Source organism: Aegilops tauschii, chromosome 6 (assembly GCF_002575655.3).
Source record: "Aegilops tauschii subsp. strangulata cultivar AL8/78 chromosome 6, Aet v6.0, whole genome shotgun sequence".
NCBI classification, from domain to species: domain Eukaryota; kingdom Viridiplantae; phylum Streptophyta; class Magnoliopsida; order Poales; family Poaceae; genus Aegilops; species Aegilops tauschii.
In genome coordinates this window covers 121,041,305-121,113,393 of record NC_053040.3, presented here as the reverse complement: position 1 = coordinate 121,113,393, position 72,089 = coordinate 121,041,305, and positions in this window count along the sequence as shown.

The following is a 72,089-nucleotide window of genomic DNA, read 5'->3' as shown; positions in this document are numbered from 1 at the left end:
GATGACTGGCTTTAATCCTGGGCCAAGGTACCATCATCCCGGCCTCTCTGTTTTGTGTGTACACGGAAAGAGGTTACCAACTTACTAAACCGCATCCTGGCAAATGAAACATGTGGTAGCACGGAAGGGGGAAAGGACGATAATGTGACTCCGTCCACGTTAACGTCGGAGAAAGTCGGATGACGCAAGGCTGGTATGCTACAACAGTACCACCTTGCTGCCCTTCATGTCACCACATGATTAGGCCATCTCTCATCAGAGATCATCGCAACTTTGGAACATGCGGCGAAAAGAACGATAACGTGACTCCGTCCACGTTAACGTCGGAGAAAGTCGGATGACGCAAGGCTGGTATGCTACAACAGTACCACCTTGCTGCCCTTCATGTCACCACATGATTAGGCCATCTCTCATCAGAGATCATCACAACTTTAGAACATGCGGGTAGTTGCCTTACAAGCAACGAGGTATTTACCGACCCTCATATGCCACGCACAAACTTTCAAGCAAACATGCAAAACACTTATCATATCAAATATTCAAACATGCTTGCCTGGTTCGGAGAAGTCGGAGTCTAGCTCGGCGAAGTTCGCGGCTCCGTCACCTCTTCCGGAACCTACGGCAATCACGAAAACGGGTACTAACGTGAAAACCAATGGGTGCACAGAAACTTCTCCAAATATTTTTCAAATAAATCCCATAAAAAACTAGACAAAATTTGAAGATTGTCAGAAAAAGAATCACTCAAAAATCCCTTTTTATTAAAAAGTTATAAAGGTTTCTGTCCAGGGACTTATCTGTAATGAAACAGAAAAGTTCCAGGGTTTTAACTGAGAAAACAGAAAACGGTTCGATTGGAAATGCGCGAGCTCAAGAGGGAAAGTGTATTTGCCCGAAGGCGCCAACAGAAAACGGTTCGCGAAAGAATAGAACAGGGGCTGACATGCGGGGTCCACATGTCAGGTTTGAAAAGCTCGCCGGCGCCTGAAGACGGCGGTGGACGCCGGCGTCGAACCACGGCGAGTTAGGAGGATCGGAGGGTACCAAGAGCTTCAGCGTGTTCTTCCACGTCGGTGGGTGGTGGACTCGACCAACGGGGAGCACCACGTCGACGGCGACACTATCTCCGGCGGACGGCGGCTCGGGTGATGGTGGGGAACTCCGGTGGAGGGCTGCAAACTACGAATTGAAGCGCGGGACAGAAGGAGGGATGCATAGTGAAGCTACTGGCAAGAGAAGGGAGGCGGAGGTGCACACACGAGGGCGAATCGAGCTGGATCCCGTGGCGGGTCGCGGCGGCCGGAGTCGAGGAAGGAGACTTCCTCGGGGCTCTTCCAGTGGCTAGGCGTGCTCTAGGTGGAGTGCAGGGATGGTGGGTGCTCGAGTTGAAGCTCGGGGCCTCTATTTATAGGCGGATCGACGGGGTGGCCGTGAACGGAGAATCTCCGGCGAGCAATTACGGCGATGCAGTGGATTGGCAGGAGGTTTGAGTGGCCAGGCAGCATCAGTGGAGGTTACTGGTGTCATTCCACAGCTAAACGGAGTTGGTCTTGGCGTAATGGCGTCGGCCGCACGGGCTCGACGGCGGCAGAGAGCGCGCTCCGCGCCCTGCGGTTCACGACGAGAGTGGCAGCGCGTTCTGGGGAGTGGAAGGCCACGCGGCGAGCTCCGGTGGTTTGGGCGGCGCTGGGTGGCGTCGTCGGCGCGGTGCCTCCCGCTGGCGGCCGCAAAGCCGCCGCTGGCGTCGGTCACGGGGCGGCGCACCTTCTGCTGCTCGTCGCCGACGTCCGCAAGGTGCCAGGAGTTCGTGCGGTGCAGGAACAAGGGGGAGGGGACGAGGAGCAAGGCGACACAGTGGCACTGGCGAGATTGACAACCATCTCTGAAGAAAACGACAGTAAGCCACTGAACTGTTCTCTGAATTTACTGAACTTGACAATGACCATGCACTGCAGGTGTTCGACAGAAAGATTTGGCTATGAGATAAATTTTTCTGGGGCTGTAACTTGGTGAGGTGACCACTCAATGCTCCCAGAGGCTGCCTGATTTTACTTGGAATTTTTGGAGAAGGATTTGAATGAATTTCACCAAATTTGACAAATCTGGTCCAAACTTGTAGCAAGTGTAGTTTGAAAAATTTGAACTGAAGACCAGTGGATCTTCATGGATCTTGGTTGAGGGTTCAAAGGACTAGGGAGGAGAGTTGGTTTGGGGGGCAAAAATCAAAACAGAAAGTAGAGTTCCTTTGTAAATCACCAATGGATAGAATAGAAGACAGAAATTTATTTGAATAAGATTTGAATGGAAAAATAAACATAGGAGAGGTTCAACTTGCTGGATTAGATGCCAAACATGATCCAAAGGTGAGGGGAGGGTTAGGAGAGAGTATTGGCACTAAGGCCATGGCAAGAAGGAATTGTTGAAAGTGGCAAAGGATTATTCCAAAAGCCAGTGCAAATTTTCAATGAGATTTTAAAAAGGCATTTCTCCAAGTGAAAAGTATTTTGTCTTGCGTTCAAAAGAAAAGCAAGAACCTCCAAGACCAAAGACAGATCTTGGGTGAATCCAAATAAAACTTTTGCCATAAAAAAAATATATGAAAGGGAGAGTTCTTTTGAAAAAGGAAATTTAAATCACCTCCCTCAAGTCAAATAAAAATCTTTTGAAAAATCCAAATAAAAACTTGGGTGCTACAACACCTACCCCCTTAGGAAAAATCTCATCCTCGAGATTTCTGCTGGTCCTCAAATAGATATGGATATTCTGCCTAGAGAAAATCTTCCCTTTCCCATGTAGCTTCATCCTCAGTGTGGTTGCTCCACTGAACCCTGAAAAATCTTGTCGTTTTCTGACGGGTCCTTCTTTCAGATTCCTCCAATATCTTTACTGGCCTTTCTCTGTAGGTGAGATCAGGCTGCATATCAATGTTCTCATGAGGTACATGCTTCTCCGGATTACTCACACATTTCCTCAATTGTGAGACGTGGAATACGTCATGGACGTCTGACAGTTCCTTGGGTAGGTCTAGTTGGTAGGCTACCGTGCCTCTTCGTGCCTTTACACAAAATGGTCCAATAAATCTTGGGGCTAGCTTCCCCTTAATTTTGAACCATTGTAGACCCCTCATAGGAGATACTCGGAGGTATACGGAATCACCGGGTTCAAAGCTGACCTCACGATGCTTCTGATCATAGTAGCTCTTTTGTCGGCTCTGTGCTGTCTTGAGTCTGTCCCTGATTTGTTTAACTTTCTCCTCGGCCTCTTTAAGCATGTCTGGGCCGAAGATACGGCTGTCACCTGTTTCTGACCAATTCAGTGGGGTACGGCACCTTCGTCCGTACAATGCTTCAAAGGGTGCCATTTGTAAGCTGGCTTGGTAACTGTTGTTGTAAGCAAATTCGGCATACGGCAAACTCTCTTCCCAACTGGATCCATAGGTGAGCACACAGGCTCTTAGCATATCCTCTAGGATTTGGTTTACACGTTCCGTTTGTCCATCAGTCTGAGGGTGGTATGCTGTACTGAAAGCTAGTTGCGTGCCCGGCGCTTGTTGTAGGTGATCCCAGAATTTGGAGACGAATTGGGTGCCTCGGTCTGATATTATAGTCTTTGGGACTCCGTGCAAGCAAACTATACGGGAGAGATAAAGTTTGGCCAGTCTTTGTGTGGAGTAGGTAGTCTTCACGGGAATGAAATGAGCAACCTTGGTTAGTCGGTCTGTGATGACCCATATGGCGTCATTCCCACGTTGTGATCGGGGTAGTCCGACGATGAAATCCATTCCTATTTCATCCCATTTCCACTCCGGTATCCTGTTTGGCTGCAGTAGCCCTGCTGGCTTTTGATGCTCGGCCTTGATGCGCTGACATGAATCGCAACAAGCAATAAATGTGGCTATATCTCTTTTCATACCGTGCCACCAAAATCTTTCCTGAATGTCCTTGTACATTTTGGTTCCTCCAGGATGGATCGAGTATGGAGCGGTGTGGCTTTCGGTTAAGATTTTTTGCTTGAGTTCCTCGATGTTTGGTACGCAAAGTCTGTCTCCGTACCATAGTGTCCCTTCACTGTCGGTGACGAACTCTGAAGCTTTACCAAGGTTCATTTTCTTCTTTATGCCTTCGACGCTGGGATGTCCCCGTTGAGCCTTCTTAATTTGTTCCACCAGGGTGGGTTGTATCTCTAGATTTGACACGGTGCCCTCAGAAACTAACATCATGTTGAGCCTAGTGAACTCTTGCTGAAACTCAGGCCTCAAGTTTTGCGGACCGTCCTTGTCCGGGCTGGGGTTTCGACTAAGGGCATCTGCCACTACATTTGCTTTCCCTGGATGGTAGTGAATGCCGACATCATAGTCCTTGACCAATTCCAGCAAGCGTCGTTGGCGTAAATTTAGCTCTGGCTGTGTGAAGATATATTTGAGGCTCTTATGGTCCGTGTATATTTCACAGCGATTCCCCAACAGAAAGTGCCTCCACTCCTTGAGTGCATGAATAACTGCTGCTAGCTCCAAGTCATGTGTTGGGTAATTTTCCTCATGTTTTCGCAGCTGCCGTGAGGCATATGCGACTACTTTGCCATCCTGCATTAGTACACATCCGAGACCTTTTCGGGACGCGTCACAATACACTTCAAAGCTCTTGTGTATGTCTGGCACAGTTAAGACTGGTGCGGTTGTCAGCTTCTTCTTGAGTTCTTGGAAGCTTTTCTCGCATGCTTCCGACCATACAAATTTCTTGTCCTTCTTGAGCAACTGTGTCATAGGTTTTGCCACAGTGGAGAATCCTTCAATAAATCTTCTGTAATATCCGGCCATTCCTAGGAAACTCCGCACATCAGTAACGTTGGCGGGTGACTTCCAGTCCAGTATGGCCTTGACTTTTTCTGGGTCTACGGCCACGCTTTCTTGGTTCAGTATATGGCCTAAGAAACCAACTTGTCTCAGCCAAAATTCGCACTTGCTAAATTTGGCGTACAACTGATGTTTCCTCAATTCTCCCAAAACAATTCTGAGGTGCTCAGCATGCTCTTCTGGTGTCCTTGAGTAAACCAGAATGTCGTCAATGAATACCACCACAAATTTGTCCATGAATTTCATGAATACTTTGTTCATGAGGTGGACGAAATATGCGGGGGCGTTCGTTAGTCCAAAAGGCATCACTGTAAACTCGTATAACCCTATCTGGAAGTGAAAGCTGTCTTGGGGATATCTTCTGTCCGTACCTTTAGTTGATGGTATCCCGATCTCAAATCAATCTTTGGGAATACCTTGGCTTGAGCGAGCTGGTCAAACAAATCATTTATCCGTGGCATCGGATATTTGTTTTTGATGGTGACCATATTGAGGGCTCGATAGTATATACACAGTCTCAGTGTCCCATCCTTTTTCTTGGCGAACAACACAGGTGAACCCCAAGGTGAGGAGCTGGCTCGAATAAATCCTTTGTCCAATAATTCTTTTATCTGCTTCTTCAACTCCACCAATTCCGAGGGTGCTATTCTATATGGCTTCTTATAGATGGGGGCGGTGCCAGGTGCTAGTTCGATGCTGAATTCTATCTCTCGGTCTGGTGGCATGCCTGGTAGTTCTTCAGGGAACACATCAGGAAATTCGCATACCACTGGAACCTTTCTCAGCTCTGCAATGTCCACTTTGTTCAGTTTTGGTTGCTGTGATCGTGGCCTTTCTTGAGCGGAAACTCTTATTGTCTTGCCGTGATGGTGAGTGAGGATCGCTGTCCGATTGAAACAGTCGATGAATCCTTTGTTGGTGGTCAACCAGTCCATCCCTAAAATGACATCCAGTCCCTTACTCTCCAACACGATGAGATTCGCGTGGAATTTTAGTCCTTCGAACTCAATGACCACTCCTCGGCAGTAACCCTGAGCGATTTGCTTATTTCCGGGGGACTTGATGATCATAGATTTTTCCAAGGGAAGTATCGGAAAACCATGTTGCAAAACAAAACTCTTCGAAACGAACGAATGGGAAGCTCCATAATCAAACAAAACCGTGGCAGGTACTGTGTTGACAGGGAACGTACCGAGCATGATGTCTGGGGCATTCTGCGCCTCTTCCCTGGTCACATGGTTCAGGTGACCCTTCCTGTGGTTGTTGTTGGGGTTGAAATTGTTGCGCTTGGGGGCTGGATTGTTTCCACCATTGTTTGGCTTGGGTGCCGAGTTCTTTGGCTTTGGGCACTGTTTAGCATAATGCCCTTCTTGACCACAAGCATAGCAGGTGACCCCTGGGCGGTACGTGTACTCCTTATCTCTGGCATGAAACCGTCCGACGGGCCTTGGATCAGTAGTCGTGGATCTCCTTGCTTCTGTTCGTGGAACCTCAGCCTTGCTTCGGTTGTTGCGAGCAAGAGTCGTCTTGTCCCTCTTTCGCTTACGGATATCTTCCAGACCACGGCGCTCATTCTCCAAGGTAATGACCTTGTCCACCAGAGTCTTAAAATCCGGAAAGGTGTGCACAATTAGTTGGCATCTTAGTGCTGGTGCCAGGCCGTCCAGGAATTTTTCCATCTTCTTGCTTTCTGTCATGTGCTCGTCGTAGGCATAACGAGACAGCTGGGTAAACTGACCATTGTATTCTGTTACTGATATGCCTCTCTGCTTCAGGTCATCAAACTCCCTCTTCTTGATCTTTAGGATGCTCCTGGGGATGTGTGCCCCACGGAAGCCTTCCTTGAACTCTTCCCAGGTGATGTTGTGTTCACTGGGATGCATGTGTAGGAAATTTTCCCACCATGCTGCAGCTGCTCCAGTAAGGTAGTGGGGTGCATAAAGCACCTTCTCATGATCTGAACACTGAGCAATAATCAGTTTCCTTTCAATGTCACGAAGCCAATCATCGGCTTCCAGTGGCCTATCGGTGTGGGCAAAAGTTGAGGGGCGAGTCTTCTGTAACTCAGATAACTTGGAATGCTGTTGATAGGGCTCACGGTGGTTTCCCATATTGATGACATGATTCATCATCTCTTGGTGCTGTTGCTGACTTTGCTCGAAGAGACGGCATACTTGAGACAGGGTTGCTTCGCTGTCTTGTTGTCTGGACTGACCCTGAGTGAAATTGTTGCTAGTCTGTGTCCCGTAAACCTCTTCTGGCTGATTGGGCATGGAGCGAGTCCACGGGCGAGACATTTTTCCAGTCTGGGGTATTATTGTGCAAAACCCATGAGAAAAACTGTGCGGCACAAGGAAAATCTTGCAAAGGCAACAAAATTAAAAGATCTCAAGGTTTTCAAGAAAGCATAAGCGATTTTGCATGGAGAAGAACTGCTTAGCAACTAACTTACATGCGAAAAGCAAACACACGATACAGCACTCAGGATGCGCGTACACATCCTGACATGTTATTTTGACTAGCGTACTACTCTGGAAGGCAGTAAACACACCAATACAAACTAGCGTACAGATAAAATAGCACATCATACAAGCAGACATAACGCGCGGCTACTCGGCGCTCTCAGTCGGAGATGGTGAAGATTTCCTTTCCCTTGCCGATGGCAAGACTCAGCGGTCCAGGAGAATCCACCTCCACCTCCTCTCTAGCTGGCTCCTGGCGCGTGACGCTGCGCTGCGGTGACGGTGCGGGAGCAACTGGTGGCAGAGCGGGTGCGGCAGGCGGTGCGGCTCTGACTGGAGTAGGAGCGATGACTCGGTCGAACTCCTCAGTGGTAGGCAGACGGCGAGCAGTGGCCAAAACGGCTGGTGCATACGAGGCTGAAGACGAGACGAATGTCAGAGGCGGCGCCGTGTGGAGAAGCTCCTTCCTGCTGGCAGGACCGCCCCGGACTAAGTCCATGCGGGCAGCCACAAGATCGTCCACGAGGTTGTCGAAAGACTCCTCCAGAGCCTTGAGATACTCCACAACCATCTCGATGGCTTCATCTCGCTCTCCCCGATGGCAGGCGAATGCATAGTGGCTGGTGTATGGCACATGGCAGGGGAGGTAGCGGTAGCGACGAGTCTTCATCGTAGGAAGGATGTCCCGAAGACGAGCTATCGCCTCACGGGCAGCCATCTGCATGGCATGCCTCTCCGTAGGCATGGCCCTTCCCACAAAATGGAAGTGGCGAGCTGCAGAACGTCCTCCCTTGAATTGCACCACAGCTTGGTGCATAGACACGTCGTCACTGAGCTTGTGCTGATAGAGTGTGAACTCCGGGCGAGCTGCCGGCCCGATCGCGAGCTTGGTGATGGAGACGAGGAGCTTGACAAACCCCTCGGGCACGTTCGTGAACACTCGATTCTCACAGCTGCTGCCAGCCATCTACAAAAGTAGGCAAAAATTCTGAGTAGTCATGTCATAAATTTATGAAGACCAACAGAAAATAGCTACAATTGCAAAAAGCTGAAAAAGCACAAAAAAACGCTAATAACCGATTAGCGATCGCACCTAGTGGCTTCCTACAGTCAGCCTGGCTCTGATACCAAGCTTGTCACGATCGGTTTTTCAATAAAATAATTATTGAGAGACCAATCCCTTTTATGGACCAGTAAGGAAGAATTCCTTCTCACTGGTAGACAATATCTTGGTCACAGAAGAAAAATACCAGGAGTACTAAATATAATACAAGGTTGAGCGGAGACTGCCCAACAATTTATTACATGCACGCCGATAAAACAAGACGGCGGATAGGGTGGCATACTACTAACTCACGCTAATAACGGTGGTGGAAATATCACTGCGAAGCGAGTGATATGACTCCTGAAGACTACAGCTCTTCGAGCGTCGGGGTGAGGCTCGAGGAGACTTATTGCGGGTGGCGGAAGCATATATAATACAAGTGACCAATATCCGGGATCGCGCAGGACTGACTGGGACTCCTCTAGGCGTCGGACGCGCTATCAAACTCTTCATCCAAGAGATTGCCTTCGTCAACATCTGGCCAAATCAACAAGCCAGGTGAGTACTATGAAAGTACTCGCAAGACAGTTCGGACATAAGATATAACAAATGTAAACATGAAGCATATGAACAATTTATCAAGTGCGTTCAGACATAGAGATAATAAATACTGGGTGCCAAGCGAGGGTCTGAATGACGCCTCGAGCGGAAACTGCAGAATAGTAATACTGGTGCCAAACGAGGGTCTGAATGACTCCTCGAGAGGAAACTGCGAGAATAATAATGCTGGTGCCAAACGAGTGTCTGAATGACTCCTCGAGCGGAAAATGCAAGAATAATAATGCCACAGTCGGGTGTCGGGGCGACACCACATAAAGGGCTTATAACAGAAAATAAAGATAGTGCGTGCCACAGTCGGACGTCTGAGCGACATCACATAAAGGGCTTATGACAGAAAATAAAGACAGTGCGTGCCACAGTCGGACGTCTGAGCGACATCACATAAAGGGCTTATGACAGAAAATAAAGACAGTGCGTGCCGCAGTCGGACGTCTGAGCGATATCACATAAAGGGCTTATATTTAAAGTAAGAAACAAAAGACACGCCGCAGTCGGACGTCTGCGCGACGTCACATAAAGGGCTTATATTGTAGCTCAATAATCCAATAGTTCGGGAACATAAATTATCACAAGTACGAGACGAATAAAAATTTAGTCCATCCACAGGAATAATAATTAAACTGGATTTACCACTTGAGCTTGTTTACCGGGGACAAGTTTTCCACGCGGATAGATATGGATATACTGATTTACGCTACTTGATCATGGATTCGATGACTTGGAAGGAATTGACTCTGCAGAGTTTGTACTTAACCACAGCCAACGGATTTCAGTAGTCATGGGGGACTAGTTCCGTCTACGGTGTTTTGGAAGAAACACGTCTAACCAGTACACACCCAATTCAACCTTCCGAAGCCAGGGATCACCCTCGGCAACGTTCAAGAAAAACCTTGAGACGGGGAGGCTACAACCTCGCGTAGCATGGGATCAAATTTCTATACGCGCGCTCTAAGGGGGTGCCCCCCTCTCGGTCCCAACCGGAAACACCCATGCCCCCTGACCGGATGACCGGCTTTAATCCTAGGCCAAGGTACCATCATCCCGGCCTCTCTGTTTGGTGTGTACACGGAAAGAGGTTACCAACTTACTAAACCGCGTCCTGGAAAATGAAACATGTGGTAGCACGGAAGGGGGAAAGGACGATAACGTGACTCCGTCCATGTTAACGTCGGAGAAAGTCGGATGACGCAAGGCTGGTATGCTACAACAGTACCACCTTGCTGCCCTTCATGTCACCACATGATTAGGCCATCTCTCATCAGAGATCATCGCAACTTTGGAACATGCGTGGAAAAGAACGATAACGTGACTCCGTCCACGTTAACGTCGGAGAAAGTCAGATGACGCAAGGCTGGTATGCTACAACAGTACCACCTTGCTGCCCTTCATGTCACCACATGATTAGGCCATCTCTCATCAGAGATCATCACAACTTTAGAACATGCGGGTAGTTGCCTTACAAGCAACGAGGTATTTACCGACCCTCATATGCCACGCACAAACTTTCAAGCAAACATGCAAAACACTTATCATATCAAATATTCAAATATGCTTGCCTGGTTCGGAGAAGTCGGAGTCTAGCTCGGCGAAGTTCGCGGCTCCGTCACCTCTTCCGGGACCTACGGCAATCACGAAAACGGGTACTAACGTGAAAACCAATGGGTGCACATAAAATTCTCCAAATATTTTTCAAATAAATCCAATAAAAAACTAGACAAAATTTGAAGATTGTCAGAAAAAGAATCACTCAAAAATCCCTTTTTATTAAAAAGTTATAAAGGTTTCTGTCCAGGGACTTATCTGTAATGAAACAGAAAAGTTCCAGGGTTTTAACTGAGAAAACAGAAAACGGTTCGATTGGAAATGCGCGAGCTCAAGAGGGAAAGCGTATTTGCCCGAAGGCGCCAACAGAAAACGGTTCGCGAAAGAATAGAACAGAGGCTGACATGCGGGGTCCACATGTCAGGTTTGAAAAGCTCGCCGGCGTCGAACCACGGCGAGTTAGGAGGATCGGAGGGTACCAAGAGCTTCAGCGTGTTCTTCCGCGTCGGTGGGTGGTGGACTCGACCAACGGGGAGCACCACGTCGACGGCGACACTATCTCCGGCGGACGGCGGCTCGGGTGATGGTGGGGAACTCCGGTGGAGGGCTGCAAACTACGAATTGAAGCGCGGGTCAGAAGGAGGGATGCATAGTGAAGCTACTGGCAAGAGAAGGGAGGCGGAGGTGCACACACGAGGGCAAATCGAGCTGGATCCCGTGGCGGGTCGCGGCGGCCGGAGTCGAGGAAGGAGACTTCCTCGGGGCTCTTCCAGTGGCTAGGCGTGCTCTAGGTGGAGTGCAGGGATGGTGGGTGCTCGAGTTGAAGCTCGGGGCCTCTATTTATAGGCGGATCGACGGGGTGGCCGTGAACGGAGAATCTCTGGCGAGCGATTACGGCGATGCAGTGGATTGGCAGGAGGTTTGAGTGGCCAGGCAGCATCAGTGGAGGTTACTGGTGTCATTCCACAGCTAAACGGAGTTGGTCTTGGCGTAATGGCGTCGGTCCACGGTGAGATGGCCGCACGGGCTCGACGGCGGCAGAGAGCGCGCTCCGCGCCCTGCGGTTCACGACGAGAGTGGCAGCGCGTTCTGGGGAGTGGAAGGCCACGAGGCGAGCTCCGGTGGTTTGGGCGGCGCTGGGTGGCGTCGTCGGCGCCGTGCCTCCCGCTGGCGGCCGCAAAGCCGCCGCTGGCGTCGGTCACGGGGCGGCGCACCTTCTGCTGCTCGTCGCCGATGTCCGCAAGGTGCTAGGCGTTCGTGCGGTGCAGGAACAAGGGGGAGGGGACGAGGAGCAAGGCAACACAGTGGCACTGGCGAGATTGACAACCATCTCTGAAGAAAACGACAGTAAGCCACTGAACTGTTCTCTGAATTTACTGAACTTGACAATGACCATGCACTGCAGGTGTTCGACAGAAAGATTTGGCTATGAGATAAATTTTTCTGGGGCTGTAACTTGGTGAGGTGACCACTCAATGCTCCCAGAGGCTGCCTGATTTCACTTGGAATTTTTGGAGAAGGATTTGAATGAATTTCACCAATTTGACAAATCTGGTCCAAACTTGCAGCAAGTGTAGTTTGAAAAATTTGAACTGAAGACCAGTGGATCTTCATGGATCTTGGTTGAGGGTTCAAAGGACTAGGGAGGAGAGTTGGTTTGGGGGGCAAAAATCAAAACAGAAAGTAGAGTTCCTTTGTAAATTACCAATGGATAGAATAGAAGACAGAAATTTATTTGAATAAGATTTGAATGGAAAAATAAACATAGGAGAGGTTCAACTTGCTGGATTAGATGCCAAACATGATCCAAAGGTGAGGGGAGGGTTAGGAGAGAGTATTGGCACTAAGGCCATGGCAAGAAGGAATTGTTGAAAGTGGCAAAGGATTATTCCAAAAGCCATAGTGCAAATTTTCAATGAGATTTTAAAAAGGCATTTCTCCAAGTGAAAAGTATTTTGTCTTGAGTTCAAAAGAAAAGCAAGAACCCGCAAGACCAAAGACAGATCTTGGGTGAATCCAAATAAAACTTTTCCATAAAAAAATATATATGAAAGGGAGAGTTCTTTTGAAAAAGGAAATTTAAATCACCTCCCTCAAGTCAAATAAAAATCTTTTGAAAAATCCAAATAAAAACTTGGGTGCTACAAAAGTCCCAGCTATGGACCTAGTGCATCATCATAACGAGGTCTCTTGCATTTCCCTACAAGTAATCGGATCTCATATGGAGATGTTTAGTGAAGTACAATGGAAAAAATCGAGTGCAACTACACAAGAACTAGTCTGTAACTATCGTTCGGAATCAGTTTTGCGCAGTGTTAACTGAAACATGGATATCTCACTCATATGGAGTCTGTTTTGGCTCCACAAGTAGTCAAAACGGTTGTGACGACCACATGCTTCAAAGGATTCTTCCATAGGGAGCTTTTGGAGAACTTTTCTTACGGAGTTCGTTCAGAAACTTGTATAGAAACTTTCTTAATGAGCACTCGACAAACGCATTTCGAGAACATACACAAAGTCCCAGCTATGGACCTAGTGCATCCTCATAACCGAGGTCTCTTGCATTTCCCTACAAGTAATTGGATCTCATATGGAGATTTTTAGTGAAGTAGAATGGAAAAAATCGAGTGCAACTACACAAGAACTAGTCTGTAACTATCGTTCGCAATCAGTTTTGCGCAGTGTTAACTGAAACATGGATATCTGACTCATACGGAGTCCCTTTTGGCCCCACAAGTAGTCAAAACATTTGTGACGACCAGATGCTTCAAAGGATTCTTTCAAAGGGAACTTTTGGAGAACTTTTCTTAAGGAGTTTGTTCAGAAACTTGTATAGAAACTTTCTTAATGAGCACTCGACAAACGCATTTCGAGAACATACACAAAGTCCCAGCTATGGACCTAGTGCATCTTCATAACCGAGGTCTCTTGCATTTCCCCACAAGTAATAGGATCTCATATGGTGATGTTTAGTGAAGTACAATGGAAAAAATCGAGTGCAACTACACAAGAACTAGTCTGTAACTGTCGTTCGGAATCAGTTTTGCGCAGTGTTAACTGAAACATGGATATCTGACTCATACGGAGTCCATTTTGGCTCCACAGGTAGTCAAAACATTTGTGACGACCAGATGCTTCAAAGGATTCTTTCGTAGGGAACTTTTGGAGAAATTTTCTTAAGGAGTTCGTTCAGAAACTTATATAGAAACTTTTCTTAATGAGCACTCGACAAACGCATTTCGAGAACATACACAAAGTCCCAGCTATGCACCTAGTGCATCCTCATAACCGAGGTCTCTTGCATTTCCCCACAAGTAATTGGATCTCATATGGAGATGTTTACTGAAGTAGAATGGAAAAAATCGAGTGCAACTACACAAGAACTAGTCTGTAACTGTCGTTCGGAATCAGTTTTGACTCATACGGAGTCCGTTTTGGCTCCACAAGTAGTCAAAATGTTTGTGACGACCAGATGCTTCAAAGGATTCCTTCATATGGAACTTTTGGAGAACTTGTCTTAAGGAGTTCGTTCAGAAACTTGTATAGAAACTTTTCTTAATGAGCACTCGATAAACGCATTTCGAGAACATGCACAAAGTCCCAGCTATGCACCTATTGCATCCTCAGAACTGAGGTCCCTTGCATTTCCCTACAAGTAATTGGATCTCATATGGAGATGTTTAGTGAAGTAGAATGGAAAAAATTGAGTGCAACTACACAAGAACTAGTCTGTAACTGTCGTTCGGAATCAGTTTTGCGCAGTGTTAACTGAAACATGGATATCTGACTCATACGGAGTCCGTTTTGGCTCCACAAGTAGTAAAAATGTTTGTGATGACCATATGCTTCAAAGGATTCTTTAATAGGGAACTTTTGGAGAACTTTTCTTAAGGAGTTCGTTCAGAAACTTGTATAGGAACTTTCTTAATGAGCACTCGACAAACGCATTTCGAGAACATACACAAAGTCCCAGCTATGGACCTAGTGCATCCTCATAACCGAGCTCTCTTGAATTTCCCTACAAGTAATAGGATCTCATATGGAGATGTTTAGTGAAGTAGAATTTACAAAATCGAGTGCAATTACACAAGAACTAGTCTGTAATTGTCGTTCGGAATCAGTTTTGCGCAGTGTTAACTGAAACATGGATATCTGACTCATACGGAGTCCGTTTTGGCTCCACAAGTAGTCAAAACGTTTGTGACGACCAGATGCTTCAAAGGATTCTTTCAAAGGGAACTTTTGGGGAACTTTTCTTAAGGAGTTCGTTCAGAAACTTGTATAGAAACTTTCTTAATGAGCACTCGACAAATGCATTTCTAGAACATACACAAAGTCCCAGCTATGGACCTAGTGCATCATCATAACGATGTCTCTTGCATTTCCCTACAAGTAATTGGATCTCATATGGACATGTTTAGTGAAGTAGAATGGAAAAAATCGAGTGCAACTACACAAGAACTAGTCTGTAACTGTCGTTCGGAATCAGTTTTGCGCAGTGTTAACTGAAACATGGATATCTGACTCATACGGAGTCCGTTCTGGCTCCACAAGTAGTCAAAACGGTTGTGACGACCAGATGCTTCAAAGGATTCTTTCATAGGGAACTTTTGGAGAACTTTTCTTACGGAGTTCGTTCAAAAACTTGTATAGAAACTTTCTTAATGAGCACTCGACAAACGCATTTCGAGAACATACACAAAGTCCCAGCTATGGACCTAGTGTCCTCATAAACGAGGTCTCTTGCATTTCCCTACAAGTAATTGGATCTCATATGGAGATGTTTAGTGAAGTACAATGGAAAAAATCGAGTGCAACTACACAAGAACTAGTCTGTAACTATCGTTCGGAATCAGTTTTGCGCAGTGTTAACTGAAACATGGATATCTGACTCATACGGAGTCCCTTCTGGCCCCACAAGTAGTCAAAACATTTGTGACGACCAGATGCTTCAAAGGATTCTTTCATAGGGAACTTTTGGAGAACTTTTCTTAAGGAGTTTGTTCAGAAACTTGTATAGAAACTTTCTTAATGAGCACTCCACAAACGCATTTCGAGAACATACACAAAGTCCCAGCTATGGACCTAGTGCATCTTCATAACCGAGGTCTCTTGCATTTCCCTACAAGTAATTGGATCTCATATGGAGATGTTTAGTGAAGTACAATGGAAAAAATCGAGTGCAACTACACAAGAACTAGTATGTAACTGTCGTTCGGAATCAGTTTTGCGCAGTATTACCTGAAACATGGATATCTGACTCGTACGGAGTCCATTTTGGCTCCACAAGTAGTCAAAATGTTTGTGACGACCAGGTGCTTCAAAGGATTCTTTCATAGGGAACTTTTGGAGAAATTTTCTTACGGAGTTCGTTCAGAAACTTGTATAGAAACTTTTCTTAATGAGCAGTCGACAAACGCATTTCGAGAAGATACACAAAGTCCCAGCAATGCACCTAGTGCATCCTCATAACCGAGGTCTCTTCCATTTCCCCACAAGTAATTGGATCTCATATGGAGATGTTTACTGAATTAGAATGGAAAAAATCGAGTGCAACTACACAAGAACTAGTCTGTAACTCTCGTTCGGAATCAGTTTTGCGCAGTGTTAACTGAAACATGGATATCTGACTCATACGGAGTCCGTTTTGGCTCCACAAGTAGTTAAAATGTTTGTGAGGACCAGATGCTTCAAAGGATTCTTTCATAGGGAACTTTTGGAGAACTTTTCTTAAGGAGTTCGTTCAGAAACTTGTATAGAAACTTTTCTTAATGAGCACTCGACAAACGCATTTCGAGAAAATACACAAAGTCCCAGCTATGCACCTAGTGCATCCTCATAACCGAGGTCTCTTTCATTTCCCTACAAGTAATTGGATCTCATATGGAGATGTTTAGTGAAGTAGAATGGAAAAAATCGAGTGCAACTACACAAGAACTAGTCTGTAACTGTCGTTCGGAATCAGTTTTGCGCAGTGTTAAGTGAAACATGGATATCTGACTCATACGGAGTCCGTTTTGGTTCCACAAGTAGTCAAAATGTTTGTGATGACCAGATGCTTCAAAGGAATCTTTCATAGGGAACTTTTGGAGAACTTTTCTTAAGGAGTTCGTTCAGAAACTTGTATAGAAACTTTCTTAATGAGCACTCGACAAACGCATTTCGAGAACATACACAAAGTCGCAGCTATGGACTAGTGCATCTACATAACTGAGTTCTCTTGAATTTCCCTACAAGTAATTGGATCTCATATGGAGATGTTTAGTGAAGTAGAATTGACAAAATCGAGTGCAACTACACAAGAACTAGTCTGTAACTATCGTTCGGAATCAGTTTTGCCCAGTGTTAACAGAAACATGGATATCTGACTCATACAGAGTTTGTTTTGGCTCAACAAGTAGTCAAAACGTTTGTGACGACCAGATGCTTCAAAGGATTCTTTCAAAGGGAACTTTTGGGGAACTTTTCCTAAGGAGTTCATTCAGAAACTTGTATAGAAACTTTCTTAATGAGCACTCGACAAACACATTTCGAGAACATACACAAAGTCCCAGCTATGGACCTAGTGCATCATCATAACGAGGTCTCTTGCATCTCCCTACAAGTAAATGGATCTCATGTGGAGATGTTTAGTGAAGTAGAATGGAAAAAATCGAGTGCAACTACACAAGAACTAGTCTGTAACTGTCGTTCGGAATCAGTTTTGCGCAGTGTTAGCTGAAACATGGATATCTGACTCATACGGAGTCCGTTTTGGCTCCACAAGTAGTCAAAACAGTTGTGACGACCAGATGCTTCAAAGGATTCTTTCATAGGGAACTTTTGGAGAACTTTCTTACGGAGTTCGTTCAGAAACTTGTATAGAAACTTTCTTAATGAGCACTCAACAAACGCATTTCGAGAACAAACACAAAGTCCCAGCTATGGACCTAGTGCATCCTCATAACCGAGGTCTCTTGCATTTCCCTACAAGTAATTGGATCTCATATGGAGATGTTTAGTGAAGTAGAATGGAAAAAATCGTGTGCAACTACACAAGAACTAGTCTGTAACTATCGTTCGGAATTAGTTTTGCGGAGTGTTAACTGAAACATGGATATCTGACTCATACGGAGTCCGTTTTGGCTCCACAAGTAGTCAAAACTTTTTTGACGACCAGATGCTTCAAAGGATTCTTTAGAGGGAACTTTTGGAGAAATTTTCTTAAGGAGTTCATTCAGCAACTTGTATAGAAACTTTTCTTAATGAGCACTCGACAAACGCATTTCGAGAAGAAACACAAAGTCCCAGCTATGCACCTAGTGCATCCTCATAACCGAGGTCTCTTGCATTTCCCCACAAGTAATTGGATCTCATATGGAGATGTTTAGTGAAGTAAAATGGAAAAAATCGAGTGCAACTACACAAGAACTTGTCTGTAACTCTCGTTCGGAATCAGTTTTGCGCAGTGTTAACTGAAACATGGATATCTGACTCATACGGAGTCCGTTTTGGCTCCACAAGTAGTCAAAACGTTTGTGACGACCAGATGCTTAAAAAAATTCTTTCATAGAGAACTTTTGGAGAACTTTTCTTAAGGAGTTCGTTCAGAAACTTGTATAGAAACTTTTCTTAATAAGCACTTGACAAACGCATTTCGAGAACATACACAAAGTGCCAGCTATGCACCTAGTGCATCCTCATAACCGAGGTCTCTTGCATTTCCCTACAAGTAATTGGATCTCATATGGAGATGTTAGTGAAGTAGAATGGAAAAAATCGAGTGCAACTACACAAGAACTAGTCTGTAACTATCGTTCGGAATCAGTTTTGCACAGTGTTAACTGAAACATGGATATCTGACTCATACGGAGTCCCTTTTGGCCCCACAAGTAGTCAAAACATTTGTGACGACCAGATGCTTCAAAGGATTCTTTCATAGGGAACTTTTGGCGAACTTTTCTTAAGGAGTTCGTTCAGAAACTTGTATAGAAACTTTCTTAATAAGCACTCGACAAACGCATTTCGAGAACATACACAAAGTCCCAGCTATGGACCTAGTGCATCTTCATAACTGAGGTCTCTTGCATTTCCCTACAAGTAATTGGATCTCATATGGAGATGTTTAGTAAAGTACAATAGGAAAAAATCGAGTGCAACTACACAAGAACTAGTCTTTAACTATCGTTCGGAATCAGTTTTGCCCAGTGCCAACTGAAACATGGATATCTGACTCATACAGAGTCCGTTTTGGCTCCACAAGTAGTCAAAACGTTTGTGACGACCAGATGCTTCAAAGGATTCTTTCATAGGGAACTTTTGGAGAACTTTTCTTAAGGAGTTCGTTCAGAAACTTGTATAGAAACTTTTCTTAATGAGCACTCGACAAACGCATTTCGAGAACATACACAAAGTCCCAGCTATGCACCTAGTGCATCCTCATAACCGAGGTCTCTTGCATTTCCCCACAAGTAATTGGATCTCATATGGAGATGTTTACTGAAGTAGAATGGAAATAATCGAGTGCAACTACACAAGAACTAGTCTGTAACTCTCGTTCGGAACCAGTTTTGCGCAGTGTTAACTGAAACATGGATATCTGACTCATACGGAGTCCGTTTTGGCTCCACAAGTAGTCAAAATGTTTGCGATGACCAGATGCTTCAAAGGATTCTTTCATAGGGAACTTTTGGAGAACTTTTTTCTTAAGGAGTTCGTTCAGAAACTTGTATAGAAACTTTTCTTAGTGAGCACTCGACAAACGCATTTCGAGAACATACACAAAGTGCCAGCTATGCACCTAGTGCATCCTCATAACCGAGGTCTCTTGCATTTCCCTACAAGTAATTGGATCTCATATGGAGATGTTTAGTGAAGTAGAATGGAAAAAATCGAGTGCAACTACACAAGAACTAGTCTGTAACTGTCGTTCGGAATCAGTTTTGCGCAGTGTTAACTGAAACGTAGATATCTGCCTGATACGGAGTCCGTTTTGGAGAACTTTTTTCTTAAGGAGTTCGTTCAGAAACTTGTATAGAAACTTTTCTTAATGAGCACTCGACAAACGCATTTCGAGAACATACACAAAGTCCCAGCTATGCACCTAGTGCATCCTCATAACCGAGGTCTCTTGCATTTCCCTACAAGTAATTGGATCTCATATGGAGATGTATAGTGAAGTAGAATGGAAAAATCGAGTGCAACTACACAAGAACTTGTCTGTAACTCTCGTTCGGAATCAGTTTTGCGCAGTCTTTACTGAAACATGGATATCTGACTCATACGGAGTCCGTTTTGGCTCCACAAGTAGTCAAAACGTTTGTGACGACCAGATGCTTCAAAGGATTCTTTCATAGGGAACTTTTGGAGAACTTCTCTTAAGGAGTTCGTTCAGAAACTTGTATAGAAACTTTTCTTAATGAGCACTCGACAAACGCATTTCGAGAACATACACAAAGTCCCAGCTATGCACCTAGTGCATCCTCATAACCGAGGTCTCTTGCATTTCCCTACAGGTAATTGGATCTCATATGGACATGTTAGTGAAGTAGAATGGAAAAAATCGAGTGCAACTACACAAGAACTAGTCTGTAACTATCGTTCGGAATCAGTTTTGCACAGTGTTAACTGAAACATGGATATCTGACTCATACGGAGTCCCTTTTGGCCCCACAAGTAGTCAAAACATTTGTGACGACCAGATGCTTCAAAGGATTCTTTCATAGGGAACTTTTGGCGAACTTTTCTTAAGGAGTTCGTTCAGAAACTTCTATAGAAACTTTCTTAATAAGCACTCGACAAACGCATTTCGAGAACATACACAAAGTCCCAGCTATGGACCTAGTGCATCTTTATAACTGAGGTCTCTTGCATTTCCCTACAAGTAATTGGATCTCATATGGAGATGTTTAGTAAAGTACAATAGGAAAAAATCGAGTGCAACTACACAAGAACAAGTCTGTAACTATCGTTCGGAATCAGTTTTGCCCAGTGCCAACTGAAACATGGATATCTGACTCATACAGAGTCCGTTTTGGCTCCACAAGTAGTCAAAACGTTTGTGACGACCAGATGCTTCAAAGGATTCTTTCATAGGGAACTTTTGGAGAACTTTTCTTAAGGAGTTCGTTCAGAAACTTGTATAGAAACTTTTCGTAATGAGCACTCGACAAACGCATTTCGAGAACATACACAAAGTCCCAGCTATGCACCTAGTGCATCCTCATAACCGAGGTCTCTTGCATTTCCCCACAAGTAATTGGATCTCATATGGAGATGTTTACTGAAGTAGAATGGAAATAATCGAGTGCAACTACACAAGAACTAGTCTGTAACTCTCGTTCGGAATCAGTTTTGCGCAGTGTTAAATTGAAACATGGATATCTGACTCATACGGAGTCCGTTTTGGCTCCACAAGTAGTCAAAATGTTTGCGATGACCAGATGCTTCAAAGGATTCTTTCATAGGGAACTTTTGGAGAACTTTTTTCTTAAGGAGTTCGTTCAGAAACTTGTATAGAATCTTTTCTTAGTGAGCACTCGACAAACGCATTTCGAGAACATACACAAAGTGCCAGCTATGCACCTAGTGCATCCTCATAACCGAGGTCTCTTGCATTTCCCTACAAGTAATTGGATCTCATATGGAGATGTTTAGTGAAGTAGAATGGAAAAAATCGAATGCAACTACACAAGAACTAGTCTGTAACTGTCGTTCGGAATCAGTTTTGCGCAGTGGTAACTGAAACATGGATATCTAACTCATACGGAGTCCGTTTTGGCTCCACAAGTAGTCAAAATGTTTGTGACGACCAGATGCTTCAAAGGATTCTTTCATAGGGAACTTTTGGTGAACATTTCTTAAGGAGTTCGTTCAGAAACTTGTATAGAAACTTTCTTAATGAGCACTCGACAAACGCTTTTTGAGAACATACACAAAGTCCCAGCTATGCACCTAGTGCATGCTCATAACCGAGGTCTCTTGCATTTCCCTACAAGTAATTGGGTCTCATATGGAGATGTTTAGTGAAGTAGAATGGAAAAAATCGAGTGCAACTACACAAGAACTAGTCTGTAACTGTCGTTCGGAATTAGTTTTGCGGAGTGTTAACTGAAACATGGCTATCTGACTCATACGGAGTCCGTTTTGGCTCCACAAGTAGTCAAAACTTTTTTGACGACCAGATGCTTCAAAGGATTCTTTATAGGGAACTTTTGGAGAAATTTTCTTAAGGAGTTCATTCAGCAACTTGTATAGAAACTTTTCTTAATGAGCACTCGACAAACGCATTTCGAGAAGATACACAAAGTCCCAGCTATGCACCTAGTGCATCCTCATAACCGAGGTCTCTTGCATTTCCCCACAAGTAATTGGATCTCATATGGAGATGTTTAGTGAAGTAAAATGGAAAAAATCGAGTGCAACTACACAAGAACTTGTCTGTAACTCTCGTTCGGAATCAGTTTTGCGCAGTGTTAACTGAAACATGGATATCTGACTCATACGGAGTCCGTTTTGGCTCCACAAGTAGTCAAAACGTTTGTGACGACCAGATGCTTAAAAAAATTCTTTCATAGAGAACTTTTGGAGAACTTTTCTTAAGGAGTTCGTTCAGAAACTTGTATAGAAACTTTTCTTAATGAGCACTTGACAAACGCATTTCGAGAACATACACAAAGTGCCAGCTATGCACCTAGTGCATCCTCATAACCGAGGTCTCTTGCATTTCCCTACAAGTAATTGGATCTCATATGGAGATGTTAGTGAAGTAGAATGGAAAAAATCGAGTGCAACTACACAAGAACTAGTCTGTAACTATCGTTCGGAATCAGTTTTGCACAGTGTTAACTGAAACATGGATATCTGACTCATACGGAGTCCCTTTTGGCCCCACAAGTAGTCAAAACATTTGTGACGACCAGATGCTTCAAAGGATTCTTTCATAGGGAACTTTTGGCGAACTTTTCTTAAGGAGTTTGTTCAGAAACTTGTATAGAAACTTTCTTAATAAGCACTCGACAAACGCATTTCGAGAACATACACAAAGTCCCAGCTATGGACCTAGTGCATCTTCATAACTGAGGTCTCTTGCATTTCCCTACAAGTAATTGGATCTCATATGGAGATGTTTAGTAAAGTACAATAGGAAAAAATCAAGTGCAACTACACAAGAACTAGTCTGTAACTATCGTTCGGAATCAGTTTTGCCCAGTGCCAACTGAAACATGGATATCTGACTCATACAGAGTCCGTTTTGGCTCCACAAGTAGTCAAAACGTTTGTGACGACCAGATGCTTCAAAGGATTCTTTCATAGGGAACTTTTGGAGAACTTTTCTTAAGGAGTTCGTTCAGAAACTTGTATAGAAACTTTTCTTAATGAGCACTCGACAAACGCATTTCGAGAACATACACAAAGTCCCAGCTATGCACCTAGTGCATCCTCATAACCGAGGTCTCTTGCATTTCCCCACAAGTAATTGGATCTCATATGGAGATGTTTACTGAAGTAGAATGGAAATAATCGAGTGCAACTACACAAGAACTAGTCTGTAACTCTCGTTCGGAATCAGTTTTGCGCAGTGTTAACTGAAACATGGATATCTGACTCATACGGAGTCCATTTTGGCTCCACAAGTAGTCAAAATGTTTGCGATGACTAGGTGCTTCAAAGGATTCTTTCATAGGGAACTTTTGGAGAACTTTTTTCTTAAGGAGTTCGTTCAGAAACTTGTATAGAATCTTTTCTTAGTGAGCACTCGACAAACGCATTTCGAGAACATACACAAAGTGCCAGCTATGCACCTAGTGCATCCTCATAACCGAGGTCTCTTGCATTTCCCTACAAGTAATTGGATCTCATATGGAGATGTTTAGTTAAGTAGAATGGAAAAAATCGAATGCAACTACACAAGAACTAGTCTGTAACTGTCGTTCGGAATCAGTTTTGCGCAGTGTTAACTGAAACATGGATATCTAACTCATACGGAGTCCGTTTTGGCTCGACAAGTAGTCAAAACGTTTGTGACGACCAGATGCTTCAAAGGATTCTTTCATAGGGAACTTTTGGTGAACATTTCTTAAGGAGTTCGTTCAGAAACTTGTATAGAAACTTTCTTAATGAGCACTCGACAAACGCTTTTTGAGAACATACACAAAGTCCCAGCTATGCACCTAGTGCATCCTCATAACCGAGGTCTCTTGCTTTTCCCTACAAGTAATTGGATCTCATATGGAGATGTATAGTGAAGTAGAATGGAAAAATCGAGTGCAACTACACAAGAACTTGTCTGTAACTCTCGTTCGGAATCAGTTTTGCGCAGTCTTTACTGAAACATGGATATCTGACTCATACGGAGTCCGTTTTGGCTCCACAAGTAGTCAAAACGTTTGTGACGACCAGATGCTTCAAAGGATTCTTTCATAGGGAACTTTTGGAGAACTTCTCTTAAGGAGTTCGTTCAGAAACTTGTATAGAAACTTTTCTTAATGAGCACTCGACAAACGCATTTCGAGAACATACACAAAGTCCCAGCTATGCACCTAGTGCATCCTCATAACCGAGGTCTCTTGCATTTCCCTACAGGTAATTGGATCTCATATGGACATGTTAGTGAAGTAGAATGGAAAAAATCGAGTGCAACTACACAAGAACTAGTCTGTAACTATCGTTCGGAATCAGTTTTGCACAGTGTTAACTGAAACATGGATATCTGACTCATACGGAGTCCCTTTTGGCCCCACAAGTAGTCAAAACATTTGTGACGACCAGATGCTTCAAAGGATTCTTTCATAGGGAACTTTTGGCGAACTTTTCTTAAGGAGTTCGTTCAGAAACTTCTATAGAAACTTTCTTAATAAGCACTCGACAAACGCATTTCGAGAACATACACAAAGTCCCAGCTATGGACCTAGTGCATCTTTATAACTGAGGTCTCTTGCATTTCCCTACAAGTAATTGGATCTCATATGGAGATGTTTAGTAAAGTACAATAGGAAAAAATCGAGTGCAACTACACAAGAACTAGTCTGTAACTATCGTTCGGAATCAGTTTTGCCCAGTGCCAACTGAAACATGGATATCTGACTCATACAGAGTCCGTTTTGGCTCCACAAGTAGTCAAAACGTTTGTGACGACCAGATGCTTCAAAGGATTCTTTCATAGGGAACTTTTGGAGAACTTTTCTTAAGGAGTTCGTTCAGAAACTTGTATAGAAACTTTTCGTAATGAGCACTCGACAAACGCATTTCGAGAACATACACAAAGTCCCAGCTATGCACCTAGTGCATCCTCATAACCGAGGTCTCTTGCATTTCCCCACAAGTAATTGGATCTCATATGGAGATGTTTACTGAAGTAGAATGGAAATAATCGAGTGCAACTACACAAGAACTAGTCTGTAACTCTCGTTCGGAATCAGTTTTGCGCAGTGTTAACTGAAACATGGATATCTGACTCATACGGAGTCCGTTTTGGCTCCACAAGTAGTCAAAATGTTTGCGATGACCAGATGCTTCAAAGGATTCTTTCATAGGGAACTTTTGGAGAACTTTTTTCTTAAGGAGTTCGTTCAGAAACTTGTATAGAATCTTTTCTTAGTGAGCACTCGACAAACGCATTTCGAGAACATACACAAAGTGCCAGCTATGCACCTAGTGCATCCTCATAACCGAGGTCTCTTGCATTTCCCTACAAGTAATTGGATCTCATATGGAGATGTTTAGTGAAGTAGAATGGAAAAAATCGAATGCAACTACACAAGAACTAGTCTGTAACTGTCGTTCGGAATCAGTTTTGCGCAGTGGTAACTGAAACATGGATATCTAACTCATACGGAGTCCGTTTTGGCTCCACAAGTAGTCAAAATGTTTGTGACGACCAGATGCTTCAAAGGATTCTTTCATAGGGAACTTTTGGTGAACATTTCTTAAGGAGTTCGTTCAGAAACTTGTATAGAAACTTTCTTAATGAGCACTCGACAAACGCTTTTTGAGAACATACACAAAGTCCCAGCTATGCACCTAGTGCATCCTCATAACCGAGGTCTCTTGCATTTCCCTACAAGTAATTGGATCTCATATGGAGATGTTTAGTGAAGTAGAATGGAAAAAATCGAGTGCAACTACACAAGAACTAGTCTGTAACTGTCGTTCGGAATTAGTTTTGCGGAGTGTTAACTGAAACATGGATATCTGACTCATACGGAGTCCGTTTTGGCTCCACAAGTAGTCAAAACTTTTTTGACGACCAGATGCTTCAAAGGATTCTTTATAGGGAACTTTTGGAGAAATTTTCTTAAGGAGTTCATTCAGCAACTTGTATAGAAACTTTTCTTAATGAGCACTCGACAAACGCATTTCGAGAACATACACAAAGTCCCAGCTATGCACCTAGTGCATCCTCATAACCGAGGTCTCTTGCATTTCCCTACAAGTAATTGGATCTCATATGGAGATGTTTAGTGAAGTAGAATGGAAAAAATCGAGTGCAACTACACAAGAACTAGTCTGTAACTGTCGTTCGGAATCAGTTTTGCGCAGTGTTAACTGAAACGTAGATATCTGCCTGATACGGAGTCCGTTTTGGCTTCACAAGTAGTCAAAACGTTTGTGACGACCAGATGCTTCAAAGGATTCTTTCATAGGGAACTTTTTGAGAACTTTTCTTAAGGAGTTTGTTCAGAAACTTGTATAGAAACTTTCTTAATGAGCACTCGACAAACGCATTTCGAGAACATACACAAAGTCCCAGCTATGGACCTAGTGCATCCTCATAACCGAGGTCTCCTGCATTTCCCCACAAGTAATTGGATCTCATATGGAGATGTTTAGTGAAGTAAAATGGAAAAAATCGAGTGCAACTACACAAGAACTTGTCTGTAACTCTCGTTCGGAATCAGTTTTGCGCAGTGTTAACTGAAACATGGATATCTGACTCATACGGAGTCCGTTTTGGCTCCACAAGTAGTCAAAACGTTTGTGACGACTAGATGCTTCAAAGGATTCTTTCATAGGGAACTTTTGGAGAACTTTTCTTAAGGAGTTCGTTCAGAAACTTGTATAGAAACTTTTCTTAATGAGCACTCGACAAACGCATTTCGAGAACATACACAAAGTCCCAGCTATGCACCTAGTGCATCCTCATAACCGAGGTCTCTTGCATTTCCCTACAAGTAATTGGATCTCATATGGAGATTTTAGTGAAGTAGAATGGAAAAAATCGAGTGCAACTACACAAGAACTAGTCTGTAACTATCGTTCGGAATCCGTTTTGCACAGTGTTAACTGAAACATGGATATCTGACTCATACGGAGTCCCTTTTGGCCCCACAAGTAGTCAAAACATTTGTGACGACCAGATGCTTCAAAGGATTCTTTCATAGGGAACTTTTGGAGAACTTTTCTTAAGGAGTTCGTTCAGAAACTTGTATAGAAACTTTCTTAATAAGCACTCGACAAACGCATTTCGAGAACATACACAAAGTCCCAGCTATGGACCTAGTGCATCTTCATAACTGAGGTCTCTTGCATTTCCCTACAAGTAATTGGATCTCATATGGAGATGTTTAGTAAAGTACAATAGGAAAAAATCGAGTGCAACTACACAAGAACTAGTCTGTAACTATCGTTCGGAATCAGTTTTGCCCGGTGCCAACTAAAACATGGATATCTGACTCATACAGAGTCCGTTTTGGCTCCACAAGTAGTCAAAACGTTTGTGACGACCAGATGCTTCAAAGGATTCTTTCATAGGGATCTTTTGGAGAACTTTTCTTAAGGATTTCGTTCAGAAACTTCTATAGAAACTTTTCTTTATGAGCACTCGACAAACGCATTTCGAGAACATACACAAAGTCCCAGCTATGCACCTAGTGCATCCTCATAACCGAGGTCTCTTGCATTTCCCCACAAGTAATTGGATCTCATATGGAGATGTTTACTGAAGTAGAATGGAAATAATCGAGTGCACCTACACAAGAACTAGTCTGTAACTCTCGTTCGGAATCAGTTTTGCGCAGTGTTAACTGAAACATGGATATCTGACTCATACGGAGTCCGTTTTGGCTCCACAAGTAGTCAAAATGTTTGCGATGACCAGATGCTTCAAAGGATTCTTTCATAGGGAACTTTTGGAGAACTTTTTTCTTAAGGAGTTCGTTCAGAAACTTGTATAGAAACTTTTCTTAGTGAGCACTCGACAAACGCATTTCGAGAACATACACAAAGTGCCAGCTATGCACCTAGTGCATCCTCATAACCGAGGTCTCTTGCATTTCCCTACAAGTAATTGGATCTCATATGGACATGTTTAGTGAAGTAGAATGGAAAAAATTGAATGCAACTACACAAGAACTAGTCTATAACTGTCGTTCGGAATCAGTTTTGCGCAGTGTTAACTGAAACATGGATATCTAACTCATACGGAGTCCGTTTTGGCTCCACAAGTAGTCAAAATGTTTGTGACGACCAGATGCTTCAAAGGATTCTTTCATAGGGAACTTTTGGTGAACATTTCTTAAGGAGTTCGTTCAGAAACTTGTATAGAAACTTTCTTAATGAGCACTCGACAAACGCTTTTTGAGAACATACACAAAGTCCCAGCTATGCACCTAGTGCATGCTCATAACCGAGGTCTCTTGCATTTGCCTACAAGTAATTGGATCTCATATGGAGATGTTTAGTGAAGTAGAATGGAAAAAATCGAGTGCAACTACACAAGAACTAGTCTGTAACTGTCGTTCGGAATCAGTTTTGCGCAGTGTTAACTGAAACGTAGATATCTGCCTGATACGGAGTCCGTTTTGGCTTCACAAGTAGTCAAAACGTTTGTGACGACCAGATGCTTCAAAGGATTCTTTCATAGGGAACTTTTTGAGAACTTTTCTTAAGGAGTTTGTTCAGAAACTTGTATAGAAACTTTCTTACTGAGCACTCGACAAACGCATTTCGAGAACATACACAAAGTCCCAGCTATGGACCTAGTGCATCCTCATAACCGAGGTCTCTTGAATTTCCCTACAAGTAATTGGATCTCATAGCGAGATGTTTAGTGAAGTAGAATTGACAAAATCGAGTGCAACTACACAAGAACTAGTCTGTAACTGTCGTTCGGAATCAGTTTTGGGCAGTGTTAACTGAAACATAGATATCTGACTCATACGGAGTCCGTTTTGGCTCCACAAGTAGTCAAAACGTTTGTGACAACCAGATGCTTCAAAGGATTCTTTCAAAGGGAACTTTTCTTAAGGAGTTCGTTCAGAAACTTGTATAGAAACTTTCTTAATGAGCACTCGACAAACGCATTTCTAGAACATACACAAAGTCCCAGCTATGGACCTAGTGCATCATCATAACGAGGTCTCTTGCATTTCCCTACAAGTAATTGGATCTCATATGGAGATGTTTAGTGAAGTAGAATTGAAAAAATCAAGTGCAACTACACAAGAACTAGTCTGTAACCATCGTTCGGAATCAGTTTTGCACAGTGTGAACTGAAACATGGATATCTGACTCATACGGAGTACCTTTTGGCCCCACAAGTAGTCAAAACATTTATGACGACCAGATGCTTCAAAGGATTCTTTCATAGGGAACTTTTGGAGAACTTTTCTTAAGGAGTTTGTTCAGAAACTTGTATAGAAACTTTCTTAATGAACACTCCACAAACGCATTTCGAGAACATACACAAAGTCCCAGCTATGGACCTAGTGCATCTTCATAACCGAGGTCTCTTGCATTTCCCTACAAGTAATTTGATCTCATATGGAGATGTTTAGTGAAGTACAATGGAAAAAATCGAGTGCAACTACACAAGAACTAATGTGTAACTGTCGTTCGGAATCAGTTTTGCGCAGTGTTAACTGAAACATGGATATCTGACTCATACGGAGTCCGTTTTGGCTCCACAAGTAGTCAAAACATTTGTGACGACCAGATGCTTCAAAGGATTCTTTCATAGGGAACTTTTGGAGAACTTTTCTTAAGGAGTTCATTCAGAAACTTGTATAGAAACTTTTCTTAATGAGCACTCAACAAACGCATTTTGAGAACATACACAAAGTCCCATTTATGCACCCAGTGCATCCTCATAACCGAGGTCTCTTGCATTTGCCCACAAGTTATTGGATCTCATATGGAGATGTTTATTGAAGTATAATGGAAAAAATCGAGTGCAACTACACAAGAACTAGTCTGTAACTGTCGTTCGGAATCAGTTTTGCGCAGTCTTAACTGAAAAATGGATATCTGACTCATACGGTGTCCGTTTTGGCTCCACAAGTAGTCAAAATGTTTGTGACGACCAGATGCTTCAAAGGATTCTTTCAAAGGGAACTTTTGGAGAACTTTTCTTAAGGAGTTCGTTCAGAAACTTGTATACAAACTTTCTTAATGAGCACTTGACAAACGCATTTCGAGAACATACACAAAGTCCCAGCTATGGATCTAGTGCATCCTTATAACCGAGGTCTCTTGAATTTCCCTGCAAGTAATTGGATCTCATATGGAGATGTTTGGTGAAGTATAATTGACAAAATCGAGTGCAACTACACAAGAACTAGTCTGTAACTATCGTTCGGAATTAGTTTTGCGCACTGTTAACTGAAACATGGATATCTGACTCATACGGAGTCCGTTTTGGCTCCACAAGTAGGCAAAATGTTTGTGACGACCATATGCTTCAAAGGATTCTTTCAAAGGGAACTTTTGGGGAACTTTTCTTAAGGAGTTCATTCAGAAACTTGTATAGAAACTTTCTTAATGAGCACTCGACAAACGCATTTCGAGAACATACACAAAGTCCCAGCTATGGACCTAGTGCATCATCATAACGAGGTCTCTTTCATTTCCCTACAAGTAATTGGATCTAATATGGAGATGTTTAGTGAAGTAGAATGGTAAAAATCGAGTGCAACTACACAAGAACTAGTCTGTAATTGTCGTTCGGAATCAGTTTTGCGCAGTGTTAACTGAAACATGGATATCTGACTCATACGGAGTCCGTTTTGGGTCCACAAGTAGTCAAAACGTTTGTGACGACCAGATGCTTCAAAGGGTTCTTTCAGAGGGAACTTTTGGAGAAATTTTCTTACGGAGTTTGTTCAGAAACTTGTATAGAAACTTTCTTAATGAGCACTCGACAAACACATTTCGAGAACATACACAAAGTCCCAGCTATGGACCTAGTGCATCCTCATAACCGAGGTCTCTTGCATTTCCCTACAAGTAATTGGATCTCATATGGAGATGTATAGTGAAGTAGAATGGAAAAAATCGAGTGCAACTACACAAGAACTAGTCTGTAACTGTCGTTCGGAATCAGTTTTGCGCAGTGTTAACTGAAACATGGATATCTGACTCATACAGAGTCCGTTTTGGCTCCACAAGTAGGCAAAACGTTTGTGACGACCAGATGCTTCAAAGTATTCTTTCATAGTGAACTTTTGGACAACTTTTCTTAAGGAGTTCATTCAGAAACTTGTATAGAAATTTTCTTAATGAGCACTCGACAAACGCATTTCGAGAACATACACAAAGTCCCAGCTATGGACCTAGTGCATCTTCCTAACCGAGGTCTCTTGCATTTCCCTACAAGTAATTGGATCTCATATGGAGATGTTTATTGAAGTACAATAGGAAAAAATCGAGTGCAACTACACAAGAACTAGTTTGTAACTGTCGTTCGGAATTAGTTTTGCGGAGTGTTAACAGAAACATGGATATCTGACTCATACGGAGTCCGTTTTGGCTCCACAAGTAGTCAAAATGTTTGTGACGACCAGATGCTTCAAAGGATTCTTTCATAGGGAACTTTTGGAGAACTTTTCTTTAGGAGTTCGTTCAGAAACTTGTATAGAAACTTTTCTTAATGGGCACTCGACAAACGCATTTCGAGAACATACACAAAGTCCCAGCTATGCACCTAATGCATCCTCATAACCGAGGTCTCTTGCATTTCCCCACAAGTAATTGGATCTCATATGGAGATGTTTACTGAAGTAGAATGGAAAAAATTGAGTGCAACTACACAAGAACTAGTCTCTAACTGTCGTTCGGAATCAGTTTTGCGCAGTGTTAACTGAAACATGGATATCTGACTCATACGGAGTCCGTTTTGGCTCCACAAGTAGTCAAAATGTTTGTGACGACCAGATGCTTCAAAGGATTCTTTCATAGGGAACTTTTGGAGAACTTTTCTTAAGGAGTTCGTTCAGAAACTTGTATAGAAACTTTCTTAATGAGCACTCGACAAACACATTTCAGGAACATACACAAAGTCCCAGCTATGGACCTAGTGCATCCTCATAACCGAGGTCTCTTGCATTTCCCTACAAGTAATTGGATCTCATATGGAGATGTTTAGTGAAGTAGAATTGACAAAATTGAGTGCAACTACGCAAGAACTAGTCTGTAACTGTCATTCGGAATCAGTTTTGCGCAGTGTTAACTGAAACATGGATATCTGACTCATACGGAGTCCGTTTTGGCTCCTGAAGTAGTCAAAACGTTTATGACGACCAGATGATTCAAAGGATTCTTTCAAAGGGACCTTTTCTTAAGGAGTTCGTTCAGAAACTTGTATAGAAACTTTCTTAATGAGCACTCGACAAACGCATTTCTAGAACATACACAAAGTCCCAGCTATGGACCTAGTGCATCATCATAATGACGTCTCTTGCATTTCCCTACAAGTAATTGGATCTCATATGGAGATGTTTAGTGAAGTAGAATGGAAAAAATCGAGTACAACTACACAAGAACTAGTCTGTAACTGTCGTTCGGAATAAGTTTTCGCAGTGTTAACTGAAACATTGATATCTGACTCATATGGAGTCCGTTTTGGCTCCACAAGTAGTCAAAACGTGTGTGACGACCAGATGCTTTAAAGTATTCTTTCATAGGGAAATTTTGGAGAACTTTTCTTACGGAGTTCGTTCAGAAACTTGTATAGAAACTTTCTTAATGAGCACTCGGCAAACGCATGTCGAGAACATACACAAAGTCCCAGCTATGGACCTAGTGCATCCTCATAACCGAGGTCTCTTGCATTTCCCTACAAGTAATTGGATCTCATATGGAGATGTTTAGTGAAGTATAATGGAAAAAATCGAGTGCAACTACACAAGAACTAGTCTGTAACTATCGTTCGGAATCAGTTTTGCACAGTGTGAACTGAAACATGGATATCTGACTCATACGGAGTCCCTTTTGGCCCCACAAGTAGTAAAAACATTTGTGACGACCAGATGCTTCAAAGGATTCTTTCATAGGGTACTTTTGGAGAACTTTTCCTAAGGAGTTTGTTCAGAAACTTGTATAGAAACTTTCTTAATGAACACTCCAATAACGCATTTCGAGAACATACACAAAGTCCCAGCTATGGACCTAGTGCATCATCATAACCGAGGTCTCTTGCATTTCCCTACAAGTAATTGGATCTCATATGGAGATGTTTACTGAAGTAGAATGGAAAAAATTGAGTGCAACTACACAAGAACTAGTCTGTAACTGTCGTTCGGAATCAGTTTTGCGCAGTGTTAATTGAAACATGGATATCTGACTCATACGGAGTCTGTTTTCGCTCCACAAGTAGTCAAAACATTTGTGACGACCAGATGCTTCAAAGGATTCTTTCATAGGGAACTTTTGGAGAAATTTTCTTAAGGAGTTCGTTCAGAAACTTGTATAGAAACTTTTCTTAATGAGCACTCAACAAACGCATTTCGAGAACATACACAAAATCCCAGCTATGCACCCAGTGCATCCTTATAACCGAGGTCTCTTGCATTTCCCCACAAGTTACTAGATCTCATATGGAGATGTTTATTGAAGTAGAATGGAAAAAATCGAGTGGAACTACACAAGAACTAGTCTGTAACTGTCGTTCGGAATAAATTTTGCGCAGTGTTAACTAAAACATGGATATCTGACTGATACGGAGTCCGTTTTGGCTCCACAAGTAGTCAAAACGTTTGTGACGACCAGATGCTTCAAAGGATTCTTTCATAGGGAACTTTTGGAGAACTTTTCTTAAGGAGTTCGTTCAGAAACTTGTATAGAAACTTTCTTAATGAACACTCCACAAACGCATTTCGAGAACATACACAAAGTCCCAGCTATGGACCTAGTGCATCATCATAACCGAGGTCTCTTGCATTTCCCTACAAGTAATTGGATCTCATATGGAGATGTTTAGTGAAGTACAATGGAAAAAATCGAGTGCAACTACACAAGAACTAGTCTGTAACTGTCGTTCGGAATCAGTTTTGCGCAGTGTTAACTGAAACATGGATATCTGACTCATACGGAGTCCGTTTTGGCTCCATAAGTAGTCAAAACGTTTGAGACAACCAGATGCTTCAAAGGATTCTTTCATAGGGAACTGTTGGAGAACTTTTCTTAAGGAGTTCGTTCAGAAACTTGTATAGAAACTTTTCTTAATGAGCACTCGACAAACGCATTTCGAGAACATACACAAAGTCCCAGCTATGCACCTAGTGCATCCTCATAACCGAGGTCTCTTGCATTTCCCCACAAGTAATTGGATCTCATATGGAAATGTTTACTGAAGTAGAATGGAAAATATTGAGTGCAACTACACAAGAACTAGTCTGTAACTGTCGTTCGGAATCAGTTTTGCGCAGTGTTAACTGAAACATGGATATCTGACTCATACGGAGTCCGTTTTGGCTCGACAAGTAGTCAAAACATTTGTGACGACCAGATGCTTCAAAGGATTCTTTCATAGGGAACTTTTGGAGAACTTTTCTTAAGGAGTTTGTTCAGAAACTTGTATAGAAACTTTCTTAATGAGCACTCGACAAACGCATTTCGAGAACATACACAAAGTCCCAGCTATGGACCTAGTGCATCATCATAACCGAGGTCTCTTGCATTTCCCTACAAGTAATTGGATCTCATATGGAGATGTTTAGTGAAGTAGAATGGAAAAAATCGAGTGCAACTACACAAGAACTAGTCTGTAACTGTCGTTCGGAATCAGTTTTGCGCAGTGTTAACTGAAACATGGATATCTGACTCATACGGAGTCCGTTTTGGCTCCATAAGTAGTCAAAACGTTTGAGACGACCAGATGCTTCAAAGGATTCTTTCATAGGGAACTGTTGGAGAACTTTTCTTAAGGAGTTCGTTCAGAAACTTGTATAGAAACTTTTCTTAATGAGCACTCGACAAACGCATTTCGAGAACATACACAAAGTCCGAGCTATGCACCTAGTGCATCCTCATAACCGAGGTCTCTTGCATTTCCCCACAAGTAATTGGATCTCATATGGAAATGTTTACTGAAGTAGAATGGAAAAAATTGAGTGCAACTACACAAGAACTAGTCTGTAACTGTCGTTCGGAATCAGTTTTGCGCAGTGTTAACTGAAACATTGATATCTGACTCATATGGAGTCCGTTTTGGCTCCACAAGTAGTCAAAACGTGTGTGACGACCAGATGCTTTAAAGGATTCTTTCATAGGGAAATTTTGGAGAACTTTTCTTACGGAGTTCGTTCAGAAACTTGTATAGAAACTTTCTTAATGAGCACTCGGCAAACGCATGTCGAGAACATACACAAAGTCCCAGCTATGGACCTAGTGCATCCTCATAACCGAGGTCTCTTGCATTTCCCTACAAGTAATTGGATCTCATATGGAGATTTTAGTGAAGTAGAATGGAAAAAATCGAGTGCAACTACACAAGAACTAGTCTGTAACTGTCGTTCGGAATAAATTTTGCGCAGTGTTAACTAAAACATGGATATCTGACTGATACGGAGTCCGTTTTGGCTCCACAAGTAGTCAAAACGTTTGTGACGACCAGATGCTTCAAAGGATTCTTTCATAGGGAACTTTTGGAGAACTTTTCTTAAGGAGTTCGTTCAGAAACTTGTATAGAAACTTTCTTAATGAACACTCCACAAACGCATTTCGAGAACATACACAAAGTCCCAGCTATGGACCTAGTGCATCATCATAACCGAGGTCTCTTGCATTTCCCTACAAGTAATTGGATCTCATATGGAGATGTTTAGTGAAGTACAATGGAAAAAATCGAGTGCAACTACACAAGAACTAGTCTGTAACTGTCGTTCGGAATCAGTTTTGCGCAGTGTTAACTGAAACATGGATATCTGACTCATACGGAGTCCGTTTTGGCTCCATAAGTAGTCAAAACGTTTGAGACAACCAGATGCTTCAAAGGATTCTTTCATAGGGAACTGTTGGAGAACTTTTCTTAAGGAGTTCGTTCAGAAACTTGTATAGAAACTTTTCTTAATGAGCACTCGACAAACGCATTTCGAGAACATACACAAAGTCCCAGCTATGCACCTAGTGCATCCTCATAACCGAGGTCTCTTGCATTTCCCCACAAGTAATTGGATCTCATATGGAAATGTTTACTGAAGTAGAATGGAAAATATTGAGTGCAACTACACAAGAACTAGTCTGTAACTGTCGTTCGGAATCAGTTTTGCGCAGTGTTAACTGAAACATGGATATCTGACTCATACGGAGTCCGTTTTGGCTCGACAAGTAGTCAAAACATTTGTGACGACCAGATGCTTCAAAGGATTCTTTCATAGGGAACTTTTGGAGAACTTTTCTTAAGGAGTTTGTTCAGAAACTTGTATAGAAACTTTCTTAATGAGCACTCGACAAACGCATTTCGAGAACATACACAAAGTCCCAGCTATGGACCTAGTGCATCATCATAACCGAGGACTCTTGCATTTCCCTACAAGTAATTGGATCTCATATGGAGATGTTTAGTGAAGTAGAATGGAAAAAATCGAGTGCAACTACACAAGAACTAGTCTGTAACTGTCGTTCGGAATCAGTTTTGCGCAGTGTTAACTGAAACATGGATATCTGACTCATACGGAGTCCGTTTTGGCTCCATAAGTAGTCAAAACGTTTGAGACGACCAGATGCTTCAAAGGATTCTTTCATAGGGAACTGTTGGAGAACTTTTCTTAAGGAGTTCGTTCAGAAACTTGTATAGAAACTTTTCTTAATGAGCACTCGACAAACGCATTTCGAGAACATACACAAAGTCCGAGCTATGCACCTAGTGCATCCTCATAACCGAGGTCTCTTGCATTTCCCCACAAGTAATTGGATCTCATATGGAAATGTTTACTGAAGTAGAATGGAAAAAATTGAGTGCAACTACACAAGAACTAGTCTGTAACTGTCGTTCGGAATCAGTTTTGCGCAGTGTTAACTGAAACATTGATATCTGACTCATATGGAGTCCGTTTTGGCTCCACAAGTAGTCAAAACGTGTGTGACGACCAGATGCTTTAAAGGATTCTTTCATAGGGAAATTTTGGAGAACTTTTCTTACGGAGTTCGTTCAGAAACTTGTATAGAAACTTTCTTAATGAGCACTCGGCAAACGCATGTCGAGAACATACACAAAGTCCCAGCTATGGACCTAGTGCATCCTCATAACCGAGGTCTCTTGCATTTCCCTACAAGTAATTGGATCTCATATGGAGATTTTAGTGAAGTAGAATGGAAAAAATCGAGTGGAACTACACAAGAACTAGTCTGTAACTGTCGTTCGGAATAAATTTTGCGCAGTGTTAACTAAAACATGGATATCTGACTGATACGGAGTCCGTTTTGGCTCCACAAGTAGTCAAAACGTTTGTGACGACCAGATGCTTCAAAGGATTCTTTCATAGGGAACTTTTGGAGAACTTTTCTTAAGGAGTTCGTTCAGAAACTTGTATAGAAACTTTTCTTAATGAGCACTCGACAAACGCATTTCGAGAACATACACAAAGTCCCAGCTATGCACCTAGTGCATCCTCATAACCGAGGTCTCTTGCATTTCCCTACAAGTAATTGGATCTCATATGGAGATTTTAGTGAAGTAGAATGGAAAAAATCGAGTGCAACTACACAAGAACTAGTCTGTAACTATCGTTCGGAATCCGTTTTGCACAGTGTTAACTGAAACATGGATATCTGACTCATACGGAGTCCCTTTTGGCCCCACAAGTAGTCAAAACATTTGTGACGACCAGATGCTTCAAAGGATTCTTTCATAGGGAACTTTTGGAGAACTTTTCTTAAGGAGTTCGTTCAGAAACTTGTATAGAAACTTTCTTAATAAGCACTCGACAAACGCATTTCAAGAACATACACAAAGTCCCAGCTATGGACCTAGTGCATCTTCATAACTGAGGTCTCTTGCATTTCCCTACAAGTAATTGGATCTCATATGGAGATGTTTAGTAAAGTACAATAGGAAAAAATCGAGTGCAACTACACAAGAACTAGTCTGTAACTATCGTTCGGAATCAGTTTTGCCCGGTGCCAACTAAAACATGGATATCTGACTCATACAGAGTCCGTTTTGGCTCCACAAGTAGTCAAAACGTTTGTGACGACCAGATGCTTCAAAGGATTCTTTCATAGGGATCTTTTGGAGAACTTTTCTTAAGGATTTCGTTCAGAAACTTGTATAGAAACTTTTCTTAATGAGCACTCGACAAACGCATTTCGAGAACATACACAAAGTCCCATTTATGCACCCAGTGCATCCTCATAACCGAGGTCTCTTGCATTTGCCCACAAGTTATTGGATCTCATATGGAGATGTTTATTGAAGTATAATGGAAAAAATCGAGTGCAACTACACAAGAACTAGTCTGTAACTGTCGTTCGGAATCAGTTTTGCGCAGTCTTAACTGAAAAATGGATATCTGACTCATACGGTGTCCGTTTTGGCTCCACAAGTAGTCAAAATGTTTGTGACGACCAGATGCTTCAAAGGATTCTTTCAAAGGGAACTTTTGGAGAACTTTTCTTAAGGATTTCGTTCAGAAACTTGTATACAAACTTTCTTAATGAGCACTTGACAAACGCATTTCGAGAACATACACAAAGTCCCAGCTATGGATCTAGTGCATCCTTATAACCGAGGTCTCTTGAATTTCCCTGCAAGTAATTGGATCTCATATGGAGATGTTTGGTGAAGTATAATTGACAAAATCGAGTGCAACTACACAAGAACTAGTCTGTAACTATCGTTCGGAATTAGTTTTGCGCACTGTTAACTGAAACATGGATATCTGACTCATACGGAGTCCGTTTTGGCTCCACAAGTAGGCAAAATGTTTGTGACGACCATATGCTTCAAAGGATTCTTTCAAAGGGAACTTTTGGGGAACTTTTCTTAAGGAGTTCATTCAGAAACTTGTATAGAAACTTTCTTAATGAGCACTCGACAAACGCATTTCGAGAACATACACAAAGTCCCAGCTATGGACCTAGTGCATCATCATAACGAGGTCTCTTTCATTTCCCTACAAGTAATTGGATCTAATATGGAGATGTTTAGTGAAGTAGAATGGTAAAAATCGAGTGCAACTACACAAGAACTAGTCTGTAATTGTCGTTCGGAATCAGTTTTGCGCAGTGTTAACTGAAACATGGATATCTGACTCATACGGAGTCCGTTTTGGGTCCACAAGTAGTCAAAACGTTTGTGACGACCAGATGCTTCAAAGGATTCTTTCAGAGGGAACTTTTGGAGAAATTTTCTTACGGAGTTTGTTCAGAAACTTGTATAGAAACTTTCTTAATGAGCACTCGACAAACACATTTCGAGAACATACACAAAGTCCCAGCTATGGACCTAGTGCATCCTCATAACCGAGGTCTCTTGCATTTCCCTACAAGTAATTGGATCTCATATGGAGATGTATAGTGAAGTAGAATGGAAAAAATCGAGTGCAACTACACAAGAACTAGTCTGTAACTGTCGTTCGGAATCAGTTTTGCGCAGTGTTAACTGAAACATGGATATCTGACTCATACAGAGTCCGTTTTGGCTCCACAAGTAGGCAAAACGTTTGTGACGACCAGATGCTTCAAAGTATTCTTTCATAGTGAACTTTTGGACAACTTTTCATAAGGAGTTCATTCAGAAACTTGTATAGAAATTTTCTTAATGAGCACTCGACAAACGCATTTCGAGAACATACACAAAGTCCCAGCTATGGACCTAGTGCATCTTCCTAACCGAGGTCTCTTGCATTTCCCTACAAGTAATTGGATCTCATATGGAGATGTTTATTGAAGTACAATAGGAAAAAATCGAGTGCAACTACACAAGAACTAGTTTGTAACTGTCGTTCGGAATTAGTTTTGCGGAGTGTTAACAGAAACATGGATATCTGACTCATACGGAGTCCGTTTTGGCTCCACAAGTAGTCAAAATGTTTGTGACGACCAGATGCTTCAAAGGATTCTTTCATAGGGAACTTTTGGAGAACTTTTCTTTAGGAGTTCGTTCAGAAACTTGTATAGAAACTTTTCTTAATGGGCACTCGACAAACGCATTTCGAGAACATACACAAAGTCCCAGCTATGCACCTAATGCATCCTCATAACCGAGGTCTCTTGCATTTCCCCACAAGTAATTGGATCTCATATGGAGATGTTTACTGAAGTAGAATGGAAAAAATTGAGTGCAACTACACAAGAACTAGTCTCTAACTGTCGTTCGGAATCAGTTTTGCGCAGTGTTAACTGAAACATGGATATCTGACTCATACGGAGTCCGTTTTGGCTCCACAAGTAGTCAAAATGTTTGTGACGACCAGATGCTTCAAAGGATTCTTTCATAGGGAACTTTTGGAGAACTTTTCTTAAGGAGTTCGTTCAGAAACTTGTATAGAAACTTTCTTAATGAGCACTCGACAAACACATTTCGAGAACATACACAAAGTCCCAGCTATGCACCTAGTGCATCCTCATAACCGAGGTCTCTTGCATTTCCCCACAAGTAATTGGATCTCATATGGAAATGTTTACTGAAGTACAATGGAAAAAATCGAGTGGAACTACACAAGAACTAGTCTGTAACTGTCGTTCGGAATAAATTTTGCGCAGTGTTAACTAAAACATGGATATCTGACTGATACGGAGTCCGTTTTGGCTCCACAAGTAGTCAAAACGTTTGTGACGACCAGATGCTTCAAAGGATTCTTTCATAGGGAACTTTTGGAGAACTTTTCTTAAGGAGTTCGTTCAGAAACTTGTATAGAAACTTTTCTTAATGAGCACTCGACAAACGCATTTCGAGAACATACACAAAGTCCCAGCTATGCACCTAGTGCATCCTCATAACCGAGGTCTCTTGCATTTCCCTACAAGTAATTGGATCTCATATGGAGATTTTAGTGAAGTAGAATGGAAAAAATCGAGTGCAACTACACAAGAACTAGTCTGTAACTATCGTTCGGAATCCGTTTTGCACAGTGTTAACTGAAACATGGATATCTGACTCATACGGAGTCCCTTTTGGCCCCACAAGTAGTCAAAACATTTGTGACGACCAGATGCTTCAAAGGATTCTTTCATAGGGAACTTTTGGAGAACTTTTCTTAAGGAGTTCGTTCAGAAACTTGTATAGAAACTTTCTTAATAAGCACTCGACAAACGCATTTCGAGAACATACACAAAGTCCCAGCTATGGACCTAGTGCATCTTCATAACTGAGGTCTCTTGCATTTCCCTACAAGTAATTGGATCTCATATGGAGATGTTTAGTAAAGTACAATAGGAAAAAATCGAGTGCAACTACACAAGAACTAGTCTGTAACTATCGTTCGGAATCAGTTTTGCCCGGTGCCAACTAAAACATGGATATCTGACTCATACAGAGTCCCTTTTGGCCCCACAAGTAGTAAAAACATTTGTGACGACCAGATGCTTCAAAGGATTCTTTCATAGGGTACTTTTGGAGAACTTTTCCTAAGGAGTTTGTTCAGAAACTTGTATAGAAACTTTCTTAATGAACACTCCAATAACGCATTTCGAGAACATACACAAAGTCCCAGCTATGGACCTAGTGCATCATCATAACCGAGGTCTCTTGCATTTCCCTACAAGTAATTGGATCTCATATGGAGATGTTTACTGAAGTAGAATGGAAAAAATTGAGTGCAACTACACAAGAACTAGTCTGTAACTGTCGTTCGGAATCAGTTTTGCGCAGTGTTAACTGAAACATGGATATCTGACTCATACGGAGTCCGTTTTGGCTCGACAAGTAGTCAAAACATTTGTGACGACCAGATGCTTCAAAGGATTCTTTCATAGGGAACTTTTGGAGAACTTTTCTTAAGGAGTTTGTTCAGAAACTTGTATAGAAACTTTCTTAATGAGCACTCGACAAACGCATTTCGAGAACATACACAAAGTCCCAGCTATGGACCTAGTGCATCATCACAACCGAGGTCTCTTGCATTTCCCTACAAGTAATTGGATCTCATATGGAGATGTTTAGTGAAGTAGAATGGAAAAAATCGAGTGCAACTACACAAGAACTAGTCTGTAACTGTCGTTCGGAATCAGTTTTGCGCAGTGTTAACTGAAACATGGATATCTGACTCATACGGAGTCCGTTTTGGCTCCATAAGTAGTCAAAACGTTTGAGACGACCAGATGCTTCAAAGGATTCTTTCATAGGGAACTGTTGGAGAACTTTTCTTAAGGAGTTCGTTCAGAAACTTGTATAGAAACTTTTCTTAATGAGCACTCGACAAACGCATTTCGAGAACATACACAAAGTCCGAGCTATGCACCTAGTGCATCCTCATAACCGAGGTCTCTTGCATTTCCCCACAAGTAATTGGATCTCATATGGAAATGTTTACTGAAGTAGAATGGAAAAAATTGAGTGCAACTACACAAGAACTAGTCTGTAACTGTCGTTCGGAATCAGTTTTGCGCAGTGTTAACTGAAACATTGATATCTGACTCATATGGAGTCCGTTTTGGCTCCACAAGTAGTCAAAACGTGTGTGACGACCAGATGCTTTAAAGGATTCTTTCATAGGGAAATTTTGGAGAACTTTTCTTACGGAGTTCGTTCAGAAACTTGTATAGAAACTTTCTTAATGAGCACTCGGCAAACGCATGTCGAGAACATACACAAAGTCCCAGCTATGGATCTAGTGCATCCTCATAACCGAGGTCTCTTGCATTTCCCTACAAGTAATTGGATCTCATATGGAGATGTTTAGTGAAGTATAATGGAAAAAATCGAGTGCAACTACACAAGAACTAGTCTGTAACTATCGTTCGGAATCAGTTTTGCACAGTGTGAACTGAAACATGGATATCTGACTCATACGGAGTCCCTTTTGGCCCCACAAGTAGTAAAAACATTTGTGACGACCAGATGCTTCAAAGGATTCTTTCATAGGGTACTTTTGGAGAACTTTTCCTAAGGAGTTTGTTCAGAAACTTGTATAGAAACTTTCTTAATGAACACTCCAATAACGCATTTCGAGAACATACACAAAGTCCGAGCTATGGACCTAGTGCATCATCATAACCGAGGTCTCTTGCATTTCCCTACAAGTAATTGGATCTCATATGGAGATGTTTACTGAAGTAGAATGGAAAAAATTGAGTGCAACTACACAAGAACTAGTCTGTAACTGTCGTTCGGAATCAGTTTTGCGCAGTGTTAACTGAAACATGGATATCTGACTCATACGGAGTCTGTTTTGGCTCCACAAGTAGTCAAAACATTTGTGACGACCAGATGCTTCAAAGGATTCTTTCATAGGGAACTTTTGGAGAACTTTTCTTAAGGAGTTCGTTCAGAAACTTGTATAGAAACTTTTCTTAATGAGCACTCAACAAACGCATTTCGAGAACATACACAAAATCCCAGCTATGCACCCAGTGCATCCTCATAACCGAGGTCTCTTGCATTTCCCCACAAGTTACTAGATCTCATATGGAGATGTTTATTGAAGTAGAATGGAAAAAATCGAGTGGAACTACACAAGAACTAGTCTGTAACTGTCGTTCGGAATAAATTTTGCGCAGTGTTAACTAAAACATGGATATCTGACTGATACGGAGTCCGTTTTGGCTACACAAGTAGTCAAAACGTTTGTGACGACCAGATGCTTCAAAGGATTCTTTCATAGGGAACTTTTGGAGAACTTTTCTTAAGGAGTTCGTTCAGAAACTTGTATAGAAACTTTTCTTAATGAGCACTCAACAAACGCATTTCGAGAACATACACAAAGTCCCAGCTATGCACCCAGTGCATCCTCATAACCGAGGTCTCTTGCATTCCCCCACAATTTATTGGATCTCATATGGAGGTGTTTATTGAAGTATAATGGAAAAAATCGAGTGCAACTACACAAGAACTAGGATGTAACTGTCGTTCGGAATTAGTTTTGCAGAGTGTTAACTGAAACATTGATATCTGACTCATATGCAGTCCATTTTGGCTCCACAAGTAGTCAAAACGTGTGTGACGACCAGATGCTTTAAAGGATTCTTTCATAGGGAAATTTTGGAGAACTTTTCTTACGGAGTTCGTTCAGAAACTTGTATAGAAACTTTCTTAATGAGCACTCGACAAACGCATTTCGAGAACATACACAAAGTCCCAGCTATGGACCTAGTGCATCCTCATAACCGAGGTCTCTTGCATTTCCCTACAAGTAATTGAATCTCATATGGAGTTGTTTAGTGAAGTAGAATGGAAAAAATCGAGTGCAACTACACAAGAACTAGTCTGTCACTATCGTTCGGAATCAGTTTTGCACAGTGTGAACTGAAACATGGATATCTGACTCATACGGAGTCCCTTTTGGCCCCACAAGTAGTCAAAACATTTGTGACGACCAGATGCTTCAAAGGATTCTTTCATAGGGAACTTTTGGAGAACTTTTCTTAAGGAGTTTGTTCAGAAACTTGTATAGAAACTTTCTTAATGAGCACTCGACAAACGCATTTCGAGAACATACACAAAGTCCCAGCTATGGACCTAGTGCATCATCATAACCGAGGTCTCTTGCATTTCCCTACAAGTAATTGGATCTCATATGGAGATGTTTAGTGAAGTACAGTGGAAAAAATCGAGTGCAACTACACAAGAACTAGTCTGTAACTGTCGTTCGGAATCAGTTTTGCGCAGTGTTAACTGAAACATGGATATCTGACTCATACGGAGTCCGTTTTGGCTCCATAAGTAGTCAAAACGTTTGAGACGACCAGATGCTTCAAAGGATTCTTTCATAGGGAACTGTTGGAGAACTTTTCTTAAGGAGTTCGTTCAGAAACTTGTATAGAAACTTTTCTTAATGAGCACTCGACAAACGCATTTCGAGAACATACACAAAGTCCCAGCTATGCACCTAGTGCATCCTCATAACCGAGGTCTCTTGCATTTCCCCACAAGTAATTGGATCTCATATGGAAATGTTTACTGAAGTAGAATGGAAAATATTGAGTGCAACTACACAAGAACTAGTCTGTAACTGTCGTTCGGAATCAGTTTTGCGCAGTGTTAACTGAAACATGGATATCTGACTCATACGGAGTCCGTTTTGGCTCCACAAGTAGTCAAAACATTTGTGACGACCAGATGCTTCAAAGGATTCTTTCATAGGGAACTGTTGGAGAACTTTTCTTAAGGAGTTCGTTCAGAAACATGTATAGAAACTTTTCTTAATGAGCACTCAACAAACGCATTTCGAGAACATACACAAAGTCCCAGCTATGCACCCAGTGCATCCTCATAACCGAGGTCTCTTGCATTTCCCCACAAGTTATTAGATCTCATATGGAGATGTTTATTGAAGTAGAATGGAAAAAATCGAGTGCAACTACACAAGAACTAGTCTGTAACTGTCGTTCGGAATCAGTTTTGCGCAGTGTTAACTGAAACATGGATATCTGACTGATACGGAGGCCGTTTTGGCTCCACAAGTAGGCAAAACGTTTGTAATGACCAGATGCTTCAAAGGATTCTTTCATAGGGAACTTTTGGAGAAATTTTCTTAAGGAGTTCGTAAAGAAACTTGTATAGAAACTTTTCTTAATGAGCACTCAACAAACGCATTTCGAGAACATACACAAAGTCCCAGCTATGCACCCAGTGCATCCTCATAACCGAGGTCTCTTGCATTTCCCCACAAGTTATTGGATCTCATATGGAGATGTTTATTGAAGTAGAATGGAAAAAATCGAGTGCAACTACACAAGAACTAGTCTGTAACTGTCGTTCGGAATCAGTTTTGCGCAGTGTTAACTGAAACATTGATATCTGACTCATATGGAGTCCATTTTGGCTCCACAAGTAGTCAAAACGTGTGTGACGACCAGATGCTTTAAAGGATTCTTTCATAGGGAAATTTTGGAGAACTTTTCTTACGGAGTTCGTTCAGAAACTTGTATAGAAACTTTCTTAAGGAGCACTCGACAAACGCATTTCGAGAACATACACAAAGTCCCAGCTATGGACCTAGTGCATCCTCATAACCGAGGTCTCTTGCATTTCCCTACAAGTAATTGGATCTCATATGGAGATGTTTAGTGAAGTAGAATGTAAAAAATCGATTGCAACTACACAAGAACTAGTCTGTAACTATCGTTCGGAATCAGTTTCGCACAGTGTGAACTGAAACATGGATATCTGACTCATACGGAGTCCCTTTTGGCCCCACAAGTAGTCAAAACATTTGTGACGACTAGATGCTTCAAAGGATTCTTTCATAGGGAACTTTTGGAGAACTTTTCTTAAGGAGTTCGTTCAGAAACTTTTATAGAAACTTTGTTAATGAGCACTCCACAAACGCATTTCTAGAACATACACAAAGTCCCAGCTATGCACCCAGTGCATCCTCATAACCGAGGTCTCTTGCATTTCCCCAGAAGTTATTGGATCTCATATGGAGATGTTTATTGAAGTAGAATGGAAAAAATCGAGTGCAACCACACAAGAACTAGTCTGTAACTGTCGTTCGGAATCAGTTTTGCGCAGTGTTAACTGAAACATTGATATCTGACTCATATGGAGTCCATTTTGGCTCCACAAGTAGTCAAAACGTGTGTGACGACCAGATGCTTTAAAGGATTCTTTCATAGGGAAATTTTGGAGAACTTTTCTTACGGAGTTCGTTCAGAAACTTGTATAGAAACTTTCTTAAGGAGCACTCGACAAACGCATTTCGAGAACATACACAAAGTCCCAGCTATGGACCTAGTGCATCCTCATAACCGAGGTCTCTTGCATTTCCCTACAAGTAATTGGATCTCATATGGAGATGTTTAGTGAAGTAGAATGGAAAAAATCGAGTGCAACTACACAAGAACTAGTCTGTAACTATCGTTCGGAATCAGTTTGGCACAGTGTGAACTGAAACATGGATATCTGACTCATAGGGAGTCCCTTTTGGCCCCAAAAGTAGTCAAAACATTTGTGACGACTAGATGCTTCAAAGGATTCTTTCATAGGGAACTTTTGGAGAACTTTTCTTAAGGAGTTTGTTCAGAAACTTGTATAGAAACTTTCTTAATGAGCATTCGACAAACGCATTTTGAGAACATACACAAAGTCCCAGCTATGGACCTAGTGCATCTTCATAACCGAGGTCTCTTGCATTTCCCTACAAGTAATTGGATCTCATATGGAGATGTTTAGTGAAGTACAATGGAAAAAATCGAGTGCAACTACACAAGAACTAGTCTGTAACTGTCGTTCGGAATCAGTTTTGCGCAGTGTTAACTGAAACATGGATATCTGAGTCATACGGAGTCCGTTTTGGCTCCATATGTAGTCAAAACGTTTGAGACGACCAGATGCTTCAAAGGATTCTTTCATAGGGAACTGTTGGAGAACTTTTCTTAAGGAGTTCGTTCAGAAACTTGTATAGAAATTTTCTTAATGAGCACTCGACAAACGCATTTCGAGAAACATACACAAAGTCCCAGCTATGGACCTAATGCATCTTCATAACCGAGGTCTCTTGCATTTCCCTACAAGTAATTGGATCTCATATGGAGATGTTTAGTGAAGTACAATGGAAAAAGTCGAGTGCAACTACACAAGAACTAATCTGTAACCGTCGTTCGGAATCAGTTTTGCGTAGTGTTAACTGAAACATGGATATCTGACTCATACGGAGTCCGTTTTGGCTCCACAAGTAGTAAAAACATTTGTGACGACCAGATGCTTCAAAGGATTCTTTCATAGGGAACTGTTGGAGAACTTTTCTTAAGAAGTTCGTTCAGAAACTTGTATAGAAACTTTTCTTAATGAGCACTCGACAAACGCATTTCCAGAACATACACAAAGTCCCAGCTATGCACCTAGTACATCCATATAATCGAGGTCTCTTGCATTTCCACACAAGTAATTGGATCTCATATGGAGATGTTTACTGAAGTAGAATGGAAAAAATTGACTGCAACTACACAAGAACTAGTTTGTAATTGTCGTTCGGAATCAGTTTTGCGCAGTGTTAACTGAAACATGGATATCTGACTCATACGGAGTCCGTTTTGGCTCCACAAGTAGTCAAAACGTTTGTGACGACCAGATGCTTCAAAGGATTCTTTCATAGGGAACTTTTGGAGAACTTTTCTTAAGGAGTTCCTTCAGAAACTTGTATAGAAACTTTCTTAATGAGCACTCCACAAACGCATTTCTAGAACATACACAAAGTCCCAGCTATGGACCTAGTGCGTCATCATAACGAGGTCTCTTGCATTTCCCTACAAGTAATTGGATCTCATATGGAGATGTTTAGTGAAGTAGAATGGAAAAAATGAGTGCAACTACACAAGAACTAGTCTGTAACTGTTGTTCGGAATCAGTTTTGCACAGTGTTAACTGAAACATTGATATCTGACTCATATGGAGTCTGTTTGGGCTCCACAAGTAGTCAAAACGTGTGTGACGACCAGATGCTTTAAAGGATTCTTTCATGGGGAAATTTTGGAGAACTTTTCTTACGGAGTTCGTTCAGAAACTTGTATAGAAACTTTCTTAATGAGCACTCGACAAACGCATTTCGAGAACATACACAAAGTCCCAGCTATGGACCTACTGCATCCTGATAACCGAGGTCTCTTGCATTTCCCCACAAGTAATTGGATCTCATATGGAGATGTTTAGTGAAGTAAAATGGAAAAAATCGAGCGCAACTACACAAGAACTTGTCTGTAACTCTCGTTCGGAATCAGTTTTGCGCAGTGTTAACTGAAACATGGATATCTGACTCATACGGAGTCCCTTTTGGCCCCACAAGTAGTCAAAACATTTGTGACGACCAGATGCTTCAAAGGATTCTTTCATAGGGAACTTTTGGAGAACTTCTCTTAAGGAGTTTGTTCAGAAACTTGTATAGAAACTTTCTTAATGAACACTCCACAAACGCATTTCGAGAACATACACAAAGTCCCAGCTATGGACCTAGTGCATCTTCATAACCGAGGTCTCTTGCATTTCCCTACAAGTAATTGGATCTCATATGGAGATGTTTAGTGAAGTACAATGGAAAAAATCGAGTGCAACTACACAAGAACTACTCTGTAACTGTCGTTCGGAATCAGTTTTGCGCAGTGTTAACTGAAACATGGATATCTGACTCATATGGAGTCCGTTTTGGCTCCACAAGTAGTCAAAACATTTGTGATGACCAGATGCTTCAAAGGATTCTTTCATAGGGAACTGTTGGAGAACTTTTCTGAAGGAGTTCGTTCAGAAACTTGTATAGAAAGTTTTCTTAATGAGCACTCGACAAACGCATTTCGAGAACATACACAAAGTCCCAGCTATGCACCTAGTGCATCCTCATAACCGAGGTCTCTTGCATTTCCCCACAAGTAATTGGATCTCATATGGAGATGTTTACTGAAGTAGAATGGAAAAAATTGAGTGCAACTACACAAGAACTAGTCTGTAACTATCGTTCGGAATTAGTTTTGCGCACTGTTAACTGAAACATGGATATCTGACTCATACGGAGTCCGTTTTGGCTCCACAAGTAGGCAAAATGTTTGTGACGACCATATGCTTCAAAGGATTCTTTCAAAGGGAACTTTTGGGGAACTTTTCTTAAGGAGTTCATTCAGAAACTTGTATAGAAACTTTCTTAATGAGCACTCGACAAACGCATTTCGAGAACATACACAAAGTCCCAGCTATGGACCTAGTGCATCATCATAACGAGGTCTCTTTCATTTCCCTACAAGTAATTGGATCTAATATGGAGATGTTTAGTGAAGTAGAATGGTAAAAATCGAGTGCAACTACACAAGAACTAGTCTGTAATTGTCGTTCGGAATCAGTTTTGCGCAGTGTTAACTGAAACATGGATATCTGACTCATACGGAGTCCGTTTTGGGTCCACAAGTAGTCAAAACGTTTGTGACGACCAGATGCTTCAAAGGATTCTTTCAGAGGGAACTTTTGGAGAAATTTTCTTACGGAGTTTGTTCAGAAACTTGTATAGAAACTTTCTTAATGAGCACTCGACAAACACATTTCGAGAACATACACAAAGTCCCAGCTATGGACCTAGTGCATCCTCATAACCGAGGTCTCTTGCATTTCCCTACAAGTAATTGGATCTCATATGGAGATGTATAGTGAAGTAGAATGGAAAAAATCGAGTGCAACTACACAAGAACTAGTCTGTAACTGTCGTTCGGAATCAGTTTTGCGCAGTGTTAACTGAAACATGGATATCTGACTCATACAGAGTCCGTTTTGGCTCCACAAGTAGGCAAAACGTTTGTGACGACCAGATGCTTCAAAGTATTCTTTCATAGTGAACTTTTGGACAACTTTTCTTAAGGAGTTCATTCAGAAACTTGTATAGAAATTTTCTTAATGAGCACTCGATAAACGCATTTCGAGAACATACACAAAGTCCCAGCTATGGACCTAGTGCATCTTCCTAACCGAGGTCTCTTGCATTTCCCTACAAGTAATTGGATCTCATATGGAGATGTTTATTGAAGTACAATAGGAAAAAATCGAGTGCAACTACACAAGAACTAGTCTGTAATTGTCGTTCGGAATCAGTTTTGCGCAGTGTTAACTGAAACATGGATATCTGACTCATACGGAGTCCGTTTTGGGTCCACAAGTAGTCAAAACGTTTGTGACGACCAGATGCTTTAATGGATTCTTTCATAGGGAAATTTTGGAGAACTTTTCTTACGGAGTTCGTTCAGAAACTTGTATAGAAACTTTCTTAATGAGCACTCGACAAACGCAGTTTGAGAACATACACAAAGTCCCAGCTATGGACCTAGTACATCCTCATAACCGAGGTCTCTTGCATTTCCCTACAAGTAATTGGATCTCATATGGAGATGTTTAGTGAAGTAGAATGGAAAAAATCGAGTGCAACTACACAAGAACTAGTCTGTAACTATCGTTCGGAATCAGTTTTGCACAGTGTGAACTGAAACATGGATATCTGACTCATACGGAGTCCCTTTTGGCCCCACAAGTAGTCAAAACATTTGTGATGACCAGATGCTTCAAAGGATTCTTTCATAGGGAACTTTTGGAGAACTTTTCTTTAGGAGTTTGTTCAGAAACTTGTATAGAAACTTTCTTAATGAACACTCCACAAAAGCATTTCGAGAACATACACAAAGTCCCAGCTATGGACCTAGTGCATCTTCATAACCGAGGTCTCTTGCATTTCCCTACAAGTAATTGGATCTCATATGGAGATGTTTAGTGAAGTACAATGGAAAAAATCGAGTGCAACTACACAAGAACTAATATGTAACTGTCGTTCGGAATCAGTTTTGCGCAGTGTTAACTGAAACATGGATATCTGACTCATCCGGAGTCCGTTTTGGCTCCACAAGTAGTCAAAACATTTGTGACGACCAGATGCTTCAAAGGATTCTTTCATAGGGAAATGTTGGAGAACTTTTCTTAAGGAGTTCGTTCATAAACTTGTATAGAAACTTTTCTTAATGAGCACTCGACAAACGCATTTCGAGAACATACACAAAGTCCCAGCTATGCACCTAGTGTATCCTCATAACCGAGGTCTCTTGCATTTCCCCAAAAGTAATTGGATCTCATATGGAGATGTTTACTGAAGTAGAATGGAAAAAATTGAGTGCAACTACACAAGAACTAGTCTGAAACTGTCGTTTGGAATCAGTTTTGCGCAGTGTTAACTGAAACATGGATATCTGACTCATACAGAGTCCGTTTTGGCTCCACAAGTAGTCAAAACATTTGTGACGACCAGATGCTTCAAAGGATTCTTTCATAGGGAACTTTTGGAGAACTTTTCTTAAGGAGTTCGTTCAGAAACTTGTATAGAAACTTTCTTAATGAGCACTCCACAAACGCATTTCTAGAACATACACAAAGTCCCAGCAATGGACCTAGTGCATCATAATAACGAGGTCTCTCGCATTTCCCTACAAGTAAGTGGATCTCATATCGAGATGTTTAGTGAAGTAGAATGGAAAAAATCGAGTGCAACTACACAAGAACTAGTCCGTAACTGTCGTTCGGAATCAGTTTTGCGCAGTGTTAACTGAAACATTGATATCTGACTCATATGGAGTCCGTTTGGGCTCCACAAGTAGTCAAAACGTGTGTGACGACCAGATGCTTTAAAGGATTCTTTCATAGGGAAATTTTGGAGAACTTTTCTTACGGAGTTCGTTCAGAAACTTGTATAGAAATTTCTTAATGAGCACTCGACAAACGCATTTCGAGAACATACACAAAGTCCCAGCTATGGACCTAGTGCATCCTCATAACCGAGGTCTCTTGAATTTCCCTACAAGTAATTGGATCTCATATGGAGATGTTTAGTGAAGTAGAATGGAAAAAGTTGAGTGCAACTACACAAGAACTAGTTTGTAACTATCGTTCGGAATCAGTTTTGCACAGTGTGAACTGAAACATGGATATCTGACTCATACGGAGTCCCTTTTGGCCCCACAAGTAGTAAAAACATTTGTGCTGACCAGATGCTTCAAATGATTCTTTCATAGGGAACTGTTGGAGAACTTTTCTTAAGGAGTTTGTGTAGAAACTTGTATAGAAACTTTCTTAATGAACACTCCACAAACGCATTTCGAGAACATACACAAAGTCCCAGCTGTGGACCTAGTGCATCTTCATAACCGAGGTCTCTTGCATTTCCCTACAAGTTATTAGATCTCATATGGAGATGTTTAGTGAAGTACAATGGAAAAATCGAGTGCAACTACACAAGAACTAATCTGTAACTGTCGTTCGGAATCAGTTTTGCGCAATGTTAACTGAAACATGGATATCTGACTCATACGGAGTCCATTTTGGCTCCACAAGTAGTCAAAACACTTGTGACGACCAGATGCTTCAAAGGATTCTTTCATAGGGAACTGTTGGAGAACTTTTCTTAAGGAGTTCGTTCAGAAACTTGTATAGAAACTTTTCTTAATGAGCACTCGACAAACGCATTTCGAGAACATACACAAAGTCCCAGCTATGCACCTAGTGCATCCTCATAACCGAGGTCTCTTGCATTTCCCCACAAGTAATTGGATCTCATATGGAGATGTTTACTGAAGTAGAATGGAAATAATTGAGTGCAACTACACAAGAACTAGTCTGTAACTGTCGTTCGGAATCAGTTTTGCGCAGTGTTAACTGAAACATGGATATCTGACTCATACGGAGTCCGTTTTGGCTCCACAAGTAGTCAAAACATTTGTGACGACCAGATGCTTCAAAGGATTCTTTCATAGGGAACTTTTGGAGAACTTTTCTTAAGGAGTTCGTTCAGAAACTTGTATAGAAACTTTCTTAATGAGCACTCCACAAACGCATTTCGAGAAACATACACAAAGTCCCAGCTATGGACCTAGTAAATCTTCATAACCGAGGTCTCTTGCATTTCCCTACAAGTAATTGGATCTCATATGGAGATGTTTAGTGAAGTACAATGGAAAAAATCGAGTGCAACTACACAAGAACTAATCTGTAACTGTCGTTCGGAATCAGTTTTGCGCAGTGTTAACTGAAACAAGGATATCTGACTCATACGGAGTCCATTTTGGCTCCACAAGTAGTCAAAACGTTTGTGACGACCAGATGCTTCAAAGGATTCTTTCAAAGGAACTTTTGGGGAACTTTTCTTAAGGAGTTCGTTCAGAAACTTGTATAGAAACTTTCTTAATGAGCACTCGACAAACGCATTTCCAGAACATACACAAAGTCCCAGCTATGGACCTAGTGCATCCTCATAACCGAGATCTCTTGCATTTCCCTACAAGTAATTGGATATCATATGGAGATGTTTACTGAAGTAGAATGGAAAAAATCGAGTGCAACTACACAAGAACTAGTCTTTAACTGTCGTTCGGAATCAGTTTTGCGCAGTGTTAACTGAAACATGGATATCTGACTCATACGGAGTCCGTTTTGGCTCCACAAGTAGTCAAAACGTTGGTGATTACCAGATGCTTCAAAGGGTTTTTTCATAGGGAACTTTTGGAGAACTTTTCTTACGGAGTTCGTTCAGAAACTTGTATAGAAACTTTCTTAATGAGCACTCGACAAACGCATTTCGAGAACATACACAAAGTCCCAGCTATGGACCTAGTGCATCCTCATAACCGAGGTCTCTTGCATTTCTCTACAAGTAGTTGGATCTCATATGGAGATGTTTAGTAAGTAGAATGGAAAAAATCGAGTGCAACTACACAAGAACTAGTCTGTAACTGTCGTTCGGAATCAGTTTTGCGCAGTGTTAACTGAAACATGGATATCTGACTCATACGGAGTCCATTTTGGCTCCACAAGTAGTCAAAACATTTGTGACGACCAGATGCTTCAACATATTCTTTCATAGGGAACTTTTGGAGAACTTTTCTTACGGAGTTCGTTCAGAAGCTTGTATAGAAACTTTTCTTAATGAGCACTCGACAAACGCATTTCGAGAACATACACAAAGTCCCAGCTATGCACCTAGTGCATCCTCATAACCGAGGTCTCTCGCATTTCCCCACAAGTAATTGGATCTCATATGGAGATGTTTAGTGAAGTAGAATGGAAAAAATTGAGTGCAACTACACAAGAACTAGTCTGTAACTGTCGTTCGGAATCAGTTTTGCGCAGTGTTAACTGAAACATGGATATCTGACTCATACGGAGTCCGTTTTGGCTCCACAAGTATTCAAAACATTTGTGACGACCAGATGCTTCAAAGGATTCTTTCATGGGGAACTTTTGGAGAACTTTTCTTAAAGAGTTCGTTCAGAAACTTGTATAGAAACTTTCTTAATGAGCACGCCACAAACGCATTTCGAGAAACATACACAAAGTCCCAGCTATGGACCTAGTGCATCTTCATAACCGAGGTCTCTTGCATTTCCCTACAAGTAATTGGATCTCATATGGAGATGTTTAGTGAAGTACAATGGAAAAAATCTAGTGCAACTACACAATAACTAGTCTTTAACTGTCGTTCGGAATCAGTTTTGCGCAGTGTTAACTGAAACAAGGATATCTGACTCATACGGAGTCCGTTTTGGCTCCACCAGTAGTCAAAACGTTTGTGACGACCAGATGCTTCAAAGGATTCTTTCAAAGGAACTTTTGGGGAACTTTTCTTAAGGAGTTCGTTCAGAAACTTGTATAGAAACTTTCTTAATGAGCACTCGACAAACGCCTTTTCGAGAACATACACAAAGTCCCAGCTATGGACCTAGTGCATCCTCATAACCGAGGTCTCTTGCATTTCCCTACAAGTAATTGGATATCATATGGAGATGTTTACTGAAGTAGAATGGAAAAAATCGAGTGCAACTACACAAGAACTAGTCTTTAACTATCGTTCGGAATCAGTTTTGCGCAGTGTTAACTGAAACATGGATATCTGACTCATACGGAGTCCGTTTTGGCTCCACAAGTAGTCAAAACGTTGGTGATTACCAGATGCTTCAAAGGGTTCTTTCATAGGGAACTTTTGGAGAACTTTTCTTACGGAGTTCGTTCAGAAACTTGTATAGAAACTTTCTTAATGAGCACTCGACAAACGCATTTCGAGAACATACACAAAGTCCCAGCTATGGACCTAGTGCATCCTCATAACCGAGGTCTCTTGCATTTCTCTACAAGTAATTGGATCTCATATGGAGATGTTTAGTGAAGTAGAATGGAAAAAATCGAGTGCAACTACACAAGAACTAGTCTATAACTGTCGTTCGGAATCAGTTTTGCGCAGTGTTAACTGAAACTTGGATATCTGACTCATACGGAGTCCGTTTGGGCTCCACAAGTAGTCAAAACATTTTTGATGACCAGATGCTTCAACATATTCTTTCATAGGGAACTTTTGGAGAACTTTTCTTACGGAGTTCGTTCAGAAGCTTGTATAGAAACTTTTCTTAATGAGCACTCGACAAACGCATTTCGAGAACATACACAAAGTCCCAGCTATGCACCTTGTACATCCTCATAACCGAGGTCTCTTGAATTTCACTACAAGTAATTGTATCTCATATGGAGATGTTTAGTGAATTAGAATGGAAAAAATCGAGTGCAACTACACAAGAACTAGTCTGTAACTATCGTTCGGAATCAGTTTTGCGCAGTGTTAACTGAAACATGGATATCTGACTCATACGGAGTCCCTTTTGGCCCCACAAGTAGTCAAAACATTTGTGACGACCAGATGCTTCAAAGGATTCTTTCATAGGGAACTGTTGGAGAACTTTTCTTAAGGAGTTTGTTCAGCAAGTTGTATAGAAACTTTCTTAATCAGCACACGACAAAGGCATTTCGAGAACATACACAAAGTCCCAGCTATGGAACTAGTGCATCCTCATAACCGAGGTCTCTTGCATTTCCCCACAAGTAATTGGATCTCATATGGAGATGTTTAGTGAAGTACAATGGAAAAAATCGAGTGCAACTACACAAGAACTAGTCTGTAACTGTTGTTCGGAATCAGTTTTGTGCAGTGTTAACTGAAACATGGATATCTGACTCATACGGAGTCCGTTTTGGCTCCACAAGTAGTCAAAACGTTCGTGACGACCAGATGCTTCAAAGGATTCTTTCATAGGGAACTTTTGGAGAACTTTTCTTAAGGAGTTCGTTCAGAAACTTGTATAGAAACTTTCTTAATGAGCACTCGACAAACGCATTTCGAGAACATACACAAAGTCCCAGCTATGGACCTAGTGCATCCTCATCACCGAGGTCGCTTGCATTTCCCCACAAGTAATTGGATATCATATGGAGATGTTTACTGAAGTAGAATGGAAAAAATCGAGTGCAACTACACAAGAACTAGTCTTTAACTGTCGTTCGGAATCAGTTTTGCGCAGTGTTAACTGAAACATGGATATCTGACTCATACGGAGTCCGTTTTGGCTCCACAAGAAGTCAAAACGTTTGTGATGACCTGATGCTTCAAAGGATTCTTTCATAGGGAACTTTTGGAGAACTTTTCTTAAGGAGTTCGTCCAAAAACTTGTATAGAAACTTTTCTTAATGAGCACTCGACAAACGCATTTCGAGAACATACACAAGGTCCCAGCTATGCACCTAGTGCATCCTCATAACCGAGGTGTCTTGCATTTCCCTACAAGTAATTGGATCTCATATGGAGATGTTTAGTGAAGTAGAATGGAAAAAATCGAGTGCAACTACACAAGAACTAGTCTGTAACTGTCGTTCGGAATCAGTTTTGCGCAGTGTTAACTGAAACATTGATATCTGACTCATATGGAGTCCGTTTGGGCTCCACAAGTAGTCAAAACGTGTGTGCCGACCAGATGCTTTAAAGGATTCTTTCATAGGGAAATTTTGGAGAACTTTTCTTACGGAGTTCGTTCAGAAACTTGTATAGAAACTTTCTTAATGAGCACTCCACAAACGCATTTCGAGAAACATACACAAAGTCCCAGCTATGGACCTAGTGCATCTTCATAACCGAGGTCTCTTGCATTTCCCTACAAGTAATTGGATCACATATGGAGATGTTTAGTGAAGTACAATGGAAAAAATCGAGTGCAACTACACAAGAACTAGTCTGTAACTATCGTTCGGAATCAGTTTTGCGTAGTGTTAACTGAAACATGGATATCTGACTCATACGGAGTCCGTTTTGGCTCCACAAGTAGTCAAAATGTTTGTGACGACCAGATGCTTCAAAGGATTTTTCATAGGAAACTGTTGGAGAACTTTTCTTAAGGAGTTCTTTCAGAAACTTGTATAGAAACTTTCTTAATGAGCACTCGACAAACGCATTTCGAGAACATACACAAAGTCCCAGCTATGGACCTAGTGCATCCTCATCACCGAGGTCGCTTACATTTCCGCACAAGTAATTGGATCTCATATGGAGATGTTTACTGAAGTAGAATGGAAAAAATCGAGTGCAACTACACAAGAACTAGTCTTTAACTGTCGTTCGGAATCAGTTTTGCGCAGTGTTAACTGAAACATGGATATCTGACTCATACGGAGTCCGTTTTGGCTCCACAAGTAGTCAAAACACTTGTGACGACCAGATGCTTCAAAGGATTCTGTCATAGGGAACTGTTGGAGAACTTTTCTTAAGGAGTTCGTTCAGAAACTTGTATGGAAACTTTTCTTAATGAGCACTCGACAAACGCATTTCGAGAACATACACAAAGTCCCAGCTATGCACCTAGTGCATCCTCATAACCGAGGTCTCTCGCATTTTCCCACAAGTAATTGGATCTCATATGGAGATGTTTACTGAAGTAGAATGGAAAAAATTGAGTGCAACTACACAAGAACTAGTCTGTATCTGTCGTTCGGAATCAGTTTTGCGCAGTGTTAACTGAAACAAGGATATCTGACTCATACAGAGTCCGTTTTGGCTCCACAAGTATTCCAAACATTTGTGACGACCAGATGCTTCAAAAGATTCTTTCATAGGGAACTTTTGGAGAACTTTTCTTAAGGAGTTCGTTCAGAAACTTGTATAGAAACTTTCTTAATGAGCACTCCACAAACGCATTTCGAGAAACATACACAAAGTCCCAGCTATGGACCTAGTGCATCTTCATAACCGAGGTCTCTTGCATTTCCCTACAAGTAATTGGATTTCATATGGAGATGTTTAGTGAAGTACAATGAAAAAATCGAGTGCAACTACACAAGAACTAATCTGTAACTATCGTTCGGAATCAGTTTTGCGCAGTGTTAACTGAAACATGGATATCTGACTCATACGGAGTCCGTTTTGGCTCCACAAGTAGTCAAAACGTTTGTGACGACCAGATGCTTCAAAGGATTTTTCATAAGAAACTGTTGGAGAAGTTTTCTTAAGGAGTTCGTTCAGAAACTTGTATAGAAACTTTCTTAATGAGCACTCGACAAACGCATTTCGAGAACATACACAAAGTCCCAGCTATGGACCTAGTGCATCCTCATCACCGAGGTCGCTTGCATTTCCGCACAAGTAATTGGATCTCATATGGAGATGTTTACTGAAGTAGAATGGAAAAAATCGAGTGCAACTACACAAGAACTAGTCTTTAACTGTCGTTCGGAATCAGTTTTGCGCAGTGTTAACTGAAACAAGGATATCTGACTCATACGGAGTCCGTTTTCGCTCCACAAGTAGTCAAAACGTTTGTGACAACCAGATGCTTCAAAGGATTCTTTCAAAGGGAACTTTTGGGGAACTTTTCTTAAGGAGTTCGTTCAGAAACTTGTATAGAAACTTTCTTAATGAGCACTCGACAAACGCATTTCGATAACATACACAAAGTCCCAGCTATGGACCTAGTGCATCCTCATAACCGAGGTCTCTTGCATTTCCGCACAAGTAATTGGATCTCATATGGAGATGTTTACTGAAGTAGAATGGAAAAAATCGAGTGCAACTACACAAGAACTAGTCTTTAACTGTCGTTCGGAATCAGTTTTGCGCAGTGTTAACTGAAACAAGGATATCTGACTCATACGGAGTCCGTTTTGGCTCCACAAGTAGTCAAAACGTTTGTGACAACCAGATGCTTCAAAGGATTCTTTCAAAGGGAACTTTTGGGGAACTTTTCTTAAGGAGTTCGTTCAGAAACTTGTATAGAAACTTTCTTAATGAGCACTCGACAAACGCATTTCGAGAACATACACAAAGTCCCAGCTATGGACCTAGTGCATCCTCATAACTGAGGTCTCTTGCATTTCCCTACAAGTAATTGGATCTCATCTGGAGATGTTTAGTGAAGTACAATGGAAAAAATCGAATGCAACTACACAAGAACTAGTCTGTAACTGTCGTTCGGAATCAGTTTTGCGCAGTGTTAACTGAAACATGGATATCTGACTCATACGGAGTCCGTTTGGCCTCCACAAGTAGTCAAAACACTTGTGACGACCAGATGCTTCAAAGGATTCTTTCATAGGGAACTGTTGGAGAACTTTTCTGAAGGAGTTCGTTCAGAAACTTGTGAGGAAACTTTTCTTAATGAGCACTCGACAAACGCATTTCGAGAACATACACAAAGTCCCAGCTATGCACCTAGTGCATCCTCATAACCGAGGTCTCTCGCATTTTCCCACAAGTAATTGGATCTCATATGGAGATGTTTACTGAAGTAGAATGGAAAAAATTGAGTGCAACTACACAAGAACTAGTCTGTATCTGTCGTTCGGAATCAGTTTTGCGCAGTGTTAACTGAAACATGGATATCTGACTCATACAGAGTCCGTTTTGGCTCCACAAGTATTCAAAACATTTGTGACGACCAGATGCTTCAAAAGATTCTTTCATAGGGAACTTTTGGAGAACTTTTCTTAAGGAGTTCGTTCAGAAACTTGTATAAAAACTTTCTTAATGAGCACTCGACAAACGCATTTCGAGAACATACACAAAGTCCCAGCTATGGACCTAGTGCATCTTCATAACCGAGGTCTCTTGCATTTCCCTACAAGTAATTGGATTTCATATGGAGATGTTTAGTGAAGTACAATGGAAAAAATCGAGTGCAACTACACAAGAACTAATCTGTAACTATCGTTCGGAATCAGTTTTGCGCAGTGTTAACTGAAACATGGATATCTGACTCATACGAAGTCCGTTTTGGCTCCACAAGTAGTCAAAACGTTTGTGACGACCAGATGCTTCAAAGTATTTTTCATAGGAAACTGTTGGAGAAGTTTTCTTAAGGAGTTCGTTCAGAAACTTGTATAGAAACTTTCTTAATGAGCACTCGACAAACGCATTTCGAGAACATACACAAAGTCCCAGCTATGGACCTAGTGCATCCTCATCACCGAGGTCGCTTGCATTTCCGCACAAGTAATTGGATCTCATATGGAGATGTTTACTGAAGTAGAATGGAAAAAATCGAGTGCAACTACACAAGAACTAGTCTTTAACTGTCGTTCGGAATCAGTTTTGCGCAGTGTTAACTGAAACAAGGATATCTGACTCATACGGAGTCCGTTTTGGCTCCACAAGTAGTCAAAACGTTTGTGACGACCAGATGCTTCAAAGGATTCTTTCAACGGAACTTTTGGGGAACTTTTCTTAAGGAGTTCGTTCAGAAACTTGTATAGAAACTTTCTTAATGAGCACTCGACAAACGCATTTCGAGAACATACACAAAGTCCCAGCTATGGACCTAGTGCATCCTCATAACCGAGATCTCTTGCATTTCCCTACAAGTAATTGGATCTCATATGGAGATGTTTACTGAAGTAGAATGGAATTAGTTTTGCGCAGTGTTAACTGAAACATGGATATCTGACTCATACGGAGTCCGTTTTGGCTCCACAAGTAATCAAAACGTTGGTGATTACCAGATGCTTCAAAGGGTTCTTTCATAGGGAACTTTTGGAGAACTTTTCTTACGGAGTTCGTTCAGAAACTTGTATAGAAACTTTCTTAATGAGCACTCGACAAACGCATTTCGAGAACATACACAAAGTCCCAGCTATGGACCTAGTGCATCATCATAACCGAGGTCTCTTGCATTTCTCTACAAGTAATTGGATCTCATATGGAGATGTTTAGTAAGTAGAATGGAAAAAATCAAGTGCAACTACACAAGAACTAGTCTGTAACTGTCGTTCGGAATCAGTTTTGCGCAGTGTTAACTGAAACATGGATATCTGACTCATACGGAGTCCGTTTGGGCTCCACAAGTAGTCAAAACATTTGTGATGACCAGATGCTTCAACATATTCTTTCATAGGGAACTTTTGGAGAACTTTTCTTACGGAGTTCGTTCAGAAGCTTGTATAGAAACTTTTCTTAATGAGCACTCGACAAACGCATTTCGAGAACATACACAAAGTCCCAGCTATGCACCTTGTACATCCTCATAACCGAGGTCTCTTGCATTTCACTATAGGTAATTGGATCTCATATGGAGATGTTTAGTGAAGTAGAATGGAAAAAATCGAGTGCAACTACACAAGAACTAGTCTGTAACTATCGTTCTTAATCAGTTTTGCGCAGTTTTAACTGAAACATGGATATCTGACTCATACAGAGTCCCTTTTGGCCCCACAAGTAGTTAAAACATTTGTGACGACCAGATGCTTCAAAGGATTCTTTCATAGGGAACTTTTGGAGAACTTTTCTTAAGGAGTTTGTTCAGCAAGTTGTATAGAAACTTTCTTAATGAGCACTCGACAAACGCATTTCGAGAACATACACAAAGTCCTAGCTATGGACCTAGTGCATCATCATAACCGAGGTCCCTTGCATTTCCCTACAAGTAATTGGATCTCATATGGAGATGTTTAGTGAAGTACCATGGAAAAAATCGAGTGCAACTACACAAGAACTAATCTGTAACTGTCGTTCGGAATCAGTTTTGCGCAGTGTTAACTGAAACATGGATATCTGACTCATACGGAGTCCATTTTGGCTCCACAAGTAGTCAAAACGTTCGTGACGACCAGATGCTTCAAAGGATTCTTTCATAGGGAACTTTTGGAGAACTTTTCTTAAGGAGTTCGTTTAGAAACTTGTATAGAAACTTTCTTAATGAGCACTCGACAAACGCATTTCGAGAACATACACAAAGTCCCAGCTATGGACCTAGTGCATCCTCATCACCGAGGTCGCTTGCATTTCCCCACAAGTAATTGGATATCATATGGAGATGTTTACTGAAGTAGAATGGAAAAAATCGAGTGCAACTACACAAGAACTAGTCTTTAACTGTCGTTCGGAATCAGTTTTGCGCAGTGTTAACTGAAACATGGATATCTGACTCATACGGAGTCCGTTTTGGCTCCACAAGAAGTCAAAACGTTTGTGACGACCTGATGCTTCAAAGGGTTCTTTCATAGGGAACTTTTGGAGAACTTTTCTTAAGGAGTTCGTTCAAAAATTATTATAGAAACTTTTCTTAATGAGCACTGGACAAACGCATTTCGAGAACATACACAAAGTCCCAGCTATGCACCTAGTGCATCCTCATAACCGAGGTGTCTTGCATTTCCCTACAAGTAATTGGATCTCATATGGAGATGTTTAGTGAAGTAGAATAGAAAAAATCGAGTGCAACTACGCAATAACTAGTCTGTAACTGTCGTTCGGAATCAGTTTTGCGCAGTGTTAACTGAAACATTTATATCTGACTCATACGGAGTCTGTTTTGGCTCCACAAGTAGTCAAAACGTGTGTGACGACCAGATGCTTTAAAGGATTCTTTCATAGGGAAATTTTGGAGAACTTTTCTTAAGGAGTTCGTTCAGAAACTTGTATAGAAACTTTCTTAATGAGCACTCGACAAACGCATTTCGAGAACATACACAAAGTCCCAGCTATGGACCTAGTGCATCATCACAACCGAGGTCTCTTGCATTTCCCTACAAGTAATTGGATCTCATATGGAGATGTTTAGTGAAGTAGAATGGAAAAAATCGAGTGCAACTACACAAGAACTAGTCTGTAACTGTCGTTCGGAATCAGTTTTGCGAAGTGTTAACTGAAACAGGGATGTCTGCCTCATACGGAGTCCGTTTTGGCTCCACAAGCAGTCAAAACGTTTGTGACGACCAGGTGCTTCAAAGGATTCTTTTATAGGGAACTTTTTGAGAACTTTTCTTAAGGAGTTCGTTCCGAAACTTTTATAGAAACTTTCTTAATGAGCACTCGACAAACGCATTTCGAGAACATACACAAAGTCCCATCTATGGACCTAGTGCATCCTCATAACCGAGGTCTCTTGCATTTCCCTACAAGTAATTTGATCTCATATGGAGATGTTTAGTGAAGTAGAATGGAAAAAATCGAGTGCAACTACACAAGAACTAGTCTGTAACTGTTGTTCGGAATCAGTTTTGCGAAGTGTTAACTGAAACATGGATATCTGACTCATATGGAGTCCGTATTGTCTCCACAAGTAGTCAAAATGTTTGTGACGACCAGATGCTTCAAAGGATTCTTTCATAGGGACCATTTGGAGAAATTTTCTGAAGGAGTTGGTTCAGAAACTTGTATAGAAACTTTCTTAATGAGCACTCGACAAACACATTTCGAGAACATACAGAAAGTCCTGGCTATGGACCTAGTGCATCATCATAACTGAGGTCTCTTGCATTTCCCTACAAGTAATTGGATCTCATATGGAGATGTTTACTGAAGTAGAATGGAAAAATCGAGTGTAACTACACAAGAACTAGTCTGTAACTGTCGTTCGGAATCAGTTTTGCACAGTGTTAACTGAAACACGGATATCTGACTCATACGGAGTCCGTTTTGGCTCCACAAGTAGTCAAAACATTTGTGACGACCAGATGCTTCAAAGGATTCTTTCATAGGGAACTTTTGGAGAACTTTTCTTAAGGAGTTCGTTCAGAGACTTGTATAGAAACTTTCTTAATGAGCACTAGACAAACGCATTTCGAGAACATACACAAAGTCCCAGCTATACACCAAGTGCATCCTCATAACCGAGGTCTCTTGCATTTCCCTACAAGTAATTGGATCTCATATGGAGATGTTTAGTGAAGTAGAATGGAAAAAATAGAGTGCAACTACACAAGAACTAGTCTGTAACTGTCGTTCGGAATCAGTTTTGCACAGTGTTAACTGAAACATGGATATCTGACTCATACGGAGTCCGTTTTGGCTCGACAAGTAGTCAAAATGTTTGTGACGACCAGATGCTTCAAAGGGTTCTTTCATAGGGAACTTTTGGACAACTTTTCTTAAGGAGTTCATTCAGAAACTTGTATAGAAACTTTCTTAATGAGCACTCGACAAACTCATTTCGAGGACATACACAAAGTCCCAGCTATGGAACTAGTGCATCCTTATAACCGAGGTCTCTTGCATTTCCCTACAAGTAATTGGATCTCATATGGAGATGTTTAGTGAAGTATAATGGAAAAAATCAAGTGCAACTACGCAATAACTAGTCTGTAACGGTCGTTCGGAATCAGTTTTGCGCAGTGTTAACTGAAACATGGATAATTGGCTCATATGGAGTCTGTTTTCGCTTCACAAGTAGTCAAAACGTTTGTGACGACCAGATGCTTCAACAGATTCTTTCATAGGGAACTTTTGGACAACTTTTCTTAAGGAGTTTGTTCAGAAACTTGTATAGAAACCTTCTTAATGAGCACTCGACAAACGCATTTCAAGAACATACACAAATCCCATCTATGGACCTAGTGCATCCACAGAACTGAGACTCTTGCATTTCCCTACAAGTAATTGGATCTCATATGGAGATGTTTAGTGAAGTAGAATGGAAAAAATCGAGTGCAACTACATAAGAACTAGTCTGTAACTGTCGTTCGGAATCAGTTTTGCGCAGTGTTAACTGAAACATGGATATCTAGCTCAGACGGAGTCCGTTTTGGCTCCACAAGTAGTCAAAACGTTTGTGACGACTAGATACTTCAGCGGATTCTTTCGTAGGGAACGTTTGGACATCTTTCCTTAAGGAGTTCGTTCAGAAACTTGTATAGAAACTTTCTTAATGAGCACTCGACAAACACATTTCGAGAATATACACAAAGTCCCATCTATGGACCTAGTGCATCCTCATAACCGAGGTCTCTTGCATTCCCCTACAAGTAATTGCATCTCATATGGAGATGTTTAGTGAAGTAGAATGGAAAAAATCTAGTGCAACTACACAAGAACTAGTCTGTAACTGTCGTTCGGAATCAGTTTTGCGCAGTGTTAACTGAAACATGGATATATGACTCATACGGTGTCCGTTTTGGCTCCACAAGTGGTCATAATGTTTGTGACGACCAGATGCTTCAAATGATACTTTCATAGGGAACTTTTGGAGAACTTTTTTTAAGAAGTTCGTTCAGAAACTTGTATAGAAACTTTCTTAATAAGCACTCGACAAACGCATTTCGAGAACATACACAAAGTCCTATCTATGGACCTAGTGCATCATCACAACCGAGGTCTCTTGCATTTCCCTACAAGTAATTGGATCTCATATGGAGATGTTTAGTGAAGTAGAATGGAAAAAATCGAGTGCAACTACACAAGAACTAGTCTGTAACTGTCGTTCGGAATCAGTTTTGCGCAGTGTTAACTGAAACATGGATATCTGACTCATACGGAGTCCATTTTGGCTCTACAAGTAGTCAAAACGTTTGTGACGACCAGATGCTTCAAAGGATTCTTTCATAGGGAACCTTTGGAGAAATTTTCTTAAGGAGTTCGTTCAGAAACTAGTATAGAAACTTTCTTAATGAGCACTCGACAAACACATTTCGAGAACATACACAAAGTCCTGGCTATGGACCTAGTGCATCATCATAACTAAGGTCTCTTGCATTTCCCTACAAGTAATTGGATCTCATATGGAGATGTTTAGTGAAGTAGAATGGAAAAAATAGAGTGCAACTACACAAGAACTAGTCTGTAACTGTCGTTCGGAATCAGTTTTGCGAAGTGTTAACTGAAACAGGGATGTCTGCCTCATACGGAGTCCGTTTTGGCTCCACAAGCATTCAAAACGTTTGCGACGACCAGGTGCTTCAAAGGATTCTTTCGTAGGGAACTTTTGGAGAACTTTTCTTAAGGAGTTCGTTCCGAAACTTTTATAGAAACTTTCTTAATGAGCACTCGACAAACGCATTTCGAGAACATACACAAAGTCCCATCTATGGACCTAGTGCATCCTCATAACCGAGGTCTCTTGCATTTCCCTACAAGTAATTTGATCTCATATGGAGATGTTTAGTGAAGTAGAATTGAAAAAATCGAGTGCAACTACACAAGAACTAGTCTGTAACTGTTGTTCGGAATCAGTTTTGCGAAGTATTAACTGAAACATGGATATCTGACTCATATGGAGTCCGTATTGTCTCCACAAGTAGTCAAAATGTTTGTGACGACCAGATGCTTCAAAGGATTCTTTCATAGGGACCATTTGGAGAAATTTTCTGAAGGAGTTGGTTCAGAAACTTGTATAGAAACTTTCTTAATGAGCACTCGACAAACACATTTCGAGAACATACACAAAGTCCTGGCTATGGACCTAGTGCATCATCATAACTGAGGTCTCTTGCATTTCCCTACAAGTAATTGGATCTCATATGGAGATGTTTACTGAAGTAGAATGGAAAAATCGAGTGTAACTACACAAGAACTAGTCTGTAACTGTCGTTCGGAATCAGTTTTGCACAGTGTTAACTGAAACACGGATATCTGACTCATACGGAGTCCGTTTTGGCTCCACAAGTAGTCAAAACGTTTGTGACGACCAGATGCTTCAAAGGATTCTTTCATAGGGAACTTTTGGAGAACTTTTCTTAAGGAGTTCGTTCAGAGACTTGTATAGAAACTTTCTTAATGAGCACTAGACAAACGCATTTCGAGAACATACACAAAGTCCCAGCTATACACCAAGTGCATCCTCATAACCGAGGTCTCTTGCATTTCCCTACAAGTAATTGGATCTCATATGGAGATGTTTAGTGAACTAGAATGGAAAAAATAGACTGCAACTACACAAGAACTAGTCTGTAACTGTCGTTCGGAATCAGTTTTGCACAGTGTTAACTGAAACATGGATATCTGACTCATACGGAGTCCGTTTTGGCTCCACAAGTAGTCAAAATGTTTGTGACGACCAGATGCTTCAAAGGGTTCATTCATAGGGAACTTTTGGACAACTTTTCTTAAGGAGTTCATTCACAAACTTGTATAGAAACTTTCTTAATGAGCACTCGACAAACTCATTTCGAGGACATACACAAAGTTTCAGCTATGGAACTAGTGCATCCTTATAACCGAGGTCTCTTGCATTTCCCTACAAGTAATTGGATCTCATATGGAGATGTTTAGTGAAGTATAATGGAAAAAATCAAGTGCAACTACGCAATAACTAGTCTGTAACGGTCGTTCGAAATTAGTTTTGCGCAGTGTTAACTGAAACATGGATATCTGGCTCATACGGAGTCTGTTTTGGCTTCACAAGTAGTCAAAACGTTTGTGACGACCAGATGCTTCAACAGATTCTTTCATAGGGAACTTTTGGACAACTTTTCTTAAGGAGTTTGTTCAGAAACTTGTATAGAAACCTTCTTAATGAGCACTCGACAAACGCATTTCGAGAACATACACAAAGTCCCATCTATGGACCTAGTGCATCCACAGAACTGAGGTCACTTGCATTTCCCTACAAGTAATTGGATCTCATATGGAGATGTTTAGTGAAGTAGAATGGAAAAAATCGAGTGCAACTACACAAGAACTAGTCTGTAACTGTCGTTCGGAATCAGTTTTGCGCAGTGTTAACTGAAACATGGATATCTAGCTCAGACGGAGTCCGTTTTGGCTCCACAAGTAGTCAAAACATTTGTGACGACTAGATACTTCAGCGGATTCTTTCGTAGGGAACGTTTGGACATCTTTCCTTAAGGAGTTCGTTCAGAAACTTGTATAGAAACTTTCTTAATGAGCACTCGACAAACACATTTCGAGAACATACACAAAGTCCCATCTATGGACCTAGTGCATCCTCATAACCGAGGTCTCTTGCATTCCCCTACAAGTAATTGCATCTCATATGGAGATGTTTAGTGAAGTAGAATGGAAAAAATCTAGTGCAACTACACAAGAACTAGTCTGTAACTGTCGTTCGGAATCAGTTTTGCGCAGTGTTAACCGAAACATGGAGATATGACTCATACGGTGTCCGTTTTGGCTCCACAAGTGGTCATAATGTTTGTGACGACCAGATGCTTCAAATGATACTTTCATAGGGAACTTTTGGAGAACTTTTCTTAAGGAGTTCGTTCAGAAACTTGTATAGAAACTTTCTTAATAAGCACTCGACAAACGCATTTCGAGAACATACACAAAGTCCTATCTATGGACCTAGTGCATCATCACAACCGAGGTCTCTTGCATTTTCCTACAAGTAATTGGATCTCATATGGAGATGTTTAGTGAAGTAGAATGGAAAAAATCGAGTGCAACTACACAAGAACTAGTCTGTAACTGTCGTTCGGAATCAGTTTTGCGCAGTGTTAACTGAAACATGGATATCTGACTCATACGGAGTCCATTTTGGCTCCACAAGTAGTCAAAACGTTTGTGACGACCAGATGCTTCAAAGGATTCTTTCATAGGGAACTTTTGGAGAACTTTTCTTAAGGAGTTCGTTCAGAAACTTGTATAGAAACTTTCTTAATGAGCACTCGACAAACGCATTTCGAGAACATACACAAAGTCCCAGCTATGGACCTAGTACATCATCATAACTGAGGTATCTTGCATTTCCCTACAAGTAATTGGATCTCATATGGAGTTGTTTAGTACAGTAGAATGGAAAAAATCGAGTGCAACTACACAAGAACTAGTCTGTAACTGTTGTTCGGAATCAGTTTTGCGCAGTGTTAACTGAAACATGGATATCTGACTCATATGGAGTCCGTTTTGTCTCCACAAGTAGTCAAAATGTTCGTGATGACTAGATGCTTCAAACGATTCTTTTATAGGGAACTTTTGGAGAAATTTTCTTAAGGAGTTTGTTCAGAAACTTGTATAGAAACTTTCTTAATGAGCACTCGACAAACACATTTCGAGAACATACACAAAGTCCTGGCTATGGACCTAGTGCATCATCATAACTGAGGTCTCTTGCATTTCCCTACAAGTAATTGGATCTCATATGGAGATGTTTACTGAAGTAGAATGGAAAAATCGAGTGTAACTACACAAGAACTAGTCTGTAACTGTCGTTCGGAATCAGTTTTGCGCAGTGTTAACTGAAACACGGATTTCTGACTCACATGGAGTCCGTTTTGGCTCCACAAGTAGTCAAAACGTTTGTGACGACCAGATGCTTCAAAGGATTCTTTCATAGGGAACTTTTGGAGAACTTTTCTTAAGGAGTTCGTTCAGAGACTTGTATAGAAACTTTCTTAATGAGCACTAGACAAACGCATTTCGAGAACATACACAAAGTCCCAGCTATACACCAAGTGCATCCTCATAACCGAGGTCTCTTGCATTCCCCTACAAGTAATTGGATCTCATATGGAGATGTTTAGTGAAGTAGAATGGAAAAAATAGAGTGCAACTACACAAGAACTAGTTTGTAACTGTCGTTCGGAATCAGTTTTGCACAGTGTTAACTGAAACATGGATATCTGACTCATACGGAGTCCGTTTTGGCTCCACAAATAGTCAAAACGTTTGTGACGACCAGATGCTTCAAAGGGTTCTTTCATAGGGAACTTTTGGAAAACTTTTCTTAAGGAGTTCATTCAGAAACTTGTATAGAAACTTTCTTAATGAGCACTCGACAAAGTCATTTCGAGGACATACACAAAGTTCCAGCTATGGAACTAGTGCATCCTTATAACCGAGGTCTCTTGCATTTCCCTACAAGTAATTGGATCTCATATGGAGATGTTTAGTGAAGTAGAATGGAAAAAATCAAGTGCAACTACGCAATAACTAGTCTGTAACCGTCGTTCGGAATCAGTTTTGCGCAGTGTTAACTGAAACATGGATATCTGGCTCATACGGAGTCTGTTTTGGCTCCACAAGTAGGAAAAACGTTTGTGACGACCAGATTCTTCAACAAATTCTTTCATAGGGAACTTTTGGAGAACTTTTCTTAAGGAGTTCGTTCAGAAACTTGTATAGAAACTTTGTTAATGAGCACTCGACAAACGCATTTCGAGAACATACACAAAGTCCCAGCTATGGACCTACTGCATCCTCAAAACCGAGGTCTCTTGCATTTCCCCGGAAGTAATTGGATCTCATATGGAGATGTTTACTGAAGTAGAATGGAAAAAATAGAGTGCAACTACACAAGAACTAGTCTGTAACTGTCGTTCGGAATCAGTTTTGCGCAGTGTTAACTGAAACATGGATATCTGACTCATACGGAGTCCGTTTTGGCTCCACAAGTAGTCAAAACGTTTGTGATGATCAGATGCTTCAAAGGATTCTTTCATAGGGAACTTTTGGAGAACTTTTCTTAAGGAGTTCGTTCAGAAAGTTGTATGGAAACTTTCTTAATGAGCACTCGACAAACGCATTTCGAGAACATACACAAAGGCCCAGCTATGCACCTAGTGCATCCTCATAACTGAGGGCTCTTGCATTTCCCTACAAGTAATTGGATCTCAACAGGAGATGTTTAGTGAAGTAGAATGGAAAAAATCGAGTGCAACTACACAAGAACTAGTCTATAAGTGTCGTTCGGAATCAGTTTTGCGTAGTGTTAACTGAAACATGGATATCTGACTCATACGGAATCCGTTTTAGCTCCACAAGTAGTCAAAACGTTTGTGACGACTAGATGCTTCAAAGGATTCTTTCATAGGGAACTTTTGGAGAACTTTTCTTAAGAGATCGTTCAGAAACTTGTATAGAAACTTTCTTAATGAGCACTCGACAAACGCATTTCGAGAACATACACAAAGTCCTGGCTATGGACCTAGTGCATCATCATAACGGAGGTCTCTTGCATTTCCCTACAGGTAATTGGATCTCATATGGAGATGTTTAGTGAAGTAGACTGGAGAAAATCGAGTGTAACTACATAAGAACTAGTCTCTAACTGTCGTTCGGAATCAGTTTTGCGCAGTGTTAACTGAAACATGGATATCTGACTCATACGGAGTCCGTATTGGCTCCACAAGTAGTCAAAACATTTGTGACGACCAGATGCTTCAAAGGATTCTTTCATAGGGAACTTTTGGAGAACTTTTCTTAAGGAGTTCGTTCAGAAACTTGTATAGAAACTTTATTAATGAGCACTCGACAAACGCATTTCGAGAACATACACAAAGTCCCAGCTATGGATCTAGTACATCATCATAACTGAGGTCTCTTGCATTTCCCTACAAGTAATTGGATCTCATATGGAGATGTTTAGTACAGTAGAATGGAAAAAATCGAGTGCAACTACACAAGAACTAGTCTGTAACTGTTGTTCGGAATCAGTTTTGCGCAGTGTTAACTGAAACATGGATATCTGACTCATATGGAGTCCGTATTGTCTCCACAAGTAGTCAAAATGTTTGTGACGACCAGATGCTTCAAAGGATTCTTTCATAGGGAACTTTTGGAGAAATTTTCTTAAGGAGTTGGTTCAGAAACTTGTATAGAAACTTTCTTAATGAGCACTCGACAAACACATTTCGAGAACATACACAAAGTCCTTGCTATCGACCTAGTGCATCATCATAACTGAGGTCTCTTGCATTTCCGTACAAGTAATAGGATATCATGTGGAGATGTGTACTGAAATAGAATGGAAAACTCGAGTGTAACTACACAAGAACTAGTTTGTAACTGTCGTT